The sequence below is a fragment of the Coregonus clupeaformis genome, chromosome 21 (assembly GCF_020615455.1).
Source record: "Coregonus clupeaformis isolate EN_2021a chromosome 21, ASM2061545v1, whole genome shotgun sequence".
Taxonomy (NCBI): Eukaryota; Metazoa; Chordata; class Actinopteri; order Salmoniformes; family Salmonidae; genus Coregonus; species Coregonus clupeaformis.
In genome coordinates, this window is record NC_059212.1 from 40,666,594 (window position 1) to 40,732,784 (window position 66,191).

General features: G+C 43.1%; 4 protein-coding genes and 1 non-coding gene across 7 annotated transcripts in view; 2 read left to right on the forward strand and 3 right to left on the reverse strand.

Annotated features, from left to right (window-relative positions):
• Positions 1–14,140: 14,140 nt before the first annotated feature.
• LOC123481564 (complement factor B-like) lies at positions 14,141–24,958 on the reverse strand. Its single transcript, XM_045206041.1, has 9 exons — positions 24,749–24,958; positions 24,219–24,425; positions 16,758–16,943; positions 15,866–16,039; positions 15,664–15,756; positions 15,397–15,539; positions 14,866–14,998; positions 14,589–14,714; positions 14,141–14,253 (listed from the first exon to the last, which is right to left on the reverse strand). The coding sequence occupies exons 1-9, from the start codon at positions 24,807–24,809 to the stop codon at positions 14,141–14,143; spliced, it is 1,236 nt and encodes a 411-aa protein (XP_045061976.1). The 5' UTR covers positions 24,810–24,958.
• Positions 24,959–25,815: 857 nt separating this feature from the next.
• Positions 25,816–38,551, reverse strand: LOC121535625 (DDB1- and CUL4-associated factor 8-like). 3 transcript variants are annotated; one of them, XM_041842862.2, is made up of 13 exons: positions 38,283–38,551; positions 37,626–37,677; positions 37,339–37,473; positions 36,455–37,083; positions 34,677–34,817; positions 34,365–34,459; positions 34,061–34,171; positions 33,829–33,959; positions 33,434–33,541; positions 33,023–33,153; positions 32,732–32,851; positions 32,479–32,595; positions 25,816–28,741 (listed from the first exon to the last, which is right to left on the reverse strand). In XM_041842862.2, exons 2-13 carry the CDS (start codon positions 37,660–37,662, stop codon positions 28,634–28,636), a joined length of 1,863 nt encoding a protein of 620 aa, XP_041698796.1. In that variant the 5' UTR covers positions 37,663–37,677; positions 38,283–38,551; the 3' UTR covers positions 25,816–28,633. The 3 variants fall into 3 exon arrangements, with proteins under 3 accessions (XP_041698796.1, XP_041698797.1, XP_041698795.1); XM_041842863.2 differs by having other exon boundaries at positions 37,384–37,473; positions 37,626–37,696; XM_041842861.2 differs by having other exon boundaries at positions 37,626–37,696.
• A 9,967-nt stretch (positions 38,552–48,518) lies between these two features.
• LOC121535627 (calsequestrin-1-like) lies at positions 48,519–63,810 on the forward strand. The gene is made up of 11 exons (XM_041842865.2): positions 48,519–48,911; positions 56,213–56,306; positions 57,020–57,120; positions 57,284–57,395; positions 57,547–57,620; positions 57,728–57,858; positions 58,528–58,573; positions 61,980–62,034; positions 62,159–62,259; positions 62,364–62,438; positions 62,807–63,810. The coding sequence occupies exons 1-11, from the start codon at positions 48,675–48,677 to the stop codon at positions 63,053–63,055; spliced, it is 1,275 nt and encodes a 424-aa protein (XP_041698799.2). The 5' UTR covers positions 48,519–48,674; the 3' UTR covers positions 63,056–63,810.
• trnae-uuc lies at positions 59,202–59,271 on the reverse strand. The gene has a single exon. It is a non-coding gene; the product is annotated as a tRNA-Glu (tRNA).
• Positions 63,811–64,219: 409 nt separating the features above from the next.
• LOC121535626 (zinc finger protein 37) overlaps positions 64,220–66,191 on the forward strand; it is a 3,584-nt gene continuing 1,612 nt past the window's right edge. The window contains exons 1-4 of the mRNA XM_041842864.1: positions 64,220–64,607; positions 65,236–65,375; positions 65,797–65,881; positions 66,010–66,191. The exon at positions 66,010–66,191 is cut by the window's right edge and continues 1,612 nt beyond it. Of these exons, the coding sequence (XP_041698798.1) occupies positions 64,343–64,607; positions 65,236–65,375; positions 65,797–65,881; positions 66,010–66,191 (672 nt within the window). The 5' untranslated portion in view covers positions 64,220–64,342. The remainder of the gene's footprint in view (positions 64,608–65,235; positions 65,376–65,796; positions 65,882–66,009) is intronic.

Genomic DNA, 66,191 nt, shown 5'->3' on the forward strand with positions numbered 1-66,191 from the left:
ATAAAATGGTGGTCCGATAGTCCAGGATTTTGGCGGAAAAACATTAAGATCCACACACATTTATTCCATGGACAAAGAACTAGGTCCAGAGTATGACTGTGGCGGTGAGTAGGTCCAGAGACATGTTGGACAAAACCCACTGAGTGCGATAATGGCTCCGAAAGACTTTTGGAAGTGGGTCTGTGGACTTCTCCATGTGAATATTAAAATCACCAAAAAATTAGAATATGATCTGCTATGGCTACTAGGTAAAGTAGAATTCAGGAAACTCAAGAGACTGCATATGTAGCCCAGGAGGCCTGTAAACAGTAGCTATAAAAAAGTGATTGAAGTAGGCTGCATAGATTTCACTGACCAGAAGCCTCTCGAAAGGTGAAAGCGTCATTTTTTTTGTAAGTTGAAATTTGCTAATAATAAATGTTAGCAGCACCTCCGCCTTTCTCGCGGGATGTACGGGAATATAGTCACTGTGTATGGCTCAGGAGTGAGGCTCTCATTGGCAACACAACAAATTCATCAGATAGCTTACGCCATTTCAGTCAGGCCAATCACATCAAGATTGCCGATCAGTAGTTAGTTCATTGACTATGACTGCCTTTGAAGTGAGGGATCTAACATTAAGTGCCAAGCCACTGGGGTCGTGAGGTATCCACGATCTCTTTCAATAATAGCAGGAATGAGGAGATCATTTATCCCTATTAGGGTGCTAGGGTGGGCACCACCGTGTTTGAGATTTTGCCCTAACCTCGGGCCGAAGGCACAGACACGGTCTCAATGGGTATGGCTTAAGAGGCAGACTACCGCAGACTATGCTGTTGGCTTAGACTCCACTAAGCTGGCAGGTTGGCTAACAGCCTGCTGCCTGGCCTGCACCCTACCATTTCTTCTGCGGGGCTAGGAGTTGAGCCCTATCTTTGTTGGTAGATAAGAACACCCTCCAGTTAGATGAGTCCGTCACTCCTCAGCAGGTCAGGCTTCATCTGTTTGTGGGTGAGTCCCAGAAAAAGGGCCAATTATCCACAAATGTTATCTTTTGGGAGGGCGAAAGCGAGATTTCAAGCAAGCGATTGAGAGTGCTGAAGACTCTGCTGGAGCACGTCACTTCCCCTAGCTGGGAGAAGGCCAGAACAAGTGCTCGATGCCGATCACATCTTTCTGGCTTTGGTTTGATTGAGGCTATGTTTATACAAGTGACCTCTGACTGTTTCATCCTACATCGTTGTTTATTGTGCGTGGATAACAATATCTCTGTCTCTCTACACTACTTGCCAGTTTCAGCTTTAGCCAGCACCATCTTTAGATTGCTTGCCTTAACGTCGGTGGCCGCCCCTGGTAAACGGTGTATGATCGCTGGGTGACGTTTTAAGTCTAGCCTGCGGGTAATGGAGTCTGCGAAACTAGGGTTTTCAATTTGTCAGGAGCTATTGGTGGGAGCCTTCCATCTCAGACCCACGCGAGGTAGGGACTAAAACCACTCCGACTCCTTTCGCTACATAATAGGGAAAACCGGTTGAAAGTTTCTATGTCGGCTCTGAATACACGACAACCCAGTTGAAGCATTCCAACAACATTTCCCTCCCAGAAGCCATGGAGAAAGTTGTCCGGCTGCGGGGACTGTCGGGGGGATTTATACTAACATTACTATCTGTACTTACTGGTGGCACAAGTCGCTGTTTTCTTTCCTACATGGTATTACCTCGCCTAGCGATTGGAAGTCTGAGGCTGGGCTTGTAGCACAGCTATTCTGTATGGGAAAATTCTCCTATATTATGTGTAGTACAGCGAGTCGCGACTACAAGTGGGGGGCATCATGTTAATGTTACCTCTTCGGCTGGTTGAAGATGTTGATGAAACCATGTATCCCAGGTAGCGTCCAAGGAGTGAAAAGGTTGAGCAAGGAAAAAAGTTGCGATGGAAAAAGAGAGAAATAACGTACAGTTGGCAGCTACAGCGCCTCAGAAATTGACTCTTCCGTCTGGGATAGGTCCGGGGTGAAAAAGTTTAACAAAAGATGAAGTGAGACAAAACTAAAAGTTGGTAAATTTGTTGAACACAGAGATTGATTAAGCGTTTTATTAAAAGTAAGGCGTGAGAATAGTTTGTTGGTAGCCAAGTAGCAACAAACAGCAGAGCAGCACGCAGGACAATGCTGGGCCAACAGGAGGTCCGTGGCGATCATCAGAGTTTCTCAGTGAAGCGAAGAGCAGTGGAGTTAGAGTTCTCCAAAGGTGTTCTGTAAAGTGGCTATAAGGCCACTTCAGACCTTCAGATGCATGCTTGTGGAGCCTCTCTTGGTGCCCTGGCTGTGTGTTTGGGGTCATGTGCATGCTGGAAGACCCAGCCCACGAGCCATCTTCAATGCTCTTACTGAAGGAAGGAGGTTTTGTTGGCCAAGATCTTGCGATCCACTGCCCCGTCCATCCTCCCCCTCAGCCCATGCAGTCGCTGCACTTGAAAAAGCATCCCCAAAGAATGATGTTTCCAACTCTCTTCACCCAGTTCAGAGGTGTTCTTGGGGTTGTACTCATCCTTCTTCTTCCTCCTTCCACCCAGCGAGTGGAGTTTTTAGACCAAAAAGCTATATTTTTGTCTCATCAGGCCACTGACCTTCTCCCATTCCTCCTCTGGATCACTCCATGATGGTCAACAATACAAACTTCAGGCGGGGCCTGGACATGCTGGCTTGAGCAGGGGACACTTGCGTTCTCTGATGATTTTAATCCATGACGGCATAGTGTGTTACTAATGGTTTTCTTTGAGACTGTGGTCCCCCGCTCTCTTGCAGGTGTTGACCGGGTCCTGACGTGTAGTTCTGGGCTGATCCCTCACCTTCCTCATGATCATTGATGAACAGTGAGATCTTGCATGTAGCCCCAGACCCGAGGTGATTGACCGTCATCTTGAACTCTTCACATTTTCCTAATAGTGTTAGCCAACAGTTGTTAGCCTTCTCACTTCAAGCTGCTTGCCTATTGTCCCATGTAACCCCCATCCCAGCGTTGTGCAGGTCTACAATTGTATCCTGATGTCATTACACAGCTCTCTGGTCTTGTGGGACTGTGGAGAGGGTTCTGAGTCTGTTTGATTGAGTGTGTGGACAGATTGTCTTTTATCACATGACCGAGTTCAAGCCAGGTTCAGTTAATACAGGTAACCAGTGGAGAACAGGATGGCTTCTTAAGGAAAAACTACCGGGTCTGTGAGGCCAAATTCTCACTGGTTGGTAGGTGATCAAATGCCTAGGTGGGGGGAAAAGTATTTGAGTCAGACACCCAATTTTACAAGTTCTCCACTTAAAAAGATGAGAGGAGGCTGTAATTTTCATCACTTAGGTGCACGTCAACTATGACCCAGACAAAATGAGGGAGAAAATCCAGAAAATCCGCATTGTAGGATTTTTATTAAATTTGTTGTAAATTATGGTGGAAAATAAGTATTTTAGTCAATAACAAAAGTTTCTCATTACTTTGTTTATATACCCTTTGTTAGCAATGACACAGGTCAAGCGTTTTCTGTAGGTCTTCAAGGTTTTCACCACACTTTGCTGGTATTGTGGCCCCATTCCTCCATGCAGATCTCCTCTAGAGCAGTGATATTTTGGGGCTGTTCGCTGGGCAGCACAGACTTTCAACTCCCTCCAAGATTTCCTATGGGTTTGAGATCTGGAGACTAGCTGAAGCCCTCCAGACAAGAAATACTTCTAACAGCCTTCCTCCTTCGTTGCCCGAGGCTGGTTATGTTTGGGATCATTGTCATCAAGGAGCCAAGCCACGTTTCATCTCAATGCCCTTCCTTTGATGGAAGGAGGTTTTCAATAAAAATCTCCGCGATACATGCTCCATTCATTTCTTTCTTCTACTGCGGATCAGTCGTCCTGGTCCCTTTGCAGAAAAACAGCCCCCAAAGCATGATATTTTCCCACCCCCATGCTTCACAGTAAGTATGGTGTTATTTGGAATGCAACTCAGCATTCTTTGTCCTCCAAACACGACCGGAAGTTGAGTTTTTACCAAAAAGTTATATTTTGGTTTCATCAATACATATGACAACTTACAATCCTATTCTGGATCATCCAAATACACTCACTCTTTGGTCAGGCAGGCCTGGACATGTACTGGCGCAGAAGGGACCGTCTGGCACTGCAGGATTTGAGTCCCTGTGTGGCCGGCGTAGTATGTTACTGATGGTGGGCTTTGTTACTTTGGTTCATTTCTCTGCAGGTCATCCCCCGTGTGGTTCTGGGATTTTTTGCTCACGTTCCCAGCAGTCATTTTGACCCCACGGGGTGAGGTCTTGCATGGAGCCCCAGATCGAGGAGATTATCAGTGGTCTTGTATGTCTTCCATTTCCTAATAATTGCTCCACCAGGTGATTTCTTCAAACCAAAACTACTTACCTATTGCAGATTCAGTCTTCCCAGCCTGGTGGGGTCTACAATTTTGTTTGCAATTTTGTCCTTTGACAGCTCTTTGGTCTTGGCCATAGTGGAGTTTGGAGTGTGACTTTTGGTAATTAATTTGCATTTTATTGCATGACATAAGTATTTGATACATCAGAAAAGCAGAACTTAATATTTGGTACAGAAACCTTTGTTTGCAATTACAGAGATCATACGTTTCCTGTAGGTCTTGACCAGGTTTGCACACACTGCAGCAGGGATTTTGGCCCACTCCTCCATACAGACCTTCTCCAGATCCTTCAGGTTTCGGGGCTGTCGCTGGGCAATACAGACTTTCAGCTCCCTCCAAAGATTTTCTAAGTGGCTAGGCCACTTCAGGACCTTGAGATGCTTCTTACGGAGCCACTCCTTAGTTGCCCTGGCTGTGTGTTTCGGGTCATGTCATGCTGGAAGACCCAGCCACGACCCATCTTCAATGCTCTTACTGAAGGAAGGAGGTTGTTGGCCAAGATCTCGCGATACATGGCCCCATCCATCCTCCCCTCAATACCATGCAGTCGTCCTGTCCCCTTTGCAGAAAAGCATCCCCAAAGAATGATGTTTCCAACTCTATGCTTCACGGTTGGGATGGTGTTCTTGGGGTTGTACTCATCCTTCTTCTTCCTCCAAACACAGCGAGTGGAGTTTAGACCAAAAAGCTATATTTTTGTCTCATCAGACCACATGACCTTCTCCCATTCCTCCTCTGGATCATCCAGATGGTCATTGGCAAACTTCAGACGGGCCTGGACATGCGCTGGCTTGAGCAGGGGGACCTTGCGTGCGCTGCAGGATTTTAATCCATGACGGCATAGTGTGTTACTAATGGTTTTCTTTGAGACTGTGGTCCCAGCTCTCTTCAGGTCATTGACCAGGTCCTGCCGTGTAGTTCTGGGCTGATCCCTCACCTTCCTCATGATCATTGATGCCCCACGAGGTGAGATCTTGCATGTAGCCCCAGACCGAGGGTGATTGACCGTCATCTTGAACTTCTTCCATTTTCTAATAATTGCGCCAACAGTTGTTGCCTTCTCACCAAGCTGCTTGCCTATTGTCCTGTAGCCCATCCCAGCGTTGTGCAGGTCTACAATTGTATCCCTGATGTCCTTACACAGCTCTCTGGTCTTGGCCATTGTGGAGAGGTTGGAGTCTGTTTGATTGAGTGTGTGGACAGTTGTCTTTTATACAGGTAACGAGTTCAAACAGGTACAGTTAATACAGGTAATGAGTGGAGAACAGGATGGCTTCTTAAAGAAAAACTAACAGGTCTGTGAGAGCCAGAATTCTCACTGGTTGGTAGGTGATCAAATACTTACAGTGGGGGGAAAAAAGTATTTAGTCAGCCACCAATTGTGCAAGTTCTCCACTTAAAAAGATGAGAGAGGCCTGTAATTTTCATCATAGGTACACGTCAACTATGACAGACAAAATGAGGGGAAAAAAATCCAGAAAATCACATTGTAGGATTTTTAATGAATTTATTTGTAAATTATGGTGGAAAATAAGTATTTGGTCAATAACAAAAGTTTCTCAATACTTTGTTATATACCCTTTGTTGGCAATGACACAGGTCAAACGTTTTCTGTAGGTCTTCACAAGGTTTTCACACACTGTTGCTGGTATTGTGGCCCATTCCTCCATGCAGATCTCCTCTAGAGCAGTGATGTTTTGGGGCTGTCGCTGGGCAACACAGACTTTCAACTCCCTCCAAAGATTTTCTATGGGGTTGAGATCTGGAGACTGGCTAGGCCACTCCAGGACCTTGAAATGCTTCTTACGACGCCACTCCTTCGTTGCCCGGGCGGTGTGTTTGGGATCATTGTCATGCTGAAAGACCCAGCCACGTTTCATCTTCAATGCCCTTGCTGATGGAAGGAGGTTTTCACTTAAAATCTCACGATACATGGCCCCATTCATTCTTTCCTTTACACGGATCAGTCGTCCTGGTCCCTTTGCAGAAAAACAGCCCCAAAGCATGATGTTTCCACCCCCATGCTTCACAGTAAGTATGGTGTTATTTGGATGCAACTCAGCATTCTTTGTCCTCCAAACACGACGAAGTTGAGTTTTTACCAAAAAGTTATATTTTGGTTTCATCTGACCATATGACATACTCCCAATCCTATTCTGGATCATCCAAATGCACTCTAGCAAACTTCAGACGGGCCTGGACATGTACTGGCTTAAGAAGGGGGACACGTCTGGCACTGCAGGATTTGAGTCCCTGGCGGCGTAGTATGTTACTGATGGTAGGCTTTGTTACTTTGGTCCCAGCTCTCTGCAGGTCATCCCCCCGTGTGGTTCTGGGATTTTTGCTCACCGTTCTTGTGATCATTTTGACCCCACGGGGTGAGATCTTGCATGGAGCCCCAGATCGAGGGAGATTATCAGTGGTCTTGTATGTCTTCCATTTCCTAATAATTGCTCCCACAGGTGATTTCTTCAAACCAAGCTGCTTACCTATTGCAGATTCAGTCTTCCCAGCCTGGTGCAGGTCTACAATTTTGTTTCTGGTGTCCTTTGACAGCTCTTTGGTCTTGGCCATAGTGGAGTTTGGAGTGTGACTGTTTGAGGTTGTGGACATGTGTCTTTATACTGATAACAAGTGCAAACAGGTGCCATTAATACAGGTAACGAGTGGAGGACAGAGGAGCCTCTTAAAGAAGAAGTTACAGGTCTGTGAGAGCCAGAAATCTTGCTTGTTTGTAGGTGACCAAATACTTATTTTCCACCATAATTTGCAAATAAATTCATTACAAATCATACAATGTGATTTTCTGGATTTTTTGTTTTAGATTCCGTCTCTCACAGTTGAAGTGTACCTATGATAAAAATTACAGACCTCTACATGCTTTGTAAGTAGGAAAACCTGCAAAATCGGCAGTGTATCAAATACTTGTTCTCCCCACTGTATAAGGTATAAGGTAGATCAGGAAACGTTTATTAATATTAATTTTTATTTACATGTATTAACCCCTTATTTTTGGTACTAAACACTCTCCATCCTGACTGGTTGCATCACTGCCTGGTATGGCAACTGCTTGGCCTCCGACCGCAAGGCACTACAGAGTGTAGTGCGTACGGCCCAGTACATCACTGGGGCCAAGCTTCCTGCCATCCAGGAATTCTATACCAGGCGGTGTCAGAGGAAGGCCCTAAAAAAGACTCCAGCCACCCTAGTCATAGACTGTTCTCTCCGCTACTGCACGGCAAGCGGTACCGGACTCCTGAACAGCTAATCATGGCTACCCAGAATGTTTTCCTTGTCCCCACCCCCTCTTTTACGCTGCTGCTACTCTCTGTTTAGTCACTTTAACTCTACCCACATGTACAGTGGGGAGAACAAGTATTTGATACAATGCCGATTTTGTAGGTTGTCCTACTTACAAAGCATGTAGAGGTCTGTAATTGTTATCATAGGTACACTTCAACTGTGAGAGACGGAATCTAAAAGAAATCCAGAAAATCACATTGTATGATTTTTAAGTAATTAATTTGCATTTTATTGCATGACATAAGTATTTGATACATCAGAAAAGCAGAACTTAATATTTGGTACAGAAACCTTTGTTTGCAATTACAGAGATCATACGTTTCCTGTAGGTCTTGACCAGGTTTGCACACACTGCAGCAGGGATTTTGGCCCACTCCTCCATACAGACCTTCTCCAGATCCTTCAGGTTTCGGGGCTGTCGCTGGGCAATACAGACTTTCAGCTCCCTCCAAAGATTTTCTAAGTGGCTAGGCCACTTCAGGACCTTGAGATGCTTCTTACGGAGCCACTCCTTAGTTGCCCTGGCTGTGTGTTTCGGGTCATGTCATGCTGGAAGACCCAGCCACGACCCATCTTCAATGCTCTTACTGAAGGAAGGAGGTTGTTGGCCAAGATCTCGCGATACATGGCCCCATTAATCCTCCCCTCAATACCATGCAGTCGTCCTTTCCCTTTTGCAGAAAAGCATCCCCAAAGAATGATGTTTCCAACTCTATGCTTCACGGTTGGGATGGTGTTCTTGGGGTTGTACTCATCCTTCTTCTTCCTCCAAACACAGCGAGTGGAGTTTAGACCAAAAAGCTATATTTTTGTCTCATCAGACCACATGACCTTCTCCCATTCCTCCTCTGGATCATCCAGATGGTCATTGGCAAACTTCAGACGGGCCTGGACATGCGCTGGCTTGAGCAGGGGGACCTTGCGTGCGCTGCAGGATTTTAATCCATGACGGCATAGTGTGTTACTAATGGTTTTCTTTGAGACTGTGGTCCCAGCTCTCTTCAGGTCATTGACCAGGTCCTGCCGTGTAGTTCTGGGCTGATCCCTCACCTTCCTCATGATCATTGATGCCCCACGAGGTGAGATCTTGCATGTAGCCCCAGACCGAGGGTGATTGACCGTCATCTTGAACTTCTTCCATTTTCTAATAATTGCGCCAACAGTTGTTGCCTTCTCACCAAGCTGCTTGCCTATTGTCCTGTAGCCCATCCCAGCGTTGTGCAGGTCTACAATTGTATCCCTGATGTCCTTACACAGCTCTCTGGTCTTGGCCATTGTGGAGAGGTTGGAGTCTGTTTGATTGAGTGTGTGGACAGTTGTCTTTTATACAGGTAACGAGTTCAAACAGGTACAGTTAATACAGGTAATGAGTGGAGAACAGGATGGCTTCTTAAAGAAAAACTAACAGGTCTGTGAGAGCCAGAATTCTCACTGGTTGGTAGGTGATCAAATACTTACAGTGGGGGGAAAAAGTATTTAGTCAGCCACCAATTGTGCAAGTTCTCCACTTAAAAAGATGAGAGAGGCCTGTAATTTTCATCATAGGTACACGTCAACTATGACAGACAAAATGAGGGGAAAAAATCCAGAAAATCACATTGTAGGATTTTTAATGAATTTATTTGTAAATTATGGTGGAAAATAAGTATTTGGTCAATAACAAAAGTTTCTCAATACTTTGTTATATACCCTTTGTTGGCAATGACACAGGTCAAACGTTTTCTGTAGGTCTTCACAAGGTTTTCACACACTGTTGCTGGTATTGTGGCCCATTCCTCCATGCAGATCTCCTCTAGAGCAGTGATGTTTTGGGGCTGTCGCTGGGCAACACAGACTTTCAACTCCCTCCAAAGATTTTCTATGGGGTTGAGATCTGGAGACTGGCTAGGCCACTCCAGGACCTTGAAATGCTTCTTACGACGCCACTCCTTCGTTGCCCGGGCGGTGTGTTTGGGATCATTGTCATGCTGAAAGACCCAGCCACGTTTCATCTTCAATGCCCTTGCTGATGGAAGGAGGTTTTCACTTAAAATCTCACGATACATGGCCCCATTCATTCTTTCCTTTACACGGATCAGTCGTCCTGGTCCCTTTGCAGAAAAACAGCCCCAAAGCATGATGTTTCCACCCCCATGCTTCACAGTAAGTATGGTGTTATTTGGATGCAACTCAGCATTCTTTGTCCTCCAAACACGACGAGTTGAGTTTTTACCAAAAAGTTATATTTTGGTTTCATCTGACCATATGACATACTCCCAATCCTATTCTGGATCATCCAAATGCACTCTAGCAAACTTCAGACGGGCCTGGACATGTACTGGCTTAAGAAGGGGGACACGTCTGGCACTGCAGGATTTGAGTCCCTGGCGGCGTAGTATGTTACTGATGGTAGGCTTTGTTACTTTGGTCCCAGCTCTCTGCAGGTCATCCCCCCGTGTGGTTCTGGGATTTTTGCTCACCGTTCTTGTGATCATTTTGACCCCACGGGGTGAGATCTTGCATGGAGCCCCAGATCGAGGGAGATTATCAGTGGTCTTGTATGTCTTCCATTTCCTAATAATTGCTCCCACAGGTGATTTCTTCAAACCAAGCTGCTTACCTATTGCAGATTCAGTCTTCCCAGCCTGGTGCAGGTCTACAATTTTGTTTCTGGTGTCCTTTGACAGCTCTTTGGTCTTGGCCATAGTGGAGTTTGGAGTGTGACTGTTTGAGGTTGTGGACATGTGTCTTTTATACTGATAACAAGTGCAAACAGGTGCCATTAATACAGGTAACGAGTGGAGGACAGAGGAGCCTCTTAAAGAAGAAGTTACAGGTCTGTGAGAGCCAGAAATCTTGCTTGTTTGTAGGTGACCAAATACTTATTTTCCACCATAATTTGCAAATAAATTCATTACAAATCATACAATGTGATTTTCTGGATTTTTTGTTTTAGATTCCGTCTCTCACAGTTGAAGTGTACCTATGATAAAAATTACAGACCTCTACATGCTTTGTAAGTAGGAAAACCTGCAAAATCGGCAGTGTATCAAATACTTGTTCTCCCCACTGTATATATTATCTAAATTACCTCGACTAACCTGTGCCACCGCACATTGACTCTGTAGCCTCGCTACTGTTATTTTATTTGACTGCTGCTCTTAAATTATTTTTATTTAAATGTTTTACTTATCTATTTCTTACTTAACTTATTTTTCTTAAAACTGCATTATTGGTTAAGGGCGTGTAAGTAAGCATTTCACTGTAAGGTCTACACCTGTTGTATTCGGCGCATGTGGTAATTTTGATTTGATTTGATTTTATATGCAGTGCATTTTGGAAAGTATTCAGACCCCTTGACTCTTTCCACATTTTGATACATTACAGCCTTATTCTAAAATTGATTAAATTGTTTTTTTCCCTTATCAATCTACAAACAATACCCCATAATGACAAAGCAAAAACAGGTTATAAATTATTTTTGCAAATGTATTAAAAATAAAAAAAGGAAATACGACATTTACATAAGTATTCAGACCCTTTACTCAGCAACTTTGGCAGCGATTACAGCATTGAGTCTTCTTGGGTATGATGCTACAAGCTTGGCACACCTGTATTTGTGGAGTTTCTCCCATTCTTCTCTGCAGATCCTCTCAAGCTCTGTTAGGTTGGATGGGGAGCGTTGGTGCCCAGCTATTTTCAGGTCTCTCCAGAGATGTTTGATTGGGTTCAAGTCCAGGCTCTGGCTGGGCCACTCAAGGACATTCAGAGACTTTCCCGAAGCCACTCCTGCGTTGTCTTGGCTGTGTGCTTAGGGTTGTTGTCCTGTTGGATGGTGAACCTTCGCCTCAGTCTGAGGTCCTGAGCGCTCTGGAGCAGGTTTTCATCAAGGATCTCTCAGTACTTTGCTCCGTTCATCTTTGCCTCGGTCCTGACTAGTTTCCCAGTCTCTGCCACTGAAAAACCTCCCCACAGTATGATGCTGCCACCACCATGCTTCACCGTAGAGATGGTGCCAGGTTTCGTCCAGACGTGATGCTTGGCATTCAGGCCAAAGAGTTCAACCTTAGTTTTATCAGGCCAGAGAATCTTGTTTCTCATGGTCTGAGAGTCTTTAGGTGCCTTTTGGCAAACTCCAAGCAGGCTGTCATGTGCCTTTTGTCCTGAGGACTGGCTTCAGTCTGGTGGTAACAAACTTCTTCAATTTAAGAATGATGGAGGCCACTGTGTTCTTGGGGACCTTCAAAGCTGCAGACATTTTTTGGTACCCTTCCCCAGATCTGTGCCTCGACACAATCCTGTCTCGGAGCTCTATGGACAATTCCTTCGACCTCATGGCTTGGTTTTTGCTCTGACATGCACTGTCAACTGTGGGACCTTATATAGACAGGTGTGTGCCTTTCCAAATCATGTCCAATCAATTGAATTTACCACAGGGACTCCAGTGAAGTTGTAAAAACATCTCAAGGATGATCAATGGAAACAGGATGCACCTGAGCTCCATTTCGAGTCTCATAGCAAAGGGTCTGAATACTTATGTAAATTAGGTATTTCCGTTTTTTATTTAGTATACATTTGCAAAGAAAATTAAAAACCTGTTTTCGCTTTGTCATTGTGGGGTATTGAGTGTAGATTGCTGAAAAATAAGAGGTTTTAATCCATTTTAGAATAAGACTGTAACGTAACAAAATGTGGAAAATATCAAGGGGTCTGAATACTTTCCAAAGGCACTGTACTTCCATTAATTTTTTCCACTGGTACCAGGGGACCTTAAGACGAGTCTTGTGAGGCCAGTGGGCGTTTTAGAGCAAAACAACCGACATGTTCTGTTCGTGAGAATCTCACCTTTGCAAATATTAGTGTGTAGCCCAAACTGTTCGGACGCTACAGACAGAAGTTGGCAGATCGGCTGTACCGACTTCAGACGAGTACCAAGACGCTTATGGGGGCCGTAGGCGAAAACGGTGAACACCATCGTGTTCGTGAGACTCCCATCTTTCAAGAGAGGGGTCATAAAAGTTTGTAGGCCAAACTGTTCGACGCGACAGATTTTGTGAGAAGACCGATTTTTGGGATGACTCATGGTCTGACAAACAACCTCTAGCTCTGTCACCTTTCACCACACAAGCGAAAGTGTGACATAGGCGGATGCAGTGGATTGAGATGCATGCAATGCAGATATCTCGAGCTTAAATGGACTGATTATTTGGGAATTTTTGTAATATGCTAATTTCATTTCTGCGGGGTGCGGATATCGACCTTATTAATGCATGGTGAAGTTATTTATTACACTTTGGATGGTGTATAAATACACCCAGTCACTACAAAGATAAAGGTGTCCTTCCTAATTCAGTTGCTGGAGAGGCAGGAAACCGCTCAGGGATTTCACCATGAGGCCAGTAGTGACTTTAAAACAGTTAGAGTTTGATGGCTGTGATAGGAGAAAACTGAGGATGGATCAACAACATCGTAGTTACTCCACAATACAAACCTAATTGACAAAGTGAAAAGAAGGAAGCCTGTTCAGGATAAAAAATATTCCAAAACATGCATCCTGTTTGCAAAAAGGCACTAAAGTAATAGTGCAAAAAATGTGGCAAAGCAATTAACTTTTTGTCCTGAATACAAAGTGTTAGGTTTGGGGCAAATCCAATACAACACATTACTGAGTACCACTCTCCATATTTTCAAGCATTGTAGTGGCAGCATCTTGTTATGTGTATGCTTGTAATCGTTAAGGACTGGGGAGTTTTTCAGGATAAAAAATTAAAGGAATTGAGCTAAGCACTGGAAAAATCCTAGAGGAAAATCTGGTTTCTTCTGCTTTCCACCAGATACTGGGATATTAATTCACCTTTCAGCAGGACAATAACCTAAAACACAAGCCCAAATCTACACTGGAGTTGCTTACCAAGAAGACAGTGGTCGAGTTACAGTTTTGACTTAAATCTGCTTGAAAATCTATGGCAAGACCTGAAAATGGTTGTCTAGCAATGATCAACAACCAATTTGACAGAGCTTGAAGAATTTTGAAAAGAATAATGGGCACATTTTGAACAATCCAGTTGTGTAAAGCTCTTAGAGATTTACCCAGAAAGACACAGCTGTAATCGCTGCCAAAGGTGATTCTAACATGTATTGAGTCAGGGGGTTGAATATTTATCTAATCAAGATATATTAGTATTATTTTTCATGAAAAAATAGATAAATGTTAGAATTTTTCTTACACTTTGACATTAGAGTATTTTGTGTAGATTGTTGACAAAAAAATGACAATTCAATCCAGAGATAATCCCACTTTGTAAAACAACAAAATGTAGAAAAAGTCAAGCGGTGTGAATACTTTCTGAAGGAACTGTAACAATGGTTTTGCTTGTTTTTGAAAGACAAAAAAATAGTTAAATCAAGAACTACATATGGTGAATAGAGTACCTTTATGACAGAAGTGTTCAGCAGTTGATCTTACCCAGATATTTCTGCCAGTTTATGCCATGTATTTCTTCCATCAGGTTCCTAATCCTGATAACAGTGGGCTCTGCACTTCCCCCCATGTTAGTCTTTCCTGCAGGAATGGCGAGAATTATAATAATAATAATGAGAATTAAATACATTAAATCTACCCTGAATTGTATTATACACACACACACACACATTTGTTTTACTATCATTGTGGGGACCAAACAATTTATTCCCATTAAAAACGTTTTTTTTCCTTAACCCCTAACCCTAACCCCAAACACCTAATCCCTAACCCCTAATTGTAACCCTAAACCTAACACCTAAGCCTAAAATAGCTTTTTTCCTTGTGGGGACTGGCAAAATGTCCCCACTAACTGTGAAGACTTATGTTCCCCGAAGGATAGTAAAACCAAAAACCCACACATACAGCAACATTACCATCTGTAAACATAAGAATGGCCTGCTGTGTGTCTTCAAGCTCCTTTCTTTCCTTAAAGACAGCCATCTTGTGATGGATTTTTTTAAATACCCTTGAGAGGTTACTTCCAGTACCATTTAATTTACCTGTTGAAGGAGGAAATCTTACTCTGAGAACTATGCATTGCCACCAACATGTTTGCCATTCAGACACAAAATACAACAAAAAAACTATAACACATAATGTATTGACATACTGTAGATTGTGATGGTCTAATAATAAAAACCTTGTTCTTACCGTAGGTGACATTATTTAATTTCTGTAAAACCATGTCTGAGTGTGAGGAAGGAGAGAAGATATCAACAATCTCATTGACCTCAGAAGCAAAGCTCAGAATTCCGTACCTCGGGATGACTTCAAAAAAAGAAATCTGCCCAGGCAAAAATGGAGAGGAGGAAGTGAGGGAGAAAAGAAACCCAACCAAAGCATAACAAAACAAAAGTTTATTGATATCAAAACTAATAACTGACCATTTGTACTGCAATAGTGTTTCTTGAAATAAAGTATTGCACGCATGACTAAGTCGCTTTGGATAAAAGCGTCTGCTAAATGGCATATATTATTATATATTACTAAGGGCCCTAATCAGACTTGGAATAAGTAGACTTAATATGGACTTAAGTCAATAAAACATGGACTTAAGTCAACATTTTATTACTTAAGTCCATGTTAAGTCAACTTATCTCAAGTCTGAATAGGGCCCTAAATGTATTGTAAAGATTGTACAACAGATCTGAGCTGTCTGTCTTAATACTAGTAATACTGTACCTGGTTGATGAGGGCTTCAACGCAGTTTTTGGCCACAGTAAAGTTATCTCTGCTTATGCTCCCTGAAGTATCCAGAGCAATGTAGATGTGGAGCTTGCCTCCCTGCCTCATCTGGATGGACCTTTGTACTTGCTGCCCATCAGCTGTAAGACAATGTACGATACGCATGGTTCAGATTTCAAAGCAAAAAATTTGAGCATGGGGTTTATAAAACAAAACAAAAAGAGGAACAATGTCGTTCACTACATAAGGGTCTTGGCAACTCACTATTGTCACCCAGGCCAGATATTGCCAGCCGATTCTCGAGGGATGTAGAGAAGTACTTGGATACCTCCTCTGGGGTGTCATAGTTGTTTTTACCTGTAAAATAAAAAATGTCAACTTTTATGTATCTAGTGTAGCTGCATCTGTGTATTATGTGTTATAAGGATTTATTGACAATGTGAGGGATGGGTATATGGTTCCTCACTGTAACAGAAAGGCTCAGTTCCTGACCAGTCTCCACCCTCCAGGCACATCCGCTCCTTCGATCCCAGCAGCATCAGTCCAAAAGAGCATTCATATGTCACCCGGTCACCTATATCGAGCATATTTCCATGGCGCTTGGCCCCCGGGGGAACGCCAGGGTCACGGCAATGACCAGCTAGGGTGTGGGATAAGGTGGAGTAAGATAAGGAAACAATGGACCGGAGCAATTACCTTTACATACAAAAACTTTAAGTTTAGAAAAGACGTTATTCCAATAGACTAATGCTCTGTGGCATTTGGAACAGAGTCAGCGCTACATCTGAAATGCAGTCCCCTATGTCTTACAGTCCTTATGACCTAATCAACCCTTAAAAGGTCCGATGCAGCCATTTTTATCTCATATCAAATAATTTCTCTGTAACAATTAAGTACCTTACTGTGATTGTTTTCAATTAAAATGGTCAAAAAGAAACAAAAATAGCTTCTTAGCAAAGAGCAATTTCTCAAGCAAGAATTTTGCTAGTACTGTCTGGGAGTGGTCTGAGTGGGGAGGGGAAAACAGAAAATGTGTTGTTATTGGCAGAGAGGTTTGGAACTCTCTTTCTTATTGGTCTATTAACTAATTTACCACATGGTGATGTCATCATGGAAGGCCAAAACTCCATCCCATCAAAACAGGCAGAAATTTCAGGCGGTTTTGTCAATCAGCTCTTACACTAAAAGGGCATTATCATAATTTTCACAATTTCACAGTATTACTCCAACATAATAGTGTGGAAATATATATAAAAGACAGGAAAATCATGTTTTTGACTGCATGGGGCCTTTAACGATCTGTTGGGGTTGGTAAAGGGATTTGTAAGAGGTTGGACCAAAGAGATCTTTTCACTTACAGCCATGATCACAGATAGGCGTGTCGCCGCTCCACCTCCCATTACTCTGGCAGACTCTGCTGGCGGAGCCGGCGAAAGTGTAACCGTCATAGCATCCATAAGTGGTCTGGTCCCCAACAACATACTGCGATTGGACAGGAGACACATCACCATTTCTCAGAAGACTGGGATTAGGGCACGTCATGACTATTGTGAGCGAGATAGAGGGAGGAACAATGAGAGAGTGTAGTTGGTAGCGTTAGTGAACATACTGGATATTTTTTTAAATTATTATTTATTTGTTTATTTGGACAGGGACAATGTACAACAAAAACATAAGTAAAAAAAATTATTGAAAAAATAAGAGAAATGATGCTTTGCACCAGATTTAGCTAACAGCTCATTTCCATCTGCAGTCCCTGGGCAGGTGAACATAAACATGAAAACGTTATATACAAACAGATAAAATACAGTGCATTCGGAAAGTATTCAGACCCCTTCGCTTTTTCCACATTTTGTTATGTTACAGCCTTATTCTAAAATGGATTAAATAAAAATAAATCCTTATCAATCTACACACAATACACCATAATGACAAAGCAAAAACAGGTTTTTAGAATGTTTAGCAAATCTATTAAAAATAAAAAAACAAAAATACCTTATTTACATAAGTATTCAGACCCTTTGCTATGAGACTCGAAATTGAGCTCAGGTGCATCCTGTTTCCATTGATCATCCTTGAGATGTTTCTACAACTTGATTGGAGTCCACCTATGGTAAATTCAATTGATTGGACATAATTTGGAAAGGCACACACCTGTCTATATAAGGTCCCACAGTTGACAGTGCTTGTCAGAGCAAAAACCAAGCCATAAGGTTGAAGGAATTGTCCGTAGAGCTCTGAGACAGGATTGTGTCGAGGCACAGATCTGGGGAAGGGTACCAACAAATGTCTTCAGCGTTGAAGGTCCCCAAGAACACAGTGGCCTCCATCATCCTTAAATGGAGGAAGTTTGGAACCACAAAGACTCTTTCTAGAGCTGGCCACCCGGCCAAACTGAGCAATCGGGGGAGAAGGGCCTCGGTCAGGGAGGTGACCAAGAACCCGATGGTCACTCTGACAGAGCTCCAGAGTTCCTCTGTGGAGATGGGAGAACCTTCCAGAAGGACAACCATCTCTGCAGCACTCCACCGATCAGGCCTTTATGGTAGAGTGGCCAGACGGAAGCCCCTCCTCAGTAAAAGGCACATGATAGCCCGCTTGGAGTTTGCCAAAAGGCACTCAAAGGACTCTCAGACCATGAGAAACAAGATTCTCTGGTCTGATGAAACCAAGATTGAACACTTTGGCCTGAATGCCAAGCATCACGTCTGGAGGAAACCTGGCACCATCCCTACGGTGAAGCATGGTGTTGGCAGCATCATGCTGTGGGGATGTTTTTCAACGGCAGGGACTGGGAGACTAGTCAGGATCGAGGGAAAATTAACAGAGCAAAGTACAGAGAGCTCCTTGATGAAAACCTGCTCCAGAGCGCTCAGGACCTCAGACTGGGGGGTTGAAAGTTCTCCATCCAACAGGACAACAACCCTAAGCACACAGCCAAGACAACGCAGGAGTGCCTTTGTGACAAGTCTCTGAATGTCCTTGAGTGGCCCAGCCAGAGCCCGGACTTGAACCCGATCTAACATCTCTGGAGAGACCTGAAAATAGCTGTGCAGCGACACTCCCCATCGAACCTGACAGAGCTTGAGAGGATCTGCAGAGAAGAATGGGAGAAACTCCCCAAATACAGGTGTGCCAAGCTTGTAGCGTCATACACAAGAAGACTCGAGGCTGTAATCGCTGCCAAAGGTGCTTCAACAAAGTACTGAGTAAAGGGTCTGAATACTTATGTAAATGTGATATTTCCATTTTTTTTTTATATATATAAATTTGCAAACATGTCTAAAAACCTGTTTTTGCTTTGTCATTATGGGGTATTGTGTGTAGATTGATTAGGAAAAAACCCAATTTATTCAATTTTGGAATAAAGCTGTAATGCAACAAAATGTGGAAAACAAAACCGAGTTCAGGACAGTTTCAACACAGAAGTCAAGACATTGCAAATAATAGTCGTTGCAATCATTGCTATTGGACCTGATCATATTTGAGTTGTAGAACACAATGTAAAGTCTATATATTGCACATATCCCAGTTAGTGCAATTTCAATAGGTGCAATATGTTTTAATGAATGTTCGTTTGTAGGATTCGTTGGATTTGGTATGTACAGTGAGGGAAAAACGTATTTGATCCCCTGCTGATTTTGTACGTTTGCCCACTGACAAAGACATGATCAGTCTATCATTTTACTGGTAGGTTTATTTGAACAGTGAGAGACAGAATAGCAACAAAAAAATCCAGAAAAACGCATGTCAAAAATGTTATGAATTGATTTGCATTTTAATGAGGGAAATAAGTATTTGACCCCTCTGCAAAACATGACTTAGTACTTGGTGGCAAAACCCTTGTTGGCAATCACAGAGGTCAGACGTTTCTTGTAGTTGGCCACCAGGTTTGCACACATCTCAGGAGGGATTTTGTCCCACTCCTCTTTGCAGATCTTCTCCAAGTCATTAAGGTTTCGAGGCTGACGTTTGACAACTCGAACCTTCAGCTCCCTCCACAGATTTTCTATGGGATTAAGGTCCGGAGACTGGCTAGGCCATTCCAGGACCTTAATGTGCTTCTTCTTGAGCCACTCCTTTGTTGCCTTGGCCGTGTGTTTTGGGTCATTGTCATGCTGGAATACCCATCCACGACCCATTTTCAATGCCCTGGCTGAGGGAAGGAGGTTCTCACCCAAGATTTGACGGTACATGGCCCCGTCCATCGTCCCTTTGATGCGGTGAAGTTGTCCTGTCCCCTTAGCAGAAAAACACCCCCAAAGCAGCAGGTAGCTTAGTGGGTAAGAGCGTTGTGCCAGTAACCGAAAGGTCGCTGGTTCTAATCCCCGAGCCGACTAGGTGAAAAATCTGTCGATGTGCCCTTAAGCAAGGCACTTAACACTAATTGGTCCTGTAAGTCGCTCTGGATAAGAGCGTCTGCTAAATGACTAAAATGTACAAATGTAAAAATGTAAAGCATAATGTTTCCACCTCCATGTTTGACGGTGGGGATGGTGTTCTTGGGGTCATAGGCAGCATTCCTCCTCCTCCAAACATGGCGAGTTGAGTTGATGGCAAAGAGCTCGATTTTGGTCTCATCTGACCACAACACTTTCACCCAGTTCTCCTCTGAATCATTCAGATGTTCATTTGCAAACTTCAGACGGGCCTGTATATGTGCTTTCTTGAGCAGGGGGACCTTGCGGGCGCTGCAGGATTTCAGTCCTTCACGGCGTAGTGTGTTACCAATTGTTTTCTTGGTGACTATGGTTCCAGCTGCCTTGAGATCATTGACAAGATCCTCCCGTGTAGTTCTGGGCTGATTCCTCACCGTTCTCATGATCATTGCAACTCCACGAGGTGAGATCTTGCATGGAGCCCCAGGCCGAGGGAGATTGACAGTTATTTTGTGTTTCTTCCATTTGCGAATAATCGCACCAACTGTTGTCACCTTCTCACCAAGCTGCTTGGCAATGGTCTTTTAGCCCATTCCAGCCTTGTGTAGGTCTACAATCTTGTCCCTGACATCCTTGGAGAGCTCTTTAGTCTTGGCCATGGTGGAGAGTTTGGAATCTGATTGATTGCTTCTGTGGACAGGTGTCTTTTATACAGGTAACAAGCTGAGATTAGGAGCACTCCCTTTAAGAGTGTGCTCCTAATCTCAGCTCGTTACCTGTATAAAAGACACCTGGGAGCCAGAAATCTTTCTGATTGAGAGGGGGTCAAATACTTATTTCCCTAATTAAAATGAAAATCAATTTATAATATTTTTGACATGTTTTTTGTTGTTGTTGTTATTCTGTCTCTCACTGTTCAAATAAACCTACCATTAAAATTATAGACTGATCATGTCTTTGTCAGTGGGCAAACATACAAAATCAGCAGGGGATCAAATACTTTTTTCCCTCACTGTAAATGTTATTGCCTCTGTATAGTATGATATATTATGTTACGTTAGGTTACATTATAAATGGAATAGCGGTCGTACAATATCATACGAATTAGAGGACGTATAGTATCACACATCTTAAGGCATTTACTCACAACTGCTTTGCGATCTTTTCGTTCGAATTCCGAAAGAATACAGATTCCGATTTTGACGCACTAAACCATTCACAACAAGTCCTATGAGTTTTTCACTCCACTTTTCAGAAACATTTGCAGAACGTCACCAACACTGCTGCGGTCATTCTCAGTGGCAATATGTTGTTCAAAGTGGCTAGAGAGGACACAGTAACGAGAGAAAAATCATATACTACTGGATTCGTTTTTTAGGATAGGCTATTCATTCTATACTGTAGGATGAATCATGAAAGGAGCATGGCTACGTTTTCATTCAGTTGCACCCCATTTAGTAAGAGAGGAAACACAAAACTGGCACCTGTCGTCATTCCTCACACATACAGTGGGGAAAAAAAGTATTTAGTCAGCCACCAATTGTGCAAGTTCTCCCACTTAAAAAGATGAGAGAGGCCTGTAAGTTTCATCATAGGTACACGTCAACTATGACAGACAAAATGAGAAAAGAAAATCCAGAAAATCACATTGTAGGATTTTTAATGAATTTATTTGCAAATTATGGTGGAAAATAAGTATTTGGTCAATAACAAAAGTTTCTCAATACTTTGTTATATACCCTTTGTTGGCAATGACACAGGTCAAACGTTTTCTGTAAGTCTTCACAAGGTTTTCACACACTGTTGCTGGTATTTTGGCCCATTCCTCCATGCAGATCTCCTCTAGAGCAGTGATGTTTTGGGGCTGTCGCTGGGCAACACGGACTTTCAACTCCCTCCAAAGATTTTCTATGGGGTTGAGATCTGGAGACTGGCTAGGCCACTCCAGGACCTTGAAATGCTTCTTGCGAAGCCACTCCTTCGTTGCCCGGGCGGTGTGTTTGGGATCATTGTCATGCTGAAAGACCCAGCCACGTTTCATATTCAATGCCCTTGCTGATGGAAGGAGGTTTTCACTCAAAATCTCACGATACATTGCCCCATTCATTCTTTCCTTTACACGGATCAGTCGTCCTGGTCCTTTGCAGAAAAACAGCCCCAAAGCATGATGTTTCCACCCCCATGCTTCACAGTAGGTATGGTGTTCTTTGGATGCAACTCAGCATTCTTTGTCCTCCAAACACGAAGGTTGAGTTTTTACCAAAAAGTTATATTTTGGTTTCATCTGACCATATGACATTCTCCCAATCCTCTTCTGGATCATCCAAATGCACTCTAGCAAACTTCAGACGGGCCTGGACATGTACTGGCTTAAGCAGGGGGACACGTCTTGCACTGCAGGATTTGAGTCCCTGGCGGCGTAGTGTGTTACTGATGGTAGGCTTTGTTACTTTGGTCCAAGCTCTCTGCAGGTCATTCACTAGGTCCCCGTGTGGTTCTGGGATTTTTGCTCACTGTTCTTGTGGATAATTTTGACCCCACGGGGTGAGATCTTGCGTGGAGCCCCAGATCGAGGGGAGATTATCAGTGGTATTGTATGTCTTCCATTTCCTAATAATTGCTCCCACAGTTGATTTCTTCAAACCAAGCTGCTTACCTATTGCAGATTCAGTCTTCCCAGCCTGGTGCAGGTCTACAATTTTGTTTCTGGTGTCCTTTGACAGCTCTTTTGGTCTTGGCCATAGTGGAGTTTGGAGTGTGACTGTTTGAGGTTGTGGACAGGTGTCTTTTATACTGATAACATGTTCAAACAGGTGCCATTAATACAGGTAACGAGTGGAGGACAGAGGAGACTCTAAAGAAGAAGTTACAGGTCTGTGAGAGCCAGAAATCTTGCTTGTTTGTAGGTGACCAAATACTTATTTTCCATCATAATTTGCAAATAAATTCATAAAAAATCCTACAATGTGATTTTCTGGATTTTTTTTTCTCAATTTGTCTGTCATAGTTGACGTGTACCTATGATGAAAATTACAGGCCTCTCTCATCTTTTTAAGTGGGAGAACTTGCACAATTGGTGGCTGACTAAATACTTTTTTCCCCCACTGTATATGCAGACCATCATCACACTTGCTGCTGCCTACAATTTTCTTTCGATCTGATTAAAGAGATGAAGTCTAGACAAGCTAGGCCTATTTTAGGAAACTTTCTGAATGGACATAGAGAATTAGCGAACTCATAAGCACACCCACCCACCTAAAATGGTCCATCAAAGCCGTGATATAGGCTATATGAAGATGAATTGACAAACATTTTTTTTAAAGAAACACATGCACGCAACTTGTCCATAGCAACTTGTCCATAGCCTAATGATCAGACATTACATTTTAGTGAAGCAATGGTTGGTTATTTTGACGCAACATTTTAATTTGATTGAGTGCTTTATCTAAATCAGTGCAACCACTTATTGATAAGGGGAAACTCCAGCGGATCCTTTTCTGTCTGTCTTTTAGGGTTGCCTATAGCACAGGTGGTCACCTAGTCTTTCTCTGAGACCAGGCTGCTTGTTGCGTCATAACAAAGGAGAATTACAAGGAGAATTTAAGGTGGTTAGGAGAACTAACAGCAAAGGTTAGAGATTTTACATAAAGGGTTAGGAGAACTAACAACAAAGGTTAGGATCATTGACATAGCAGGTTATGTGAATTGGGTTAAGGTTAGAATAAGGGTTAGGGCAGTGTTCCCCAAACTCAGTCCTGGGGACCCCAAGGGGTGCACATTTTGGTTTTTGCCCTAGCACTACACAGCTGTTTAAAACAATCAAAGCTTAATGATATAACGTGCACCCCTTGAGGTCCTCAGGGCCGAGTTTGGTTAACCCTGGGTTAGGGGAAGGGTTAGCTAAAATGTTAGTTGTCCCCAACGATACTCGAACATGCAACTTTTGGATTGCTAGACGGTCGCAGTACATGCCCAACCATCCTCCCCGACCAATCTCCCTACTTTTGTTTCTGTCTTAATTAACCATACCATAGTTGCATTTGTAAATGTAGCATAACATACTTATTGGAGGCGCAAACATTTACATAAAATATAAAACGTCTGTCCAGTGAGTCCAGTCTGGTTTTAATGTGTCTTCTGTTACATAAAAAAAAAGGTTTAAATCAATGTGAACATGTCTGATTGGACTTGATCAATTTTTTGCCTCAGACGAGAAAGGCTTGGAAGCTACTACACGCTTTCAGAGAGGAGGGAATGGCATTCCATTTCTTTGTTGCTTTGAATGAGAAGGTAGATTGGGCAAGAGTGGTGGACCTTTTGGGGATGGTTGTCAAAGATCCTCAGGGGTTGAGGTGCTACATTGTGTGTTATCATGAACAGCAGACAGATCTGAGTACAGAATTAAGTTATCCAAACTGAACATCAATTCACCATACTCACCCCTGCACTCACTGCCTCGTCGACTGGGGCTTGGGGACCAGCGATTATGGCCCAGACATCTGTGCATACGTTTGGGGTAAGGGTAATAACCATCAGGACAGTGGTACAACAGCTCACTGCCCACATTTAGTCCATTTGAGAGACTGTACTCCCCTCCTCGAATGGACATGCCATCAGTACTGCAGACAGAAACCCCAGATGAGACTACTGAGAGACAGAGAGAGAGCGAGAGAGCGAGAGAGAGAGGGAGACATGAGGGTGTGTGCGTGTGTAATTGGCAGAAGTGTGCAAGATAGTTTGAACATAGCATTAATATAGGTACAGCATAAAGACAAGTATCTATGGCTCTGTACAGGTCTGAGGCAAAGCTAGGGTTCAGAAAAAAACAACTGTCACTCTTTTGCTTTTACTAATAGTCATATACACACTATTGTTATAGCTTTATTTTCTATCAAAGTATGATTATATTGCTCAACACGTTAAGGAGTCACACAGCCTATCATAAATATGAACATACACCAGGGACTTACCACTGCAGACAAGGCAGAGAATTAAGGAGCATATCAAAGTCAAGCATATTTCAGGTCTCATCTTTGTGTCTTAAGAGTTGCAGTAGTTGATGAGACAAGGTTTAGAGTTGAGTATTTGGGAATGTGCGGTATTTGTGGGCATACATATGGAGCCTGAGCTTTTATGCTGAGAATCGAAAAAGGTAGCAAACACTGTTATTTCAATAATATGGTCACTGTTTAACTAGGCTACTGTTATGCATACACGGCAATAAACTTTACTTTGGCTCGGACCCAACACTCCTGGATTTGCTTTTACGGTAAAAGGAGAGCTCTGAGACAAGGTAATGACCCATAGTTATTTGCCAACATAGTATCCCAGGTATGCATCAGTGAAGAAGATATTGATTCAAATATTTTCTTAATTCATGTCTTTATCTTGCTGACAAGAAAAAGCCAGTGGTTTGCTAAAGGGTGTGTGGATTTTTGTTTGAGCAAGTATGTGGGTAGCCTCTCGCCAACTAGCCAGATCAGTTTGTGCATTAGCCAACTCCTAAGAGATGGCTAAAGCACACAGACCACCTGGCTTCCAGTAATGTTAGTCTATCAGATATACATTCTTGTTCGGTCCCCTATACCTCGGGCAAGCTGAGGCAAAAGACACTATACAATCATGAGTAATGTAAGGATTTCTACCTTTCTCTACCTTTTCGCTCTAAATCATTTTGTTCCTTTCTAGTTAATAATAATTGTATTTATATAGTGCTTTTCAAAACAAGTAACAGTGCTTCACATCATAAAACAAAATAAGTAATAAAGACAGGAGAAAGGAGAATGAAAAAGATAGCTCATTAAAATTATACACTGAAATCATACATTAAGTGTCTTCAGCTGTTGGAATAAAAAAAGTGTTTTTGCATCTGGCTGCTGAAGACTTCCAATTGTAGTACTCTTGACAGACAAAACATTTAATCTATGTGTGGATCAAATGAAAACTTCTCTGTTGAGCTTACTTTAAAAGTGAGATAAGAGAGCTGGCCTGATCCATGAACTAGTTTAAAAACAACCAATGTCAAAATAACACAAGGGACAGTTTTCTGTTTATTGCACAAATCTTACATGTTTCCAACTGAACCGGTAGAACACAATATTAGGCAGCACTGGGATAAATCATTGATCAAAAGCCTAAAGATGTATACAATAACAAATAAAAATAGCCAGCTGGATAGTCTGAATACGGCTGTTACCAAACAGTCAAGATCGTGAAAGGAGAAAATTGTAAATTGATAATGAGAAGGAACCAAACTTGATTCATTGTTTAACTGAATCCTACCGATATACTGTAACAATTGGGGATATAATGTATAGAAGAAAAAACTAAAGCCATCCTTGTATCTTCATTTTAAAAGTACTTTGTCCTCATATATAATATAAACCTCTGCATCAATACCAATCAAACATTGCTAAAGATGACTTCTTTACAGTTTTAATATATGTACATAAATTAATCAAACTTCTATAATTCTCATACAAAAAGAGAAAAAGCTGGATTTTATCGCTCTAAAAACAAAAACTGGCAAGCAGATCAATCCTTCCTCCTCCTGTCCCCCAGGAAGGTCTGACAGGGCAGATGGCCTAAAATACAGATTGAGGAATGGCTTCTGAAAGCCCACAAAGAGAGCCAAACAGCAGTCTCTACATCTGGGCCGTATCCACAAAGCATCTAAGAGTAAGAGTGCTGATCCAGGATCAGTTTTAGATCATAATGAATAAGATCATATGGACAGATCTTAGATCAGCACTGCTACTCAGATGCTTTGTGGATACGGGCCCTAATCTCCAGAGAAATCCCTGCTTCTCCATTACGGAGTCTGATCTCTGGCAGAGACTGACAGCTGGCATGAGCCGTGGATGTAGGTAGCAGGACTTGAGGCTTACGTCCTTCTCATCAGGGTTCCTCAAACAGAAAAGTGAGAATCCTTTTGGATGTACAGTATATATCCATTATGCAATGAGACCATCCAGGTGTTCCTCAGCAGCCCTCCAGCTCAATGACGTGTACTCTGAGAAAGAAGATGGCTTAAGGCTCGCACAGACTACGACTTTAGCCATTTTATGCCACGATTTTGTCGTCCCAGACAAAATATCCACGTCGTGGTCAAATTCTTAGGTCGTAAACAATTGTCGGACATCTTGGCTCGTTCAGTGTGACAGGGTCTATGTCTTCGACAAAGTTCTAGCAGTGTCAGAAATGTTGAGCCTTTATCGTGTAGTGTGGCTGGTTTTACGACCAATAGGAACACGGCCGACACTGATTATGCACACAATAAGTCAGATTAATATAATAGTTCGATTTAAACATTTACATGCTTTGCAAGAAGAACGATTTCCCTAATAATCTTGTTTACATGACATCTGAAATCAGGCTACCTGATGGGACTTTGATAAATGAACAAAAATCCCCAATCAAAATAAAAGTTATACCCCAAAGACCATGTTATTTTTGGGAAGCCTATTTGATTCTGAGTTCGGACATATATACGTTTGTATGTGAAAACTATTTCTAAGATGCATACTTTAATTGTCTCCGAACTCGCTTGGGAGACTTGCGCTGCTGGTGCTGGCACATGCACAGATCAAATACACTGCTGCAGCTGACATAGCCAATCGCAGAATGTGATGACAGAACTGAAGCAAATTGTACAATCTGGCCAGGTTGATATCAAGATTTTAATTTGGTAACATCGCACAGTGTGACATGTAATAATCGTAAAATACAGATTGACGTACAGCGTGGGAAGGCCTTTAGGGAGGTAGAGGCTGAGGCCTTTATGGAGGTAAAGGCTTAGGTCAGGGTGCTCATCCAGGAGGATTGTAAAGGAGAAGGAGGGAGGGGGTTGGTGGAAGCAGAGGGAATCTTTCAGCTGGAGCTGTTTAAGACACTCCTGCTAAGTGCAAATCCCAAACTAAACTAGTCAAATATCTGTCTCGTTTTACAAGAATACACCTTTATTTTGCTGAGGTGTTCTGGGGAGCCAATGTAGCCAATGTTTCATTACAATGCATGGTTGGCCCCCCAGTGCACACTTTGTCTAAGAAACTCAAACCACACATCCCTGATTAAAGTGCACTCAGTAGCGTGGGAGGTGGGGGGGGGGGCAAGGCATTGGGCTGAGGGATGTGAAAAAAAACACAGCAGAATATAAGGGATGCAGTCACCAGGTATGAGCCATCTGCAAGCTAAGCTGATTGACCACATGCTGATGTTCTGAGGCTAACCTAGAGAGGTTGTTATGGGGCTCTGGTTTGGCCCTTGCAAAAAATCTATGGAGTGAATCACATTTGAGGGTTGATTAAAAGGTCGGAGGGTACATTTCATTCATCTCCTTTCTGCCTCCTCTCCTCAAATCCCCTGACAGAAAAGTAGAGGGGAAAGAGAGCGGGGTAACATGTGCACTGCAGATGATGGGTAACTGATTGTGAGATGTGATGTTGAAGTGTTAATGTTCTCTGGCTTGGCAGAGCATATGTATGTGTGTAGATGTGTCTAACTGGTTGTGTAACGATGTGAGCACTTGTCAGCCTCCCTCGAATACAGGTTAGATCAAAATCAGGGTTGAGAGTGTTTGTATAAGCCCCCTCCCCTCAGACTGTGCATGAACAAAACTATCTACAATTCACTCCGTCTGATTAGAAGTGAGGTTTTGTGTGTCTCAGTCTATCCTACAGTCACCCTCCCTCCCTCCCTCCCTCCGTTGTTTGTATGTCTGTGTGTGAATACCTTTTTACTGTTACTTCATGGTCTCTCAGTGTTCATGTGTGTGCCAGTGTGTCGATAGTGCCTGCGTATATGCATCAATACTAGGGCAATGCAGAGTGTGTGTGTGGCTTGTATATCTCCTTGGCTCAGGAGGACATGCACTGGACGTGGTCCGGCCCTCCATTCTCTTCATCAGAGGAATCTGGAGAGCTCCATGACTCATCAGTGTCTCCCTCTGCACCCTCCCGACGTGTCTAGGAAAGGGAGAGAGAGGAAAAAAGAGAGGGAAAGAAATAAAGAGGGAGAAAGAGAGAGCGAGACAGAGAATGCACAACACGAAAGTCACTGTAGTTACTACTGGAGAGAAAGATGTACTGGTTTGATTACTGCAATAGAGACGAGACGTGGTGGGTGGTGTAGAGGAGCGTTGAATGTAAGAGCTCAAACTCTTCTCTCTCCCCGTCTCAGCCACTGACCTCCAACCAGAGTGTAGGCACATTATATTTTTCTTGTGACATGTTCTAATGTTTACCTTTAGTGGTTTGTCATCCTTAATACTTTTTAAGTGTGTAAACTGCATAAGCTTTGAATTTGGCTTTGGTGTTGAATGATCTAACACCATTATAAAAATAAAAAACAATCCCTTGTGATCCTACTGATGATAATGTTTCAGTCCCCTTGCTAATTGAGTGAAAACCTCCCTCGCCGAGACGACAGTAGACTGAGTCATAATTTAAATTTGGACCCTTGTAGTAGGTGATAACCTGTGACTTTCGGTACCTTTCTCTTTGAATTAGGTGTACAATTTTGTTTTACCCAATTAATATTCAGTGTCCGCTGGTATTGCTAATGGTTTTCTGATAGTAAAATGACTCCGCTCAACCTCCATCGCACATACTAGTGTAACTTGACCTTGAGCCATAATTTTGATTTATACTTACATGAGGTGAAAATCTATAACTACTGTGTCTGAAAGTGCCCTGCTCTTTAAGTTAGGCGTACTGATTTTGTTTCGTGACCATATTAGCATCACTAGTGATCAAAGCCTATGCATGACAGGGTACACAACCTCCACTTGAGGTGAAGGGGGAGAACGAAAGAGGGAACATTTTTCCCTGTCATACCCCAGGTCCATAACCCATCTGGAAAGTTAGGGGGCGTTAAAGCTCACCTGGTTAATAACACTCTCTTTTCCCAGGCTGTATGAGTAGACTTTTAGTTAACACTAATCTCTGCGCATACCATATGAGTCTAATTTCCCTTTTTGATTTCAGCCATCTAATTGACTGAAACTCACTTAAAGTGATTTCTTACTGTCACCCAATATAACTGGTGCACACCTTTTCCAGGGCCATAAAGCCCTTTGTATTTACAGTACATACCCAATGTTGAACCAGTCATCATTTTGAGTGTGTATTTCCCAGAGCCAACAAGCTCTTTTATGTGTACATGCACCTCTTGCAGAGGTATAGCTTCTCAGGAACGACTTATAATACACTGCTCAAGAGTCCATTTGCCAGATGACACAAGATGTCCCTAAAGAGGCAAAAGCTGCATAGTTTGCTGCCAATTTTAACCAGTTACAGCCCCTTTACAAAGCAACAGAAAGAGTTGCAGCGGGGTGACCTGCATTTTAGGTAGTCTCAGAAACCTATTGGTTAAGCATAAAACAATTCATGGTTGTGTGTTATAATCTTTTAATCTTGTTTGTAAAACTCGAGGGTAAGTTCCTCATAGTCAACCAGCATTCAAAGTTCACTCTGTTAGAATTGGTCGAGGGAGGACCAATGATGTATATAAACCCTGGATTGCTGATGCTGTATTGAAGCTACTGGTCGGCCATATTGGCAATCCCTAGTAGGAGCAGTCCTGCAAAGGAAAGAATGAAGTTCCACAGTATTTCAATTAATCGTTGAGGACAAAATTACATCAAATTTTTGTTGGTTGTAGTGAGGACAGTAACATTAGTATTCTAAAAAAAATACTTTTAGGAACTTTTTTTATTTTTTCTATGTTTAGCTCACATAATATATTTTAAAAGTATGCATTAAGGTGTCTGTATTAGAATAAGCGTGTCAAAAACTAATGTAAACATTAATAAATGCATTTCTATAGCTTCCAAAATATTATTTTTTACAATTCAGGAGTGCCAAGATGGCTGTCCTGTGGCTTCAATACAGCGCCCCCTGTCAGTCATTTATACACATCATTGGTTAGGACCCATGACTATGCCCAGGTACAGATCGTAAACATGTGCGTGAATTCACTGAAGGAATTCAGAACCAATGCAGTGACTCCAATCCATGTCAACTCTGAGGCGAGAGATCGGTTTTCTAGTAAGTGTGAGGGATTAGCCCTTCTCCTTTCTAGACATTGAACAAACCGCTTCCACGGTTTTCCGCTAAACCCCTAATTGATGACACCTTTATCTACCGGCCTAAACCTGTCCTCCTTAATGTAGATTTTGGGCAGAATGATACACCTGTTTACCACCCTTATTTCTTTAGGACCACTACCCTCTTCACCTCTTACAACCAAGAACCCATTTTAGTGTTGCTCATAGATGACAACCCAAAATCAACCATGAGTTCTAAGTATCTTGAATATGATTTTTTTGGGAGACACTTGAAACCCTACCTCTTTAAGGAATACCTGGAATAGTATAACAGTAATCCATCCCCCCCTCCTTAAAGAAATATAAATAAATATATATTCTGTAGCCTATCACATTAGTACATCATTTTGCCTTCATAATCTCTTATTCATTCATCCTGTACATTCAATGCTTTACCTGATTATTTCTAAATAAATCTTAGTTTCATAAAATATCTACTGTCTCCAAAAATGCCATGTCATTTTAAGAACTGAATTGCATTCAGAATGATAAGTTAACTGTAACTATTTTTATAGTTTCTTGTTGACTTTATAGCAAGTGGTGCCCCGTTAATAATTTCATAGTAATAAGCTTACACTAGAGCCCGACTGATTTATCGGTTGACTGATATTAAAATTGGCCGATATTAGCCTTTTACCAATGTATTTGTGTCGACGTTTAAAAGTCGACTGAAAAGGACCAATAAGACATGGAGAAAACACTTATAGAATTAAACATTATTTTTTTGCATTTCATTATTTGTCCAGGAGAGGGCACTCTTTTAATAGCTATAAGGCTATCATGCCTTGAAGCCCTACAGCAAGACAGGACACTATCAGCCAACGCAACTACACCAGTCAGAGAGGAGAGTGAACTACTGTGAACTAACTGTTACTGCTTCTACAATCAGTGCTGAGTAGATAGAAGCTTGTCAGCTCAATAAACTGCCAAAAATGAGCACTGGCCATATACTGTTACGTGACATGTCATAGTAGGGTGTTGGCGTCGTGACAAACATTGGAAGCTATGCCCAAATGTAAAGCAAGTGCCGTGCTAACAACACTCAATTCTGTGGTAACGTTAACATTACAGCCCTTTAGTGAAGCCTGTGAAATCTGGTGTGTTATATTTGCTCTTTGCAAAGGATATTCCTCAAGCGCTGTCATTCAAATGTTTCCAGAGACAAAACAAATTATAATAACAGGTTACAAAGCAGCGCTTGATTGATTTTTTCCCTTTCAAGTGACAACAGAATTACTGCCCTACAATTGATGAAAACATACTGTAGCTAAACACCCATACATTGAAAATGTGTCCTATGTCGTTGTTTTCCAGCAGGCTAGCATGAGGCAGCTCAGTCTTCACAGGCTCATTTTTTGCTGGAATCAGTGCAGTTCATCCTCCTTTCACTAGAGTAACAGTTTTTCCATTAAAAAAAAAAAAAATCCTATTTTTGGTGCTACAAGATGATTATTATTTTTTCTTCATTCCAGCTATATTCATAAAAAGATATCTGTTATCTGTAAATATTTTCACTAAAATCGGATCCAGAAACCCCATTTCGGTTGGGTTCTAGGATACACACTCCCTTACAGTGTTATGGTGTGTGCCACTCACCCTCTGGGACCGTCTGTTTCTCATGTGTCTCATCAGGAACCACAGGAGCTGTGTGTCGTACTGGTCTCCATGTCGAACAGTGTCCTCGTCACGCTCACGCTTGTTCTTCTTCATCACCTGAACGACCACAACACCAGTCACATCAAAACAGCTTTGGTATGCAGTATCCAAGACTATATGCCGTGGGATGTTTGGGATATTAGTGATATGTTGAGGTTTGTGTGTGTGGAATCAATGGTATGAACAACCGTACATCTTTGAGGCCCTTGAGCCCTGTGGGGTTCTCGGCAGTGGGGGCCCAAAGTTTAACATCATGATCCAGACCACTGGTGGCCAGACCTGGGAGGTGAGGGTGGGGCTCCAGGCAGTTCACCTAGGACAAGAGGTTGAGATAGAATCAAGTGACAGACAGATGAGTGAGCATAAAACTGTGAAACTTATGCTGTACAATTTCGTTTGAGGGTTTTACTTGTGCCTGCCCATTATCTCAAGCCATTTCCTTTGACCATCATACATCTTCCCACCCACCATCCCACCCTCTCACCACTCCTCCTCTGTCTCCCTCCATGAACTGGACTATGCGAGCTGAGACCTTGTCCCACAGGTAGATGTGTCCACAATCACTGCCACTGACCACAAACTCACTGCTAGGCCCATAGAAGTTAACCCCCTTCACTGTGAGATGGAAAAATAGAGGAGGGAGAGGAGGGAAAGAGAGAGAGAGAGTATTATACTAGAAGTACAAGTTATAACATTACTTTAATTTTGTTTGAGCTATTGACCAAATCTGACATGTTAAATAAAACTATTTTTGAGAGGGAATTGATCCATGATCCTTTTTTACTATTATTGAGAATTATTTTGTTACTTATTTATTGTAATTTATTTAACTAGTGTTTGTGTTACTTATAATTGACTAGTTCATAATCATTAATTCCCCCTTTTGACCCAGTACCTGTAGCATTGTTGCGATGGCCCTTGTATCGCCTGCAGTAATCTGCACCGTCACTGTGGCTGGAGTCAAACAAATAGATGTCCTCATCGTTGTAACTAGTCAGGAGCTCTGAAGAGACACAGGCAGACAGACAGACATGGGGCGCATTCAGCAGGATGCAACATTTTGGAACGTAAAGATAGGCTATGTAGAACAAACGTGCCTCTCATATGTCAAATAAGGAATCACCTAAGCTCTATTCATGGCATTGCTATCTGCACCGTTAGAGAAGGTTAGGCAACTGAACGTGGCTCTGTTCACTGATGGGGAGGACAAACATGAGGACAGTCATAACAGCAAGAGCCAGAGGAACTCCGACTTCTGAATAAAAGTGTGCTTGAGTCCTTGTGTTATACCTGTGCCATCGTGACTGTACAGTAAGCAGGTAATGTTAGTTTTGGACTCGCTGGACACCAGGTGAGATGGACAGAACTTCTTCAGTACGCCATTATTATCATTCTCATTTATCTTCCTCTGATCATAGATCCTACAGAGATAGAAGGTGAGGAGAGGTAAGAGAGAATCCCAGACAATGCACTTTCCACTTCCTCTGCTTTACGGACACAAAAGAGGGATTTTTAGTCTAACCTGACATACTGATCTCTCCCTCCCACAGCAAAGTGGTGTGTGTTGACAGGGTTCACAAAGATGGTGTACAACCCCACTTTCTTATCCCCCTCCTTCACCACCACCAGTTTACTGAGAGAAAGGGAAAAGAGGAAACAAATAGTAGAAAAAGGGTTAAAAGGCTGTTATGTTCTACATTGGGACTGAAGTTTTTCCCGGTCTGGTCACGGTCAGGAAAACGAATGGCCTTAGTACAGTAACGTCCAGGCGATCTTGCAGTAATGGCGTTAACACTTGCATGTCAGACAGACGTGATGTCACTCACTTGGCAGGCCGGTCGAGGCGCAGGTCGATGCCAAACACCACGGCATCCTCCCCAGCCGACAGAAAACAGCAGGGAGAGTCTGGCTCCAGGGCCAGCTGACACACACAGAGTAAACACAACACACTTATATCAACTCAGCTCGCAGCTAAAAAAAAGGCTTAGAACGTCTGCATCTTAAATGACAATCCATTCCCCACAGTATGGAAGAAAGGGTGTGGTTTGAGACGCCGCCAAAGTCAGGCTAGTAGGACCAGTGGCCAGACTCATCTCTAATACACCCACACACCTGAGGTATACACACTGTCTCCATACCTTGTGTGCTGCCCCTTTATGCTGAGCCACTCTCTTGGTGTTCTTGCAGCGTTGCATAGCAGAGAGCTCAGCCACTCTGATCTGACCGTCCCGGGCACACATGGCCAGAGTTGAATCTCCACTGTGGGGAAGAAACTTTGCCTTTGGAGGAAGAAAGGTACAGTTGAAGTCAGAAGTTTACATACACCTTAGCCAAATACATTTAAACTCAGTTTTTCACAATTCCTGACATTTAATCCTAGTAAAAATGCCCTGTCTTAGGTCAGTTAGGATCACCACTTTATTTTAAGAATGTGAAATGTCAGAATTATAGTAGAGAGAATTATTTATTTAAGCTTTTATTTCTTTCATCACATTCCCAGTGAGTCAGAAGTTTACATACACTCAATTAGTATTTGATAGCATTGCCTTTAAATTGTTCAACTTGGGTCAAACGTTTCGGGTAGCCTTCCACAAGCTTCCCACAATAAGTTGGGTGAATTTTGGCCCATTCCTCCTGACAGAGCTGGTGTAACTGAGTCAGGTTTGTAGGCCTCCTTGCTCTCACACGCCTTTTCAGTTCTGCCCACACATTTTCTATAGGATTGAGGTCAGGGCTTTGTGATGGCCACTCCAATACCTTGACTTTGTTGTCCTTAAGCCATTTTGCCACAACTTTGTCCATTTGGAAGACCCATTTGTGACCAAGCTTTAACTTCCTGACTGATATCTTGAGATGTTGCTTCAATATATCCACATAATTTTCCTTCCTCATGATGCCATCTATTTTGTGAAGTGCACCAGTCCCTCCTGCAGCAAAGCACCCCCACAGCATGATGCTGCCACCCCCGTGCTTCACGGTTGGGATGGTGTTCTTTGGCTTGCAAGCTTCCCCCTTTTTCCTCCAAACATAACGATGGTCATTGTGGCCAAACAGTTCTATTTTTGTTTCATCAGTCCAGAGGACATTTCTCCAAAAAGTATGATCTTTGTTCCCATGTGCAGTTGCAAACCGTAGTCACAAGGTCCTTTGCTGTTGTTCTGGTATTGAATTGCACTTTTCACACCAAAGTATGTTCATCTCTAGGAGTCAGAACGCATCTCCTTCCTGAGCAGTATGACAGCTGCGTGGTCCCATGGTGTTTATACTTGCGTACTATTGTTTGTACAGATGAACGTGGTACCTTCAGGCATTTGGAATTTGCTCCCAAGGATGAACCAGACTTGTGGAGGTCTACAATTTATTTTCTGAGGTCTTGGCTGATTTCTTTTGATTTTCCCATGATGTCAAGCAAAGAGGCACTGAGGTTGAAGGTAGGCCTTGAAATACATCCACAGGTACACCTCCAATTGACTCAAATGATGTCAATTAGCCTATCAGAAACTTCTAAAGCCATGACATCATTTTCTGTAATTTTCCAAGATGTTTAAAGGCACAGTCAACTTAGTGTATGTAAACTTCTGACCCACTGGAATTGTGATACTGTACTTATAAGTAAAATAATCTGTCTGTAAACAATTATTGGAAAAATTACTTGTGTCATGCACAACCGACTTGCCAAAATTATAGTTTGTTAAAAATACATTTGTGGAGTGGTTGAAAAACAAGTTTTAATGACTCCAACCTAAGTGTATGTAAACTTCCGACTTCAACTGTACGTTTCAACATCTCTCAAAGGTCCTATTTCTAGCTTTCCTTTCACATTTTTCACATGGTTTCTCAATGGTTGTCAACAACACCGGAAGTGTTCCCCTCCTTTCTATAGTCTCAACCAGCCTGATTGTGTTCTCCTCCTCACCTGAAAGACATTGCTCTTATGCCCGCTGTCAAACTCCAGCTCAGCCCGACGACGTGCCCAGTCCCACACCACAACCCGTAGGTCATCACTGCCAGAGGCCAAGCGTGTGCCTGAGGGGTTGAAGTGCAGGGTGTTCACACAGCCGGTGTGTCTCTCCAGGCGCCCTTGTAGCTCCAGCCTCTGGACCAGCCCCCGCGCGCCACACACACGCCTCACAAACTGGTGCGAGCCCCGGCCAATCTCCCTCAACAGCAGGGAGGGCACCGCCCGCCATGATGGCCTGCTGAGATCACGCAGCTCCGCCCCCAGCCACACGTCCAAGGCCTGCTCGTCCTCTTCCTCTTCTTGGTCTTCCTCCTCCTCATCATCATCCTCCTCTTCAGAGCTGGAGGAGTGGTGAGCGGTGCCACCGCTCGGGCGGTTCCTCTTTCTGGCGGCCCTCTTTCCTGCATCTCTCTCCTTCACTCTCTCTCTTCTACCCCCCTCACCATCTCGCTCCCCTTCCTCGTTCAGGGAGTAGAGGCCGCTGCCGTCCATGTCTTCTTCCTCCTCTCCCTCGCCAGGCACCCTCTCACCCTCTGCATCTGGCGTTGGCTTGTCCTTAGCACTGTCTCCTGCCTCTTTGGGAGCTGAGGGAAACATGAGGACAAGAGGAAGTTGTCACACATTGAGTAAAAAGAGCTACTGTCAAGAAGTGGGGAGGAAATGTATCCACTGTAAAACAAATAGTTTGTAGAGTGTATAATGTCAACGTTATGATGTCCTGTGTGTTGTGGCTACATGTTGGACTATGACAGCAACAGTACTCTTATACTGCACTGGTTTGAGTCCATGATTACCTGCTTGAGAGCCAGACTGTCTCTCTGGTTTGAGTCTATGATTACCTGCTTGAGAGCCAGACTGTCCCTCTGGATTGAGTCTATGATCACCTGCTTGAGAGCCAGACTGTCCCTCTGTGGCCGTGGAAGCATCTCCCTCCCCACGCTGGTCCTCTCCTGGATCTGGCTCCTCGGACCCACCTGACAAACACACAGAGATGACCACACATTCACATTAGTCTAGTTCTGGTAGTGTGGCTTACTAGTAGTAGTTCCACAACAGTGTATGTTCGTATTCCCAGTCGGCCAACAGTGAGGCCTGTGTGATCCGTGAGGCCTATGTGATCCCTCACCGTTAAGCACACTGGATTTACCATCTGCCTCCGCCATCCTGATTCTCTCTTCCTGTGGACAGGAGGAGAGCCTGGAATGAAACCGAGGCAGGGTCAAATTAATTAGACTGCCAGCTGCTTTTGAAGACTCCTAATAATATATATATTGCCAATAATTGCAATATGTCCAAACAACTGACTGGCAAGGTAGCAAGACATGTCACTCAAGACAGCTAGTTGGCTAGCTGTGACTGATGAACGAATTATGTTCTCAAGTCACGGTACGATTGGAAATCTTGCAAACTAGCTAGCATATCAGCAACTAAATTAAATCGAGTGCACACTAACAAATGAAACTAGCTGCCAGTCTCTAGTTAGCTAGTATAGGACTTGCAGCCAGTAGTTTGGAGTTGGAGTAAGTTAGGTAGCTAACGTTAGCTGTCAAACTAATCTTAGCTAGCTGCTGCAGCAACACTAATATTTAACAAAACAGCTGACAGGCCACCATGTCCATTCTGCTGTAGAGATAACGTTAACTACCTATTCGGTTGATTGATTAGATTAGCAAATTTACACATTTTGGTACATTTAGTTCAACGTTGTTCAGGAGTTTGACCAATTTCACGCTAGTTACATTAAGTAAACAGCAATGGCTGGCATGCTAGCTAAAGCTGTTACCTCTTAACTACAAGTCGTAGGCCCGACGAGCGTAGCTAGTTAGCTACAGTACGTATTTTGTTCTAATCTTCGGTGCAGATTTATTGTCTTCAACCTACTAAACTACTTAGCTAGATCTTCCACCTTGGATAGAAAACCTTGGAGTAAAAACACACGACATGAGAAGTGCGTGTATAAAGAGAGTGAAATTAAAGACGATGTGCGCTCACTAGTGTGTGCTAACTCTGTTTATGTTTTGACGGTTCAGCTTCTGTTTTTCCATCATTCCTTTTCCGGCGAAGGATTTCTTTCACCGGAAATGTGGGTCTGTGTATTAATAATGTACCCGTGTCATCTAATGTAAATATTGTAAATATGTATATTATGTCTTTGCTGTAATCGATCGTATTTTTGCCTACAAATAACAACAAAAAGTGAAGTTAGGTGAAAATTGTTTCCCACCTGTACGACACTCAAAATGGCATCATTATACGCATGATTGATTGATCCACATACCAATTATACCCTATCAATTATTATATTATATATCAATTATTAAGCAGGTAGCTTAGTGGTTAAGAGCGTTGTGCCAGTAACCGAAAGGTCGCTGGTTCTAATCCCTGAGCCGACTAGGTGAAAAATCTGTCAATGTGCCCTTGAGCAAGGCACTTAACCCTAATTGCTCCTGTAAATCGCTCTGGATAAGAGCGTCTGCTAAATGACTTAAATGTAATAACTCAGAAAAGCTTTCGTTCCTTTAACAGTCTAAAGAGGCGGAGAAGATTAAGGGGATTCGATTCATCCCGCCCCGGCGCTAGGGTGGGCGTAGTTTGTATTGGGTGAAAAGTGATTGCGTTCTGGAACTGGTGTGGTGACACTGCTGGTTTCTCTGTAACTAATGGCATCTACGGTTGTGGCTGAAGTGACTTTACATAACAGGTTAGGAGAACTAACGCAGCAGGTTAGGATAATTAACTTAGCAGGATAGGATAATTATATTAAGGTTAGGAAAACCTACAGTCCCCTGTAGCTCAGTTGGTAGAGCATGGCGCTTGCAACGCCAGGGTTGTGGGTTCGTTTCCCACGGGGGGCCAGTATGAAAATGTATGCACTCACTAACTGTAAGTCACTCTGGATAAGAGCGTCAGCTAATTGACTAAAATGAAAAGAGTTAGGCTTAGCTAAAATGCTACAGTTGTCCCAGACGCGAAAACTAAACTCAGCAAAAAAAGAAACGTCCCTTTTTCAGGACCCTGTCTGTCAAAGATGATTCGTAAAATTCCAAATAACTTCACAGATCTTCATTATAAAGGGTTTAAACACTGTTTCCCATGCTTGTTCGATGAACCATAAACAATTAATGAACATGCACCTGTGGAACGGTCTTAACAGCTTACAGATGGTATGGCAATTAAGGTCACAGTTATGAAAACTTAGGACACTAAAGAGGCCTTTCCACTGACTCTGAAAAACACCAAAAGAAAGATGCCCAGGGTCCCTGCTCATCTGCGTGAACGTGCCTTAGGCATGCTGCAAGGAGGCATGAGGACTGCAGATGTGGCCAGGGCAATAAATTGCAATGTCCGTACTGTGAAACGCCTAAGACAGCGCTACAGGGAGACAGGACGGACAGCTGATTGTCCTCGCAGTGACAGACCACGTGTAACAACTCCTGCACAGGATCGGTACATCCGAACAGGATGGCAACAACAACTGCCCAAGTTACACCAGGAACGCACAATCCCTCCATCAGTGCTCAGACTGTCCGCAATAGGCTGAGAGAGGCTGGACTGAGTGCTTGTAGGCCTGTTGTAAGGCAGGTCCTCACCAGACATCACCGGCAACAACGTCGCCTATGGGCACAAACCCACCGCCGCTTGACCAGACAGGACTGGCAAAAAGTGCTCTTCACTGACGAGTCGCGGTTTTGTCTCACTAGGGGTGATGGTCGGATTCGCGTTTATCGCCGAAGGAATGAGCATTACACCGAGGCCTGTACTCTGGAGCGGGATCGATTTGGAGGTGGAGGGTCCGTCATGGTCTGGGGCGGTGTGTCACAGCATCATCGGACTGAGCTTGTTGTCATTGCAGGCAATCTCAACGCTGTGTGTTACAGGGAAGACATCCTCCTCCCTCATGCGGTACCCTTCCTGCAGGCTCATCCTGACATGACCCTCCAGCATGGCAATGCCACCAGCCATACTGCTTATTCTGTGCGTGATTTCCTGCAAGACAGGAATGTCAGTGTTCTGCCATGGCCAGCGAAGAGCCCGGATCTCAATCCCATTGAGCAAGTCTGGGACATGTTAGATCGGAGGGTGAGGGCTAGGGCCATTCCCCCCAGAAATGTCTGGGAACTTGCAGGTGCCTTGGTGGAAGAGTGGGGTAACATCTCACAGCAAGAACGGGCAAATCTGGTGCAGTCCATGAGGAGGAGATGTACTGCAGTACTTAATGCAGCTGGTGGCCACAACAGATACTGACTGTTACTCTTGATTTTGACCCCCCCTAAATTCAAAGTGCTGGAGTACAGAGCCAAAAATACAAAACATGAGTCACTGTCCCAATACTTTTGGAGCTCAGTCATTAAACACGGGTCACTTCAATAATGTTTACAAACTGTTTTACCACTTTATATGTATATACTGTATTCTAGTCATGGCTCATCCTATATAGCTACTGCTGCATACATCTTTTCTATTCATATACTGTCCATACACACCATTCACATATATATACAGTACCAGTCAAAAGTTTTATAACACCTACTCATTCAAGGGTTTTTCTTAATTTGTACTATTTTTTACATTGTAGAATAATAGTGAAGACATCAAAACTATGAAATAACACATATGGAATCATGTAGTAACCAAAAAAGTGTTCAACAAATCAAAATATACAGTGGGGAAAAAAAGTATTTAGTCAGCCACCAATTGTGCAAGTTCTCCCACTTAAAAAGATGAGAGAGGCCTGTAATTTTCATCATAGGTACACGTCAACTATGACAGACAAATTCAGAAAAAAAATCCAGAAAATCACATTGTAGGATTTTTTATGAATTTATTTGCAAATTATGGCGGAAAATAAGTATTTGGTCACCTACAAACAAGCAAGATTTCTGGCTCTCACAGACCTGTAACTTCTTCTTTAAGAGGCTCCTCTGTCCTCCACTCGTTACCTGTATTAATGGCACCTGTTTGAACTTGTTATCAGTATAAAAGACACCTGTCCACAACCTCAAACAGTCACACTCCAAACTCCACTATGGCCAAGACCAAAGAGCTGTCAAAGGACACCAGAAACAAAATTGTAGACCTGCACCAGGCTGGGAAGACTGAATCTGCAATAGGTAAGCAGCTTGGTTTGAAGAAATCACCTGTGGGAGCAATTATTAGGAAATGGAAGACATACAAGACCACTGATAATCTCCCTCGATCTGGGGCTCCACGCAAGATCTCACCCCGTGGGGTAACAAAGCCTACCATCAGTAACACACTACGCCGCCAGGGACTCAAATCCTGCAGTGCCAGACGTGTCCCCCTGCTTAAGCCAGTACATGTCCAGGCCCGTCTGAAGTTTGCTAGAGTACATTTGGATGATCCAGAAGAGGATTGGGAGAATGTCATATGGTCAGATGAAACCAAAATATAACTTTTTGGTAAAAACTCAACTCGTCGTGTTTGGAGGACAAAGAATGCTGAGTTGCATCCAAAGAACACCATACCTACTGTGAAGCATGGGGGTGGAAACATCATGCTTTGGGGCTGTTTTTCTGCAAAGGGACCAGGACGACTGATCTGTGTAAAGGAAAGAATGAATGGGGCCATGTATCGTGAGATTTTGAGTGAAAATCTCCTTCCATCAGCCAGGGCATTGAAGATGAAACGTGGCTGGGTCTTTCAGCATGACAATGATCCCAAACACACCGCCCGGGCAACGAAGGAGTGGCTTCGTAAGAAGCATTTCAAGGTCCTGGAGTGGCCTAGCCTGTCTCCAGATCTCAACCCCATAGAAAATCTTTGGAGGGAGTTGAAAGTCCATGTTGCCCAGCGACAGCCCCAATACATCACTGCTCTAGAGGAGATCTGCATGGAGGAATGGGCCAAAATACCAGCAACAGTGTGTGAAAACCTTGTGAAGACTTACAGAAAACGTTTGACCTGTGCCATTGCCAACAAAGGGTATATAACAAAGTATTGAGAAACTTTTGTTATTGACCAAACACTTATTTTCCACCATAATTTGCAAATAAATTCATTAAAAATCCTACAATGTGATTTTCTGGATTTTTTTCCCTCATTTTGTCTGTCATAGTTGACGTGTACCTATGATGAAAATTACAGGCCTCTCTCATCTTTTTAAGTGGGAGAACTTGCACAATTGGTGGCTGACTAAATACTTTTTTTCCCCACTGTATGTTATATTTGAGATTCTTCAAATAGCCACCCTTTGCCTTGATGACAGCTTTGCACACTATTGATGGAGAGGTCTTTGAGCGGGTAGGCCTTCCCCGAGAGGAAGAGCAGTTTCGTCTTGTTGAGGTTGAGCTTGAGGTGGTGTGCCGACATCCAAGTTGAGATGTCTGCCAGGCACACAGAGATGCGTGTTACCACCTGGATGTGAGAAGGGGGGAAGGACAAAAGTAGTTGAGTGTCATCTGCATAGCAATGATAGGAGAGACCATGTGAGGATATGACAGAGTCGAGTGAATTGGTGTATAGAGAGAAGAGGAGAGGGCCTAGTACTGAGCCATGGGGGACACCAGTAGTGAGAGTACGTGGTGCAGACACAGATCCTCTCCACGTCACCTTGTAGGAGCGGCCTGCCAGGTAGGATGCAATCCAAGAGTGTGCAGAGCCTGAGACGCCCAGCCCTGAGAGGGTAGAGAGGAGGATCTGATGGTTCATGGTGTCAAAGGCAGCGGATAGATCTTGGAGGATGAGAACAGAAGAGAGAGAGTCAGCTTTGACAGTGCGGAGAGACTCCGTGACACAGAGAAGAGAAGAGCAGTCTCGGTTGAATTACCCATCTTGAAGGCTAACTGGTTAGGGTCAAGAAGATCGTTCTGAAAGAGAAAACAAGTAAGTTGATCAGAAAGAAAAGAAAGAAGGGATAAAGGTCTATAGTTTTTGATGTCAGATGAGTGGAGCGTTGGTTTCTTGAGTCAGAGGGGACGCAGCCAGTTGTCAGGGATGAGTTGATGAGGGAAGTGAGGAATGGGAGAAGGTCTCCAGAGATGGTCTGGAGAAGGGAGGAGGGGATGGGGTCGAGCGGGCAGGTTGTCGGGCAGCCAGACCTCACTAGTCGCAGGATGTCATCTGGAGAAGGGAGAAAGAGGTCAAGGTGTAGGGTAGTTCTGTGTGAGTGAGACCAGTGGACTCAATAGGCTGAGTGAATGAGTAGCGGATGTCGTCAACCTTTTTTTCGAAGTGGTTGACAAAGTCATCCGCAGAGAGGGAGGGGGTGAAGGATTAAGGAGTGAGGAGAAGGTGGAAAATACTTTCCTAGGGTTAGAGGCAGAAGCTTGAAATGTAGAGTGGTAGAAAGTGGCTTTAGCAGCGGATACAGAGGAAGAGAAGGTAGAGAGGAGGGAGTGAAAGGATGATAGGTCCTCCGGAAGTTTAGTTTTCCTCCATTTATGCTCAGCTGCCCGCAGCCCTGTTCTGTAAGCTCGCAATGAGTCACTCAGCCACGGAGCAGGAGGGGAGGGCCGACCCGGCCTGGAGGAAAGGGGACAGTGCGAGTCATAGGATGTGGAAAGGGAGGAGAGTAGGGTCGAAGAGGTAGAATCAGGAGACAGGAGGGAGAAGGATTTAGCAGAAGGGAGAGATGATAGGATAGAAGAGGAGACAGTAGTGGGAGAGAGAGAGCGAAGGTTGTGACGGTGCATGACCATCTGGGTAGGAGCTGAGTGGTTAGGGTTGGAGGAAAGGGAGACAGAAAAGGAAACAATGTAGTAATCAGAGACCTGGAGGGGGGTTGCAGTGAGATTAGTTGGCGAGCATTCTCTAGTAAAGATGAGGTCAAGTGTATTCCCTGTCTTTTGAGTTGGAGGGGATTGGGAAAGGGTGAGGTCAAAAGAGGCAAGAAGGGGAAAGAGAGAGTTGGAAAGAAATGAATCGAAGGCAGACGTTGGGAGGTTGAAGTCGCCAAGTAGAAAGAGCGGTGAGCCATCGTCAGGAAATGAGCTTATCAAGGTGTTAAGCTCATTAAGGAACTCTCCAAAGGCACCTGGTGGGCGATAGATGACAATAATGATAAGCTTGAGTGGACAAGTGACAGTGACAGCAAATGAGGAGATGGACAGGTGAGAGAGGGAGAAAAGAGAAAATCTCCAATTAGGAGAAATTAGTAGACCTGTGCCACCACAGCAATGACCAGATGCTCTCGGACTATGAGAGAAAACATAGTCAGATGAAGAAAGAACAGCTGGAGTAGCAGTGTTCTCTGGGGTGATCCATGTCTCCGTCAGGGCCAAAAAGTTAACAGACTGAATGGCAGCATAGGCTGAGAAGAACTCTGCGTTCTTGACCGCAGATCGGCAGTTCCAAATGCTGCCAGAGACCCGGAATTCCACATGGGTTGTCCACGCAGGGTACACTAAATTAGGATGGTTGCAGCCAAGGGGTGGGGAGCGTCTGTAAAGCCTACAGGGAGAGGTATGAACAGGTATAGTAAACACACACATAGTTGACAAAATGAGATCATCTGAAAATAACTAGGTAAGATACTCAAGTGAGAGAGTGGTGTGGAGCCTTCCTCTCATTCCTTCCTCGAAGAACTTGGCAGAACAACTCGGCAAAACCGTCTTTGTTTCGGCGACGGTCTTAGTTTTGTGACAAAACCGGCTCTGACACGACCGCCGCTGAAACTACAGGGGAGACTGAATAACTAACACTAATTGCTATTTGCCTAGCAGAGGTGAAACCACCCCCTCCAATAAAGCCACTGATTACCAAAACAAGTCACAAATTGACCTGCCCCTTGATCCTGGTTGATGTGTCAACAACTATCTGCAAATTATGAGCAGTCAGCAGTTCACACACCAAGCAGGCCACTTGGAAGACAGGCAGCACTTAAAGTAGATCGTCCTAGCAAGCAAAAAGACAGTACTAGACCACAACAGATAAAGACAAAATAATTATACTTATCACTCCTGGAGGTATCAGGAGTCATCTAGCTATAGAATGAAGCAGGCTATGTCAAATGTCAAAGTCTAAAGGCTATGTCAAATTATCAATCTGTGTGTGTGTGTCAGTGTGTGTTTTCAACCTTTCTTTTAAAATTTGGTTTAAAGCCATTAATATTCTATTGTGATCCACCATATAGAAAATAAGGGTTGTGTAAATCAGTGTGTGAAAGTAAGCTTTTATTATTGCTGACAGCACTTACATTTGAGAAAGAGTAATTCTTATCAATCACATTTACAGTACTTCCGGGTCGGACCCCCTTTGCCACCAGAACAACCTGAATTATTCGGGGCATGGAAACATTGCTCAATTGGTACCAAGGGACCTAACATGTGCCAGGAAAACATATATTCCTCATGTCTTTCAATGTCCATTCATCTTGCCTGTGGTTTAATTTGTGCTTAACCATAATGGTCCGTTAACACTGGCCTGTAGTAGCACAGTTGGTATTGGTTGAAACTCAATATTAAACTCAAATACTTATTTTCCATCATAATTTGCAAATAAATTCATTAAAAATCCTACAATATGATTTTCTGGATTATTTTTTCTCAATTTGTCTGTCATAGTTGACGTGTACCTATGATGAAAATTACAGGCCTCTCTCATCTTTTTAAGTGGGAGAACTTGCACAATTGGTGGCTGACTAAATACTTTTTTTCTCCACTGTAGATAGCTACGTGTGCAGCCAGACGTCAGCTTCAGAACAAACACTGCTAGCGAGCCTACATTTCCTCAACCAAGACCAGCCTTTCACAACACAAACTGTAGCTGCTAAGAAACAGCTACGTAGAATCTAAATCTGGCCAATGCACATCGGCTGTGCATTGCAGTGAGTGTACACATGCTAGCTAGCTAATTATCTAGAGTGTGCAAAGCTGTCATCAAGGCAAAGGGTGGCTATTTGAATAATCTCAAATATAAAATATATTTTGATTTGTTTAACACTTTTTTGGTTACTACATGATTCCATATGTGTTATTTCATAGTTTTGATGTCTTCACTATTATTCTACAATGTAGAAAATAGTAAACATATAGAAAAGCCCTTGAATGAGTAGGTGTGTCCAAACTTTTGACTGTTAGTGTGTGTATATATATATATATATATTTTTTTTTTTTTATCAATTTACATGAACCAATCTTGATCTGTTCCAAATTAATTGCTGACCAAAATAAAGGTTCTGAAACTAAATCCAAGTCTTCAGTTTATGTTGGTTACAATACAATGGTATAGGTTCCAAACATTATATTAAAACATCAATCAATCAAAGCAATCAATGTTATCTTTGTGAAAATATCTGATATAGTTCTATGTTTGAATTGTGTTAAATAAATAAACTTGCTTGCTATGTTCATTTCGAAACAGTTCATATAGGCTTAAAAAGATTAGCGATCCTGAGAGGCTGCTTGGCTCCAAATTACTGCACATATTTGCTGCCGTGCCATATTACACAACTAGAGGCTGCTGTTGCCTAAGAGTAGGCAATGCATTTCAGTTGCATGAGTTTACGCATCAACGACACTTGGCCCATGTAGCTAAAATGTTGTGTTTTTCTCCTGTACAACTAAAACCCAATAAGACACATTAGGATAGGACTACACAGTTGTTTGAAATACATAATGTGTACAAAAGTCATATTGTGTGAGTATTAAAATGACCGCTCCTCACTAAACACTCTCCCTCTCGTTCTCTCAGATACAGTAACACAGAGACAAAGGAAACCTCAATTTTCTACAGTCAACAACACCAGATATGCTTGGCATCTCAGTCCACACTCCCCTTGTCACCCTGTCCCCTTACAGTACACATTCCCCATCTCTACATGCCTCTCCTCCTCATATCCCTCCACAAGAGCCGGTGGTGTGGGGGTGTCTAAATTGGAATTAGCACTGCTTGTCACTGAATACAGAGGGAGAGATCATGTAGCAGACTTTTATTTATAACTCACTTCTCCCCTTTCAATTTGTAAAGTTATCTCACAGGCACACAGACACACTTGCAAGTTAACAAATTCACAGAGCACAAACAAATGAAAATGCTTTCATCATGGTAAAACTATCTGTCGGTTATCATTGAGTGAAGACTGATATCCCCCAGGGCAGGCCAACTGACCTATGTACTGTAAGTCTAGTGAAACCAAACCAGAAGCATCACCCTCACCTCTCGCCCCTGTCACCGTGTGACCTAGTGCCACATTCTAGCCCCGGGCAGTAAACTAGACCAGCACCCCTCCCACACATGTCCCCCATCATCCTAAATCTATTATTTTTCACCAGGATCGGAGCCCATCTAAACTAAATATGGGGAAAGTGTTCCAGATCTCCAGGACTATCCATGACCATCCCCCTGCCCATCATTCCTAGTCTCTCTTCATTTGTCCCTCTATTTAGTGGGCTGTCAATCGATCTCTTGTTCTTTCTCTTTCAAACTCTCCGCCTCTGTCACCCACTGTCCTCTTCTTCACTGAAGGAGAGGTGGGGGCAGTCTGTTATTCCTCTCTTACTCCGCCTTCTTTTAACCCAACACACAAACACGCAGATGCAGACACACCCATGAAAACTAGCGCACACACACACACGCACGCACATGCACACAGGATCTGTGTCCTACTCTCGTCAGCCCTGTCACCTCGACAGCCGCTCTACTCCCCTCCCACCTTCTTTGCCACATTCAGTCACACACACACACATGCACATGCACACACACACACACACACACACAGGCGCAGTCTGGGACCAGACTTCGGCCCTGGCATTTCTAACACACCAGCACATTATTTTCCCTTGAGGCACTCATGAGCCATATAATGATCATTTTGCGCAACAACAAAAAACAAACAAGTTAAACAGGCCCACTGAGCTAAAAATGGACCAGCCCGAAATGCCAGATGGCCAGTCCGCCTCTGCACACACACACACACACACACACACACACACACACACACACACACACACACACACACACACACACACACACACACACACACACACACACACACACACACACCTACATCCATAATTGAACCCACCCCCTCTCGCTCTCTCTGCGCTGTTTCCAGCTCCCCATGTGAGGGGGTTTAATAAGGGGGTCTCAGGAGTTGGTCTTGCTCTGTTCTGGGTGGTGGGGATCGGAAGTCCTTCCTCATTTTCATCAAAATTATTTTTATGTTTATTTTTTTACTCACTGAAACTACAATTAATTTCCAAATAAGTAAGGAAACATGAATTGGAGCTGGGTGCTTATGGCAGTCCTTCTGTCTTGCGGGGGACTGTCATGGGGTGAGGAGGGTTTGGACTTCCCTGAGTACGATGGCATGGACCGGGTCATCGAGCTGACTACCAAGAACTACAAGTCTGTGATGAAGACGCATGATGTGATGGTTCTGTACTACCATGAGCATCCTGGAGCCGACGCCGTTTCCCAGAAACAGTTTGAAATCGAGGAACTGGCCCTGGAGGTGGGTCACGGGGCAAGGAGGACTTGGTCAGGGGACTAGGAGGACTGGGTCAGGGGACTGGGAGGACTGGGTCAGGGAACTGAGAGGACTGGGTCAGGGGACTGGGAGGACTGGGTCAGGGGGGTGGGAGGACTGGGTCAGGGAACTGAGAGGACTGGGTCAGGGGACTGAGAGGACTGGATCAGGGGACTGAGAGGACTGGGTCAGGGGACTGGGAGGACCAGTGGAGGCTGCTGAGGGGAGAACGGCTCATAATAATGGCTGGATCGGAGTGAATGGAATGGCAACAAACCATGTGTTTGATTATTTGATACCATTCCACTGATTCTGCTCCAGCCATTAACACGAGCCCGTCCTCCCCAATTAAGGTCCACCAACCTCCTGTGGGGAGGACTGAGTCAGGGGACTGAGAGGACTGGGTCAGGGGACTGAGAGGACTGGGTCAGGGAACTGGCAGGACTGGGTCAGGGAACTGAGAGGACTGGGTCAGGGGACTGGAAAGACTCGGGCAACTGGGTGGGGGATGGTGAGGAGAGGGGATGGGTAACTGGGAGGTAGAAGTGGGACACAGTGCCTGGGTAGGGATGCACCATCACTGCTATAATTAATCAATTCTTTGAGGCATTATATTGTGTAATTAGTGTGTAGTAAAGGGGCTAAGTGGATACAGACAGTATTTACAGGTAACTAAGTGTTGTTGTTAAGGGTAAGGCAACTCAAATGTGGCCTTTGAAACATGCCACAACAAAGATGATGATTAAATTAAGATGTTCAAGGCAATAGATAAGAAGCAAAAGCTGCAAGGGTCCGACTATTGCATGGATTGGACAGTTCAATGAAATTGAAAGGCTTTTTAGTGCATGAATTTGGTCATCAGGGTAAATGGCTAGAGGCAGACATGAGACAGCAACAGGAATTAATAATCAGCTGATACTATAAATTGCCAATTAAGCGCTACTGTCTGGAGGGGACTGTAGGGGTACTATGTTGACTCACCTGCTGTTCCAAGAATCTCTGGGTTGCTGGAAATATCCCTGGGGTGTATTGTTTTAAGACTGACTCATGGTTTTGTGGTCAGATGAAATGGGAGATGGCAGGGATGGGCATGTCTTTAAGGAATGGTGTGGGGCAGGAATTAGTGCAGCGGCATAAGAAATACTGACAACTGAGACAAAAACATTTGTCACGTGCCTGTGGCATGGAGGGGGTGTGAGACAGAGTTCTTCACAGGCAAAGTGCTGAGTCGTGAGGACACGGGATCCCATCACCAGTCCTGGCAAATGGTCGACAGTACAAATAGCCTATCTCAACAGGTCGAACCATTTATGACTCAAACATGACATGGACAGAAGTAGCAGGACCCCAAGTCATCAGCTCGTTGACTGATCTGATTTACAATCCATAAGAATAATCTCCTCCATCTAACATCTATCAGAAATGTCCTGAATTTCTTGTATTGATTGTAATAGGGTGTGTGGAGTAAATCCACATGTGTGTGTACATGGGCATATGTCCATGTTGATATGTGTGTGTGACCATAGGTGTGTGTGACCATGGGTGTGTGTGTATGTCTGTTTATGTGACCCTGTTCTTTGAAGTACGCCCCTCGCTACATCCATCACACACTCAACTGCACTTTTTCTTCTCCCTGATTTACAACTGGCCTACCTACCAGCCAGCATGCCATCCCAATAACCCCCACACGATAGGCTAAAGGTCAAAGGTTAAAGCTCCATCCTGTCACTCAAGACGTTCAGCTGCAGAACAGTCACGTTCAGCCTGGTGAGAGGGTTACATCCATAGCGTCCTAATTTAGACGTGTCATCACCTCATTTCAACAGCGTCTGATAGAGTTACACCGTAGGTCTGCTTCAGACTACAGTTCCGTACATAGAAGAAAAAAATTCACACATAGAAATAAAATGTGTACATTCTATTTCTCTGGCTACACCACTCTATTGTAAATCCGTTTCTTAGAGAACTTTATAGAAGCTTTTTGATTATTTTTGGCGCCACAGCAAGTGCCAATCTTCATTTTGAATGAACTACATTGTTCAATCTTAAACCCCTGCACTCTCTCACCCTTGAAAGGGAATACCGGTCCTTCATCTCCAGTGAAATCAATAGCCCTCTCAGGAGGCACGAAGGTTATCTCATTCAGCAGTGAAACCCATAGGCCGCCCTGGAAAACCCATAGGCCGCCCTGGATGGCCTGATACTGAGGATGAATGGGTGTGAATGACTGATGGTTTATAAAGCAATATAAATGCTCTTCAGATGGCCAATGAGCTAATCCTCTGAAATCCAGCTCTGCCAGGACTGACCCAACTTCTTAGGACTACAACTCAACCACTTTGGACTACAACTTCCAGGATTCCCTGAAGAGAAACACAACACAGCTCTGATGGCTGAAGAGCTATTTTGGGACTGGTGCCTCTTAAGGAGTTGTATGGTTTTCTTTTTCTTGTACTAATTTAATCAACTGGAAACGAATAATGAACAAATACACCAAAGTCTACGGTAGATAAACACCTCCTTTTGAAAATTATGCCATGTCCAGGTGCCCCAGTTGGAAACAAACACTTCAGGAAACAAACACATCCACTTGCCTGCGTGCATGTGGGTGTGTGTGAGTACGTGTGTGCATGTATGGATGTAGGTGCATGTGTGTGAGAGACATATGTCTACTCAGCAGGGTGTTTTGATTAATGATATATTAATCATCATCTGAGAATGCTTGCCTGCCCCCTCCTCTGTATGTTATGGGACATCGAGGCCTAGCCCAGGAGGTTTGGGCCCCAATACTGCGGTGTCGGCTGACCCGGCTGACTGACAGACGGCTGCAGTACTGTACCTGTCAGCGGATCCTAGAGACTTGAGCGTCACCAGCACCTTGCCAAAATAGTCCATGGTTGGTGTGGCTCTGGGTCTATATTTATCCAGTGCTGCTGTTGTGGATGTTTGTGTATCCTAAAGTGCTGTGTTGCTATTTGAAAGGTAGTAGTGCCATGATATTATGTGAAATTTATGTGCACTCTGCACTCTGTTTTGGTCTATTGCAGAGAGAGAGAGATAGAGAGATAGAGAAAGTATACTACATAGAAATAGAATGAATAGAACAGGCTTGGAACCTCTAACCCTGGCAATTTGACTGGTAACCTGATGGGTACACTCACAGTAGATGCGGTAAAGAGTTACAGTTATTTGACTACCATTACCAATTTCTGTATGCTAGCTATTCTAACCAGCTTATACGAACAGGAGTTAGCATTTAGTCACTTCTTCTTAACCTGAAAAGGGACAACTTCTACATGTTATGCAGCAAAAACAGCTGAATATATCAAAATCTGACTTAAGTAAGCACATTATGGGCCTGTTACAATACATAAATCATGACAGATTTGACGAATATCCACTTTGTCAGATTAGATTTGTTGAATGCGCGGCAATCTGGTCAATGGAACAATCTGGTCAATCTGCGTTCCATTGACTCCTTTACCGCATCTATGGCTGCCTGGTATTGTGATGCAATGATTTCCATGGTAATGTAGAATGTTCATTCAAACAGTGGCGGTCGGTGCCGTTTAAGATTAGGGAAGATATTTTTTTTTATGAGAATGGCCTTATTTCTATTACAGCATATTGGATGACTGTCATTCATATTCCATTCACCCAGCTCAATGTTACATCGATAGGTTTAGGCTACTACATGATACTCAACGTTTCCTTATACCCATCATGAGGTTGCTACAACCTAGCCTATGAATGAAAGTTTATAGCGTACGTGCACAGGTCAAGAGACATTTTAGTAATCAAGGTGACAGATAGTCACACATTCAATACCGTCTTGCACACTCTTGCCTGCATCTAGCTGATCTAGGGTGTAATCATTAGTCCAAACAGTTGCAAACGAGAGTTTCTCTTGGACAAGTTCAGGTATGTTTATCAGCGTTCTGTTCCGTTTGCTTCAGTTTATGAACATTTTTAACAGAATCGGTGGAATGAATACACCCCTGATCACCCCTAACCACACTTCACGTTCATAGCAGCCACATACAAACAGCATGATCTCTTTGCTCATTATATAATTCCTACAATCATGCAGTACTGTGTACAGCAAGCAGTTTAGCAGTTACACCGGCGGGCCCCGGTGGCAATAAATTAATCAAACCAAAAGCTTACCTTGACTTGGAAGAGTTCCAGTGTTGGATAGCCACAACCAGCTAGCTAACATAGCATCCCTCTGTTTGAGCCAGGTGTTTGAGTAGGCTAAACTAACTAGCTAGCTTACTATTTCACAGCGATTTATATGGTACAATGATTCTCTACACTATACTTGCTTGTTTTGTTACAAACTGAAATTAAGCGAACTATTCGAATTTTAACAAGAAGGAAATGGCAGAGCGACTTCTACCTAGTGCATCTTTAATTGAAAGTGAAAACGAAATATAGCTAGCTCTCTCTCTCTCTCTCTCTTGCTTCTCCTTCATTTTGAATACATGTATTTGTTCAAAACTGTTCAACTATTGTCTTTCTCTCTATTTGAGTCAACTACTCATCACATTTTATGCACTGCAGTGCTAGCTAGCTGTAGCTTATGCTTTCAGTAGTAGATTCATTCTCTGATCCTTTGATTGGGTGGACAACATGTCAGTTCATGCTGCAAGAACTCTGATAGGTTGGAGGACGTTCTCCGGAAGTTGTCCATTACTGTGTAAGTCTATGGAAGGTGGTGAGATCCATGAGCCTCCTAGGTTTTGTATTGAAGTCAAAATACCCAGAGGAGGACGGAAACTAGCTGTCCTCCGGCTACACCATGGTGCCACCTTCATTGCAAAACAGTGTGTTTAATCAATTATTTGGTGACATGTGAATATGTTAGTATGGTTTTATCTAAAAAGGATAACTTTTTTAATGTTTCACTATTTTTATGAAATTCACTGAGGAGGATGGTACTACCCTTCCTCCTCTGAGGAGCCTCCACTGCATTCAAATTACGCTAACTGATGTGGCTTTTTGCAATGGAATGTATTTTTTTGTAGTGTCGGTTGAGTTGATTCAACAAATCACAGCACAGATTGATGGGCACACTTCTTCCTGCTTTGCTGTTATGGGTACACTCGCAATGGCTAATCAAAAGGGGACCATCGCGCTCTCCCAGAAGCTTGGCTGGTGCGTAAAATCAGCAAATTCAGACAAACAAAAGGTGTAATGGGTCCTCACTCAAAAAGACGTCTCATAAAGCTTACTTCATTTGTTGTATTATTTTCACTGCATCAGGGATAGCGGACACAGCCATTCGGCTTTGCAGCTTTCTTCAGTGTGTAGGTACAATTTCCTTTTAATTCCAAACAGCATTTGTAGGGAACAACCGATGAGACTGTTATACAACACTGTCCATATCAGATTTTACATATCGTTTATAAGTCAGTCCCACATATTTATGAACGGCTGAGCCTGATGTCCTTTGTGGTGGGCTATCTCATGAATTGATATAATGTATCAAAGAGAGCAAACACCTAAGTCAATTGATTCATGAATTGCCCTTCGTGCCTGCACCCATCCCTATAATTCTGTATTTATTTGTGACTAAGTTGTATACTAGTAGACCAGAAAAGCTACATTCCTGATTGACAGATGAGTGGCAACCCTGATTAGAAGCACCTGCTATACTTGCAATGGCTGCCAGTCCACCCATTATGCCAACGTCGACTTGAATGGGGACGCCCCTTAATTCTATTTCTAAGGTATAATCTAGGTCAGGCAATGAGATAGATGAGGAGAGCGTGTCATCTCATTTAGATGTACAGTATGTGCTCCTCCCTCTTCCCTTCCCTGATTTGTCATGAAGCGAACTCTCCCCTTGCACTCAGGCAAGAAACCTGCCCGCTTCACAACTCATGCCCCCAAACAGCAACCTTATATAGGTGTAGTAGTCTGTTTGGCTAAAAGCCTTTAGCTGAGTTTAGCTCTCAATCTGTCTAACAGGCCGTTCTAGAACCGGACCTCTTCATATGAATACCCCTCCCCCCATGAAAAATATGGACAGATAACTCACTGGACACAGACGTCAGTTCAACGTGTAGTTTTGATTGATATTTGATTGAGTTGTCATCTAACGTGAATTAAAAGTGAAAACAACAAAAAATCTAACCATGTAACTGAATTTAGATTGGGTGAAATAAAATTACTAAAAGTCCCTAAATTTATGTGTGTTGATGACTTTTTGCAAATTTAATCAGTTTTCCACGTTGATTCAACGTCATCAGACTGAATATTTTTATTGAAATGACATGGAAACAATGTTGTTTGAACCAGTTTGTACCCAGTGGGAAGTGTCTACAGGGGAAAACCTATTTATCTGACCAGTAAATAGTGGGGACTTTAGCTGAAAATCAGCTTTCCTGGGACAGCCTGCTATTATACTATTATAACACAGTATAATAATTAACCTCTGATATTTGGGCCGCTGTTTTACAGTTATTCACAAATAAACATTTCCCCAAAAGGTACATAAAATCAAACTGCACACCAAGACATAAAGCAAGGACGACTATTGCTTGCATCCCGCAGTTACTGGCTAGGATCTCTAGGCCATCAGTGCCAGCTATCATCATTGCCATGGTGTGGAACATGACAGCCTGGTTATGGGATATTGCTATGCAATACAAGTAACTGCACAGTAGCACTGATAGATTATCCTTCATGTCAGTCTGTGTGTCTCTGTGTGTATGTTTGGGTGCCTGCACCTCTTTGATGACGTGATAGAAGAGATCTGTGAAAGCAGGGTTGCACCTGTTGCTATCCAAGCACCCAGTTACCCCAACGCAGTCAGCAGAACTGTTATCCCACCCCCTCAGTATGCAGGCCGCGGATGTGGCAACATCGTTGGTTGAGCCGGTTGTCAGTCATAAGGGTCAAGTTTCGCACAGATTTAGAAAGTGCATGAACAGCGCTCTGAGTCCCAGGCTTTTATGGTGGAGGAACTGGAGGAAAATATGTGTGAAATAAGACAACTACATTTCTGTTTGCTTTAGTGTGTACACAGTGCACTGAGAATGACACCTGTCCCTCCAGCAAACCCACAAAGCTGAGGGTGAAGTGAATGCATATCAATTTCCTTACAGAACAATTTCCTTACATTGTTCCATACCATTTCCTTACAGAATACTCATAAATTAAAAACAAACTTCCCATGTCCCTATAAGTTGTCCGTACATTATACAGAGGATATTCCTGCTCAGGCATAAAGGTGCCACTGTATGTTTTCAGTTATGTGAAAGTGTTTTTTTTTTTCACAGCTTGCAGCTCAGGTCCTTGATGACCTTGACGATGAGGATATTGGATTTGGCCTTGTTGATGAGAAGAAGGGCAGTGTTGTTGCTAAGAAACTAGGTAAATACGCACTGAAATAGACACTATTACCGATATTCAAGATTCATAGGATTATTTATAGTTCTGAGGTCAGTTATGGTGAAATTGTCACCATCTTTCAACATGATCCATTTGTCAAAGTGTCACAATCAAATCTAGACATCACCACTGACCAGGTATGTGCTCAGTGGAGTAAACTGCCTGACCGGTCTCACTGGATGCATCTCAATAGTCCTAAGTGGATTCCTCTCCTTGTCTTGCCTCCTTCATCTGCAACTCTCAGTGTAGATAATTCCCCCTGTGGAGGGCGCTGCAGAACACTATTTCACATTTCTACTTGTTTATGTGCACGAGCTGCTGTGCGGGTCACACATCAACAGGCTGCTGACTAAGATACCTCACTCTTTTGATGATAGTTTTGCAGAGTACTGTTTTTCAAAAAGGGTATTTTGAAGGAAGGGGGCACTGAGACTTACACTATCCCAGAATCAGGAAATATATTATAGGAGAAAGCAATATGGTGGACGCCCATTGCCCACTGAGACATCACCTTTTTAATTCTCTCACCTCAGTGATGATGAAGTAAAGGAAACTGGGAGAAGAAGCCACTAGACTTTTGAGAGGCACCCGTTGTCAGTGTGCTAAGGCAGCCCATGAGCAAGCCTGACCTCTAGTGGATTCAAGGGTATGACTGGATATGTAAGCCCCGAGTAGAAATTATGTTGTCTCCTCAGGACTTGAGGAGGCCGACAGCATCTACATCTTCACCGAGAACGAGATCATTGAGTACGATGGGGAGCTTGCTGCAGACACAATTGTGGAGTTCATCTATGATGTATGTTAAAATAATGTAATCTATTTATGCTCTCTTCTACCTGGCTGCAATTTGTAGGAAACTGGCTATTTATCCACCACTGATATATTTTGTACTGTTTCTTTCTCTTTCCCTGTACTATGATCTCCCTCCCCCCATCCATCTTTCTTTTACTCTGTTCAAGGTTCTTGAAGACCCAGTTGAGATCATTGAGAACGATCTGGAGGTTAAAGGTTTCCATAACATTGAGGAGGACATAAAACTGGTGGGCTACTTTAAGAGTGAAAAGTCTGAACGTAAGAATATATAATGTATATTTTAACATTTTAATTTCTATATTTGTACTGTATAGTACATGTTATGGATAAAACAGTGTATTCACAGTGTATTTGTCAACTAAAAATCTAGATTTTACTAAGGTCTTAACAGATACCTGTAACATTTCAGATTATTTGGCCTATGTGGACGCGGCTGAGGAGTTCCACCCACACATTAAGTTCTTCGCTACATTCACTCCCAAGGTGAACAACCTTACCCACTAACAACTACATCCTCAAAATTACACCGGAGCTCTACTCTCCTTTAAAAGTAGCCCATTACTCCTTCAGTCCAATCCTCTGTGTTCCAGGTTGCCAAGGATCTGGGCCTGAAGGTAAATGAGGTGGACTTCTATGAACCCTTCATAGATGAACCCATAGTCATCCCTGGAAAACCCTACACAGAGGAGGAGCTTGTCGAGTACATCGAGGATCACGACAGGTGAGATTCATGGCCATAGTGGCCAGAATGGCACAATACATAATGAGAAGGGTCAGGTGTTCTTTCCTGGCTTAGTGATTTGACCTGGAAAAACTCCAGGCCCTATAACTAGGTGTAAAGGGAATTTTCAGTTGAACCAAAAGGAGAACAGTCGTTGATAATATCAATCAAAATAAACAGTTGCAACAGGGAGACACCTCCAGAAAAAATGTCTAATCGGGCCTCTTGGAGATGGGCCCCTTTACATTCTAATCGAACTGTACTAAATGTTCTCTAAACATCAGCCCAAGAGGCTTGTACAAAGTCAAAACAAATGACAGTGACTTTGCCAGCTGCTACAGAATCACACAGTGTTCATAATGTCATCAATACAATAATAATCAGTGTGTCCTCGGTCCTTGTACCTTGAGTAGCTCCGGCGTCAATCCCTATCAAACGATATGAGAACAATCCATAACAGTCAGTAACAAGTCTAGTGACCATCAACCCATACACAAATGAGTGTTGCAAATCATGTGTATTACAGAAAGGGAAAACATATAAATATGCTAAGCATTGTGTTAATTACTCTTAACTGACTATTCCCATTACAGTAGGACTCAAAGTTTAAAAAGTGTAACCTTCCTCAATGAACAATAAATAAATATCTGGTGTCCCATTTCTTTATAGACCAACCCTGAGGAAGATGGAGCCAGATAACATGTATGAGATCTGGGTAAGCTATACCAACTATTCCCATAAAAATCATCCTACAAAACAAAATGGATGATGTCTTCTTAGTAAGCATACCTCCCCAATTTGTATTGTTATCCAGCTAAGTATACTGAAAAAAAATATAAATGCAACATGCTGAACAAAAATATAAACGCAACATGGAACAATTTCAAAGATTTTACTGAGTTACAGTTCATATAAGGAAATCAGTCAATTTAAATAAATTAATTAGGCCCTAATATATGGATTTCACATGACTGGGCATAGGCCCACCCACTGGGGAGCCAGGCTCAGCCAATCACAATAAGTTTTTCCCCACAAAAGGGCTTTATTACAGACAAGCCGGATGTGGAGGTCCTGGGCTGGCGTGGTTACACGTGGTCTGCAGTTGTGAGGCCGGTTGGACGTGATGCCAAATTCTCTAAAACGACGTTGGAGGCAGTATATGGTAGAGAAAGTCACATTGAATTATCTGGCAACAGCTCTAGTGGACATTCCTGCAGTCAGTATGCCAATTGCATGCTCTCTCAAAACATTTTACATTTTAGTCATTTAGCAGACGCTCTTATCCTGAGCAACTTACAGTTAGTGAGTGAGTGCATACATTATTTTTATTTTATTTTTCATACTGGCCCCCGTGGGAATCGAACCCACAACCCTGGCGTTGAAAACGCCATGCTCTACCAACTGAGCTACATCAAAACTTGAGACATCTGTGGCATTGTGTTGTGTGACAAAACTGCATATTTTAAAATTGCATTTTATTGTCCCCAGCACAAGGTGCACCTGTGTAATCAAATTAAATCAAATCATATTTTATTGGCCACATGCGCCGAATACAACAGGTGCAGACATTACAGTGAAATGCTTACTTACAGCCCTTAACCAACAGTGCATTTATTTTTAACAAAAAAGTAAAAATAAAACAACAACAAAAAAAGTGTTGAGAAAAAAAGAGCAGAAGTAAAATAAAATAACAGTAGGGAGGCTATATATACAGGGGGGTACCGGTGCAGAGTCAATGTGCGGGGGCACCGGCTAGTTGAGGTAGTTGAAGTAATATGTACATGTGGGTAGAGTTAAAGTGACTATGCATAAATAATTAACAGAGTAGCAGCAGCGTAAAAGGATGGGGTGGGGGGGCAGTGCAAATAGTCCGGGTAGCCATGATTAGCTGTTCAGGAGTCTTATGGCTTGGGGGTAGAAGCTGTTGAGAAGTCTTTTGGACCTAGACATGGCACTCTGGTACCGCTTGCCGTGCGGTAGCAGAGAGAACAGTCTATGACTAGGGTGGCTGGAGTCTTTGACAATTTTGAGGGCCTTCCTCTGACACCGCCTGGTATAGAGGTCCTGGATGGCAGGAAGCTTGGCCCCAGTGATGTACTGGGCCGTACGCACTACCCTCTGTAGTGCCTTGCGGTCGGAGGCCAAGCAGTTGCCATACCAGGCGGTGATGCAACCAGTCAGGATGCTCGATGGTGCAGCTGTAGAATTTTTTGAGGATCTGAGGACCCATGCCAAATCTTTTCAGTCTCCTGAGGGGGAATAGGCTTTGTCGTGCCCTCTTCACGACTGTCTTGGTGTGTTTGGACCATGATAGTTCGTTGGTGATGTGGACACCAAGGAACTTGAAGCTCTCAACCTGTTCCACTACAGCCCTGTCGATGAGAATGGGGGCGTGCTCAGTCCTCTTTTTTTTTCCTGTAGTCCACAATCATCTCCTTTGTCTTGGTCACGTTGAGGGAGAGGTTGTTGTCCTGGCACCACACGGCCAGGTCTCTGACCTCCCTCCCTATAGGCTGTCTCATCGTTGTCGGTGACCAGGCCTACCACTGTTGTGTCGTCGGCAAACTTAATGATGGTGTTGGAGTCGTGCCTGGCCATGCAGTCATGGGTGAACAGGGAGTACAGGGAGGGGGACTGAGCACGCACCCCTGAGGGGCCCCCGTGTTGAGGAACAGTGTGGCAGATGTGTTGTTACCTACCCTTACCACCTGGGGCGGCCCGTCAGGAAGTCCAGGATCCAGTTGCAGAGGGAGGTGTTTAGTCCCAGGATCTTTAGCTTAGTGATGAGCTTTGAGGGCACTATGGTGTTGAATGCTGAGCTGTAGTCAATGAATAGCATTCTCACGTAGGTGTTCCTCTTGTCCAGGTGGGAAAGGGCAGTGTGGAGTGCAATAGAGATTGCATCATCTGTGGATCTGTTGGGGCGGTATGCAAATTGGAGTGGGTCTAGGGTTTCTGGGATAATGCTGTTGATGTGAGCCATGACCAGCCTTTCAAAGCACTTCATGGCTACAGACGTCAGTGCTACGGGTCGGTAGTCATTTAGGCAGGTTATCGTAGAGTCCTTGGGCACGGGGACTATGGTGGTCTGCTTGAAACATGTTGGTATTACAGACTCAGTCAGGGACATGTTGAAAATGTCCGTGAAGACACTTGCCAGTTGGTCAGCACATGCTCGGAGTACACGTCCTGGTAATCCGTCTGGCCCTGCGGCCTTGTGAATGTTGACCTGCTTAAAAGTCTTACTCACATCGGCTACGGAGAGCGTGATCACATAGTCATCCGGAACAGCTGGTGCTCTCATGCATGCTTCAGTGTTGCTTGCCTCGAAGCGAGCATAGAAGTGGTTTAGCTCGTCTGGTAGGCTTGTGTCACTGGGCAGCTCGCGGCTGTGCTTCCCTTTGTAGTCTGTAATAGTTTTTCAAGCCCTGCCACATCCGGCGGCGTCAGAGCCAGTGTAGTACGATTCAATCTTAGTCCTGTATTGACTCTTTGCCTGTTTGATGGTTCGTCGGAGGGCATAGTGGGATTTCTTATAAGCGTCCGGGTTAGAGTCCCGCTCCTTGAAAGCGGCAGCTCTACCCTTTAGCTCAGTGCGGATGTTTCCTGTAATCCATGGCTTCTGGTTGGGGTATGTACGTACGGTCACTGTGGGGACGACATCATCGATGCACTTATTGATGAAGCCAGTGACTGATGTGGTGTACTCCTCAATGCTATCTGAAGAATCCTGGAACATGTTCCAGTCTGTGCTAGCAAAACAGTCCTGTAGCTTAAACATGAAGCTGTTTAATCAGCTTCATGATATGCCACACCTGTCAGGTGGATGGATTTTCTTGGCAAAGGAGAAATGCTCACTAACAGGGATGTACACAAACTTGTGCACAACATTTGAGAGAAATACACTATTTGTGCGTATGGAACATTTCTGGGATTATTTTTTTTTAGCTCATGAAACATGGGACCAACACTTTACATGTTGTGTTTATATTTTTGTTCAGCGTATTTATGTGGCCTAAATGTGCAGACACGGATGGAAATACACTTGTAGGTAGTCTATATTCCCCATTTCAGTTTTCTTACCTGGTGTTAGCGTGTTTAAGGAGTCTGTCTTTTCTTAGGAGGATGACATCGATGGCGAGCACATCATTGCATTCGCAGAGGAGGATGATCCAGGTACATAACTAAAGGGGCGGCTAATGAGTCTATAGGACTGGGTGGGGGAGGAAGGAAACATTGTCAGCTAGATGGATTTCATAAGGCTTTATGTACATTTGACCCTTGACCTTTGACTTCCCAGATGGTTTTGAGTTCCTGGAAATCCTAAAGGAAGTAGCAGAGGAGCACAATGATAATCCCAACCTCAGCATTGTCTGGATTGACCCAGATGACTTCCCCTTGGTAAAATCATGGTCATTGCTGGTCACTTATCAATACAATTTCCCACATATATGAGATTCTGATTGCTGTTGATTTCTTCCTGGAATATTTTCCTTCCTCTTTAGCTTGTCCCATACTGGGAGAAGACCTTTGGAATTGACCTGGGCTCTCCCCAGATTGGTGTTGTGGATGTTGAAGATGTGAGTAATGTTGCTGTCATGTATGAGGAGTCATGAGGTTCTACACATAGAAATAGAATGAATAGAACGGGCTTGGAACCTCTAACCCTGGCAATTTGACTTGTAAACTCATGCGTACACTCAATGTATTTTTTGTAATGTCAATGTATTGTTCAGTTGATTCAACAAATCACAGCACAGAATGATGGGTACACTTCCTGCTTTGATTCTATGGGTACACTCGCAATGGCATCAAGTCCACCCATTATGTTTTCATTGACTTGAATGGGGATGCCCGTTCTATTCATTCTATTTCTATAGTCTCATTAGCATTAAAAAACATTCAATAGTCTATCTTTGGCGCTGAATTGGTTTTTGTCTCTCTATAGGCCGACAGCGTATGGATGGAGATCGACAATGATGACGACCTACCAAGCGCAGATGAGCTTGAGGAATGGATTGAAGATGTTCTTTCAGATGAAATTGATCCAGATGATGATGATGATGATGATGATGATGATGACGACGATGATGATGATGATGATGAAGACGATGACGACGATGACGACGACGATGATGATGATGATGATGATGATGATGATGATGATGATGATGATGATGATGATGATGATGAGTAAATTGTTGGTCATCATTTCACTGGCCTATGTCTAAATCTGGCCAATATAATATAATTTGGCCAATCAACATCATCCCCTTCCTCAAGTCTTCCTTGTCCTCTGTTGTAACAAGTCATTAAGTTAAATATGTCCGCTCATATGGACATCCTTATGTTTTCAACATTCTTGCTCAGAGCATCTTGACAAAATGTTAGATTTTTTTCACTTTGCTTTGAATCCATAAAAGACAGTACTTTCTCAGAGCCCCATTTTTTATTTACACCTGTAACTTTTTGAACAATTTGAAAAGGATATAAAAAATGTATTTTGAAAATATTATGTACACAATTTACACTATTGGATATTCACTAGCACTTAATCTTAAAACATCTGATGCTTCTGATTTTTATATTTCAAACAAATAGAGGGGTTACTCTGTTGATGCATTTTAAGTCTGAGTCCATCTGTAAACTTGTTTTCTTTTTGTTTTATTTTCTCCATATTAAATGTTCGCCCATCTCCCAACTTGTCAAATCCAAGGGTGCAAGCAGGCTTTTCCTACGTACAGTTCATTGGTCATACCAACCTACTCTGTTGAATTATTGTAACTTTAGTTGGTAAGCTTTTTTTCTTCTTGTGCACTGAAAAGTGCTTTAAATCACATGGATGTTTTCTACTGACAAAGAAATATAACAACAACAGTATTCTTTTTTTTTTTAACAAGAAAACTTAAACATACTGTAAAGGCTTAAAATAAATGACAGCTTGGAAAAAGATTTTAAAGCGACTTGTGTTCTGGATTATTTTGTGTGTGTGTACCATAAAACTCATAAGATAATAGCAATAAATATGTCTCACTTTTAGAATTATTTTATTTCCCCCCTTATGACACAATGACATATTACCATATTACGCACCACGCTTTCCCCGGAAATAAAATGGATTTGGCACAAGACGCTAAGCGTACGTTTGGTCGTCACTAGTTAGCACAGCCACAAAATCATAAACCCCGCCTATTTCTACAATTAATCTTCTTAAAATGTGATTTTAAACCTAACCTTAACCACACTGCTAACCTTAAGCCTAACCTTATATTAAGACCAAAATGCGATATACTTTGTGGGTGTGGTAACTAGTGGAAAACCGTATTTTTTTTAATGAAACGTCAGAGACACGCCCCCAGTTTCTCCGACCATGTGGTTGATGATAAACACAGCTTAAATATCTCCCCGTGCTAAGCTTTTTGGTTTCAACATTTGTTCGATTTTAGTTCGATTTCTTACCGCGTGCTCACTATTAGCTGTCAGCATGTCTGTTTCCGACGATGTGAATTTTCAAACCCAGATTGCGTCTGTTTTGGATTCACTTGCAAAGGTGGCCGTCGTGGAAATAACGAAACTGTTCGAGAGTCGCTTCCTTGCTTTGGGAACCACCTTTCTCATTAAAGGGCGGAGGGAACAAAATGAAACCCAGCAAACGGTGGACGCTGTAAAAAAGTCTGGCAAAAAATGTATTCGCAGTATCGGAGTTCAAGTGAATGAGGAGACAACGACGTCCTCAGAGCTACATGAAAGTATGTTAGCTAACGTTTTAGTACTTCATTACACTGGCAATTCCATGGTAACGGAATTACGCAGAAATTCAGATTGTTTCACATTAACATGTATACCAAACAAAAACCATTAATTTCAAAGTTTAACAAACCATACAACTCAATGCACAAATACTACTTTTAACAATTTCCACTGACAATTTTACAAAAACACATTTACAGGAAGAACTGTGCAGATACACTTTGGTAAATGTATTTACTATGTAAATTGTTCAAAGTAGCCATTGTGCATAGAGGTATGGTTTGAAATCAGTGGTTTTTGTTTGGCACTGTATGTTACACTTTCCTACATTTGCAGAAATACACACTGTTTAATATGCACGATGACTCTTATCATCTTTCTCTCTGAATATGACTGTTGAATTTTTTTATGGCATTACGTTGGACAGAGTTTCTGCAAAACATGATGATTACTGACAAAATGTCAACAAACAACATTTTGGAGGAAAATAAATAAATACACAATTAGTGATTTGTTTAGTCCCTTTATTGTTATTATTGTCAGTACTGATCTGCACCATGCTGTCTAACCAATGGAATGTTTGTGTGCTTTGCGCTCTACCCCTCCCCCTTCCCATACCCTCTCCAGACTCAAAACAGTGCTTGTCCTTGGAGGGGGGCAGTGGTTCTTTGAATGGGAGCAGTGAGGAGGAGGGTCCTGCACATAGTATCCCTCTGCTGAAGGCTAATCAGCCTGCTGAACTCAAGTGCTCTGTTCTAGAAGAGAAGGTCAGTGAGTTGTTTGGGTTAAAGGGATACTTTGTAATTTTGGCAAAGTCCTTTACTTCCCCAGAGTCAGATGAACTCGTACCATCTGTATGTCTTTACGTGCAGTTTGAAGGAAGTTGCTAACTAGCATGCTAGCTGTTACCATAGACTTCCAGTCATTGTGCTAATGCTAGTTAGCATTGGCTTGTGAAACTACCTCAAACTTCCTTCATACCGGACATAGAGACATTAAAAATAGTATGCACAAGTTCAATGCTGACTCTGGGAAAGTAGATAAAGGGCTTCATTGTAAACCATAAGATGTGTTTGTTACTAGAACTAATGCCTTTTTGACTTGTAGGCTTCAAGCTAATTTGATTAGCTGACACCTGTATTACAGTACCTAAGTAGTTGTCTTTTTGGCTTGTCATCTGTCTGTCAGGTTGTGGAGATGGTGGAGGGGAGCAGTCTGGAACCAAAATCTCCAACAATCACTGAGCAAGAAGGAGAACAAGTGATCTATTCCAGTAAAAAACTAATTTATTCTAGGAGGTGGTAGTGAAGCTATAGACACTGAAATATATTTGTTATAAACTTTTTGTATATAAAGGGTTGAGGTTACTATCTAACAACTATTTTATTTTCTTTCCTCCAGCACCTGAGGATCCAAGCCACCTCTATGTTCCTGTTCAAAGCTCCCCAACTAAGCAGAAACCCCAGCCCCTCAAGACAGAAACAGAGAATGGAATCAATATAGAATGCAAGACTAAAGTCATCTGCCAAACGGTCCCAAAGGCAGAGGAGGAGGATTCAACACCACAGCCTACATGTAAAGAA

Bases quoted from the DNA above. Each gene is read 5' to 3' on its own strand.
- LOC123481564 (XM_045206041.1), bottom strand. From the start codon at position 24,809: ATGAGACCTGAAATATGCTTGACTTTGATATGCTCCTTAATTCTCTGC. The intron at 16,944-24,218 runs GTGAGTATGGTG...CGCTCACAATAG, and splicing joins ACGAGGCAGTGAGTGCAGGG to TCATGACGTGCCCTAATCCC. The intron at 14,254-14,588 runs GTAATGTTGCTG...CCATTCCTGCAG, and splicing joins CATTCTTATGTTTACAGATG to GAAAGACTAACATGGGGGGA.
- LOC121535625 (XM_041842862.2), bottom strand. From the start codon at position 37,662: ATGGCGGAGGCAGATGGTAAATCCAGTGTGCTTAACG. The intron at 34,460-34,676 runs GTATGGAGACAG...TGTGTGTGTCAG, and splicing joins ATAAAGGGGCAGCACACAAG to CTGGCCCTGGAGCCAGACTC. The intron at 28,742-32,478 runs GTGAGTGGCACA...TCCCTTTCCTAG, and splicing joins GAAACAGACGGTCCCAGAGG to ACACGTCGGGAGGGTGCAGA.
- LOC121535627 (XM_041842865.2), top strand. From the start codon at position 48,675: ATGAATTGGAGCTGGGTGCTTATGGCAGTCCTTCTGTCTTGCGGGGGA. The intron at 57,621-57,727 runs GTGAACAACCTT...TCTGTGTTCCAG, and splicing joins TCGCTACATTCACTCCCAAG to GTTGCCAAGGATCTGGGCCT. The intron at 62,439-62,806 runs GTGAGTAATGTT...GTCTCTCTATAG, and splicing joins GTGTTGTGGATGTTGAAGAT to GCCGACAGCGTATGGATGGA.